The sequence below is a fragment of the Pinus tabuliformis genome, chromosome J, assembly GCF_031772625.1.
Source record: "Pinus tabuliformis cultivar Carrire ecotype Pingquan chromosome J, CPIR1, whole genome shotgun sequence".
NCBI lineage: Eukaryota > Viridiplantae > Streptophyta > Pinopsida > Pinales > Pinaceae > Pinus > Pinus tabuliformis.
Window position 1 is genome coordinate 1549971116 of NC_142295.1, and position 72089 is coordinate 1550043204.

The window sequence follows — 72089 nt, forward strand, 5'->3', positions numbered from 1 at the left end:
TCAGGTGGCCCACTCTAACTTCAATGCTTGTTGATGCAGGCCAATTTGTGGCTAGGCAGATAGTCATTACAATTTATTGAGATTGGTATGGGCGAGCTCATGACATCCCATAAGAAACCCTCTATGTATGCAACAAAAACTCAACAACCCTCCCCTCAGAGATTTGGATTTGTATATCCCTCCCTTCAACCAATCATCAATTTGTTTCCACATAGATTTATATACATTTATAATTCACACAATTGTGTTTACATTCATCAGGTGTTATGAAAAAGGGGTGTTACATAATTTGATTCATCTTAATAATGAATTTAAATGGTTTTCTTCCAAAAATTCAATGGGTAGCAATTCCTCCTCTCTCTATACCCTCTTTATTCACCCTCCCACCCCCTCCTAACACATCCTAGAGGTAAAAATTTTGCTAGTATGTCATACTTTGGGAGTCCATATGATTTTCCCTAATGGGGAATCATTTCCTCTACCCAAATGCTTGGTATCACCCTCATCCAATTGACGGGATCCATACATTTCCCCCACTTCAAATGTTTCATTCCTAAACTATTAAAAATGTTAAGAAGTCATACAAATCATCTTCCAACCAAACCTCTTATATTAAAAAACCACACAACTAAGGTATCTATATTCCAACTCAATTATCTCTTTAATAGTGCCAACATAGTCAATTTTTCATTCTATTAGGATTGTACCCCTTGAAATGTGTGACATGTTTAATCAAATGCAACAAATTTTCTTCCATTTTAGTGTCTTCAACAAATATTGGTGGTTTATTATTCCATGTACACCCAAAGGAAAAAGGGTTTTTAAAATTGTACATGTTACATTTGTTGCACCATGATCTGGATTGGATCATTATATTATTTATCATCCATATTGATGTTTTCATAGTGGAAAAAGTGGAGGAATAAGATCATAAAACCATTTTTACCAATACCACCTAATTTGGTAAAATTGGGTATGAAACCTTCTGAGAGTATTTTTAGGCATCAATCGATGTTTTTGGGGGGTAAAGCTCTAATGCTTAAGGGTGCACATTTTTTTTCCTATTCAACACATAAAGGCACTTCCAACAGTGCAAGAATCACCTTAATCAAAGTCTGTATGCAATATGTATGTCACTCAAAAGTTTACCTTCCTGTTTTGATGACTATAATTCAAGAGGATGCACGTCAACCCCATTACTCATGGAAAGGGGCTAGCCACATGATCATGATGAAGAACATCTACAAGATTCAATATTGTAACTCTATTTGAGAGTTGGAGGAGTCAAAATGAACCACTAATAGGCTATTGTGCTATGTTATAACTCGGCCACTAGGAGGTAGAGGGGTTCCATTCGATTGGAGTGCATTTAGTTCCATAGGTGAGAAGAATATGTGAGAGTGGTTAGGGAGAGAGAAAATAGTGAGGATTTTTGCAATGCAACAACCCATGGGCCATAGGCCTCACTTATTTGTTCTTTCATCCATTTTCTATTTAGAGAAAGAGAGCAGAGCAACCTCATATTTAAGCTAGGTCCCCCCCCCCAAATGGTTTCCTAGGACATACATTGTGTCAATTGCGGTTTGTCAATTTTTATTTCAATGTTCTATATTTTATGCATAATTATAACTTACATACATTCGTAATACATAGTAATTAACAGATCCATAAATCTAAGGAGAAATAAACCCTCACAATGCAGATTTCAATTTTCAAGCTTAAATTTATTAGATTCATTGTGACGAATTGTCTAGTGGAATATCCAAGGTAGTTTACAGATCATATTGGTATCAAAGCATGTTCCTCTAGGGTATATTGTGGCAAGTTGCAGCGAATACAAGTCAATTCAGTTAAAAGTCAGAAAACCCTAGTCATGGTCAACAAATCTATGAACAACCCTTATGATCCCACAAAGGAGAGGTTTTGTGCATCTAAAAGCACAAGTTGCATATATAACTCGTAATGTGAGCCTCCTCATGGAAGCCTTGACCAATAAGCATGGGTTATTCAAAGAATATGGGGGTTTCTAATGTATAGGTCTAATTGGAGGGGAGATCAGGATATCGAGAAGAAACAAAGAAGGAGTCGAAGAAAGAACCTGAAAAAGATCAACCCAGTTTGAGTGCCATGAATGATTCACTATCCCTTTTCAAAATGGAAGTGAAGTTCAACATCAAGTTGTATCAAAGTGAGATTGATTCTCTGAAGTTAAATCATTGGCTGTAGCAATTAGAAGTTTATTTCAATGTCCATCGTATAGAGGAAGAATAGAAGATTTCATTTACTAGGCTAAAATTAAAGGGCCATGCCTCGACTTGGTGGGAAGCCACACAAAAACCTTAAGTCTGGAGGGGGATCCTCTAGTGACAAAGTGGAAGGATTTCAAAACCTTCATAAAGTCACAATTTTACCCTATTGGGAATGCAAAGGACTTGTGGGTGTATATTTCCACAACCTGTAATCATGTTGATATAAGTTTTTGGATATATGTTGTATGCGAGTTTACATATGTCCTACATTTCGAGTAGTCTCACCACCCATCACTACAGACTCAAATAAATCATGATTGATAAGAAACGAGTGTTGGCGTATAATGGTTAAGAGGACGTGTTTCCTCGTAAGAGGTCACAAGTTCAAAACGAGAGGGGGGTATAGTATGTATGCCTTCGTAGACTTTAGCAGTTAAATCTTTGCGCGAAGGTGGGTCCCTTGTCCCACAAACAAGGGTATCTCATACACCAATTTGGTGTCTGGCCTGTTCGTGACCTCTCTCTCTCTCTCTCTCTCTCTCTATATATATATATATATATATAGAGAGAGAGAGAGAGACAGTCAACTATTGATTGTAAATATGAATGTTAATATGACCATTAAAACATATTTTAAAAGAACAAAATATGTATGTTAAAAATATTTGACCATAATTTAAAATAAAATAAAGAAATTAAAATAAGTTATGTTTATTAAAAATATTTTAACGAAATCAATTTGCGTTTCAATCCCGCGCGCTCTGCTCCCCGCGGCCTCTGCTGCTGCGTAGCCTGACCCTCTGAGCGCCTACGCCTGGCAGCGCTGCTGCTGGGCTGCCCTCCCCCTCTGCTTGCCCTCCCTGTCACCCTGGGGCCTTCTGCCCGTTTCCTTTGGGGGCCTGCGGCCCATCCCTCCCTCTGCTTTCCGCTGGAGCGCCCCCTGCGCTTCTGACCTTCCCTGCAATGGATCCCCCAACCCATGATCAGGAGGATCTGGAGAAGTCTTTTGCCTCCCTCATCCAAGAGAATACCAATGAGAAAGCTCGCCCTACAGCCTCAAAGTTTATTAAGAAGCTTGATGAAATCCCAGAAGTTTCGCTCCCTCCTGCCCTTCCGAGGAGAGCAGCCGTCGCTCTGGCAGATCGGGGCTTGGTAGGTCAGTTCACGGGATTATGGCCCTCTCCCCGCACAGTCCAACGCTGGGTAGAAAGGAACTGGAATTCGATGGTCCAAGGGAAGATAGCAATAAGATTCTGCGGGAGGGGTTTCTTCACCTTCCTTTTCGAAACGGTGGAAGATCGCAATCTCATATTCAGGAACGGCCCATACTTCATGGACACCAGAGGACTTTACCTCAGCAGATGGACTCCCGACTTTGACCCTGAGATGGACGTTCCCAGCGCTGTCCTGGTCTGGGTCCGTCTTCCCCATCTGCCTCTCCATTGCTGGGGAGACGAATCGGTGAAAGCTATAGGTAACGCAGTAGGGAAGTACATCGACAGATCGGAACCAAGAGAAAACATGCATGCATGTGCCCGGATATGTGTAGAAGTGGATTTGGGGAAAGGACTACCAGAAGAGATCAAACTCAAGGTCGACCAGTGGACGCACATTCAGCAAGTGGACTATGAACAGCTGCCATTCAAGTGTAAGGTATGTCATGAATACGGGCATTTTGCTAATAGATGTAGTAAGAACAAACCTATAAACTTTGAAAACAATGATGAAACCCCTGAAGAAGTATGGGAAAAAGTTAAGAAGAAGAAAACAAATCCCCCTCCTGGAACCTCCTCAAAGCCCTCATCTGAAAACCCAACCCCTCCCTCTCACCCCTCCGGATCTGGTTCTTCCCCCCCCCCCCCCCCCAACCCTTGAATCTTTAGAACCCCCCCCCCCCCCCCCCCCCCCCTCACCGAGAGGCCCCAGAACAGCCCCTCCCTCTCCCCCTCAGTCCTCCCCTCCCCCAACGGTCGAAAGAATCCTAACAAGGAACAAGACGAAGGAAATCATCACATCCACTGATCCACCCAGGAAAGTCGGAAGGTAATCAAATAAAGAGATCAGGGATGAGAATGCAGCAAAAGAAATGGCAACAGGGACCCAACAGCCAATGGATACATACTTAGACAAGACCAAAGGAAGCGGGGAGAAGATGAAGGAGAAAGGAGGAACACATAACAAATATAGTAAATGATGAATCTGGTCTCTTGGAATTGTAGGGGGATGGGCTCCTCCCTAAAAACTAATGCAGTCCGCGACCTTCTCAAATTGGAACACCCAGACTTTCTACTACTTCAGGAGACCAAAATAACTGAACAAGAATTCCAGAGCAGTGTGAAAAGAAGCAGAAGCTACGAAGGAATGGCACTGAGCGCATCAGGGGCCTCAGGAGGAATAGGAACAATATGGGACAAAAACAAATGGAAACTCAAGGACAGCAGGCAGAATAGGTGGTGGCTAAGAACAGATATGCAAAACGTCTCCAGGACTGAGGAATACACCATATACAACGTTTATGCCCCTCCCCACTTCAGAGAAAAAGCCGCTTGCTGGGAGTCAATCACATCTGATTTAATGAATGCTCAGGGCAGAAACATCTTCCTCGGAGGAGACTTGAATTTAATAAGGAATGCGGATGAAAAAATGGGAGGAAATTTCTTCGCAGACCCCTCAAGGGATGCTTTAGAAAAAATCATTCAAGAACACAGTCTTGTTGACATCCCACCTCAGAACGGGCGATTCACTTGGTCAAACAAGAGAACCGGTAAAAACAACATCAAAGAGAGGCTGGATCGCATATTAGTCCAGCAAAGAATCGTGGTCAACTTCTCAAGGATCTGTTGATGCCTCGAAAATCGCTGCAACAACATTGGGGGATAACCACCCGGTCCGGACCTTAAAAGCAGCTCCTTTTCCGTTTGGTGTGGTGGCTCCGACTGTTCATCTAGGTCCAGTTACCTTCTCCCTATTGCTATTGGTTTATAATGTATCTTTAACTACCAATAGACAGGGACATCAGATCACTTCTCCTTGGTGATCAGGCAAGAGAATGACCCTTAAGCTGATTTGGGCTCAGCCAAGCCACAACTAAAGTTTTGCCTCTTTGAGGAGAGGACTTAAAAGAATGCAAAATTACTCTAAATGCAAGCTTATTCTATGATGCAAACAAAAGAAACTAATCTAAATCCTATCTTAATTAGGCAGATATAGATCTAACCCAACTAAGAGCAAGATAATTAAAGTATTGGGATTTAAACATGTCTTGTTTATAATGAATATCAAGTTAATGAAGTAGTTCAATTAACTGATATTATGGTTACTAAAACACATTCTATTGAGACCTTAAAACTGAAATAATAAATCAACAACATTCAGGAAGTAGTTCTCAAAATGATATTGATTATCAAATCAATAAATCCAATAATTGAATAATGATATGTAGAAATAGTTCACACATATTATTATTCAATAAATCAGTTTCATAAGACAGATTTCAGAGTAAGTAGTTACTCCAAAATGAGAAATTAATCCATAAAAACAGAGATACATAATAACAAGACTGAGACAAATTACCCATATTGACAATAGTGCACAAACATGAATAAAATGACACATTCGTATCACCATAAAAATAAAACTGATATTTGAAACAGTAGTATTAGAAATACCAATTTATTGCATCCATTTCTCTGTTCTTGGTCTCCAACAGCCCTTTACATTGCTTGAACTTTTGCCTTCAAAACTAGAGCCACAATAGTGCAAGCTTTGTTCTTCATGCATAATTCAATATACAAAGGGAAAATCCTCAATAATCCCCAGATCTGAGATTTTTCACTCCTCTCTCCTACAACTCTAAATTCCAATTACAATAGTGCTTTTAGAAGCTCTAAAATTGCAGAGGAGAGCAGCCCCTATTCCATTTTGCAATCTGTTATTTATACTGTTTGTGAAGGAATTCTTGAGAGGAAAGTTTGGTGAAGAGAAATCTGCCAAATCCAATTCTATTTGCTCAAAATTCCTGATCTTCAATTGCTGGAGCCTTCTCATTGATTGAGATCTTTTTCTCCATATTCTTCCCACTGTTTTCCTGCAAAAGAAATCAAAATAAATTAAAATGCAATCAAAATATCATTTCTGGCAATTAAATAAAACCCAATCAAATTCTATTTAAATAAATAATTAAAAACAAAATATAAGCTCTGTATTGATGCTTGGAATGGTTTGATTGGTAAATGATATTATTGACCAATGGATCTACACTTAGAAGAGGTTTTGGACAAATGAAATTGAAAACAATAACTCAGAAAATTGATTTTGTTTTCAAAATTCGGAGCCTGATCTTCTGCCTGATTTTTGGCCCAATAAATGATCAAATCTGTTGGTGAAACCTCCTTCAAAATGTTCTCCTTGATTTTCTCTTTCCAATGAGCCGTCCTGGGCCTCATTTGGCCAAGTAGAACTCAATTTATGAGCTTCCAAAGTTGATGGGTCAAATCTGATGTAAATCTGGAAATTCTGTTGCTGGGCTAAAAAAATGAGAATTTAAATTAAAAATTAAATCCTAAATTAGTCCCTAATTAATTCTAATTTAATTCCTAATTATAAACTAAACTATTTATTAATTTAACTAACTAATGATTTATAAACAAATCCATTCTTAATTAAAAACTAATCAATATTAATCTAATTAAAAACTAATTAATATTAATCTAACTGATATTTAAATTAATTAAATATTACATATAATTAATTAATTTAATTAATATAATATATTACAGATTATAATATATTACATATTAATTAATTTAATTAATACAATATAATATTACATATTATTAATTTAATTAATATAATATAATATTACATATTATATAAACTAATTAATATATATTAACTAATGTTAAATATGCCAACCTACACTACACTATTAAATAAACTAACCTACCTTTCTTATCCATATGGAAACATACTCCTATATTAACATAACGAATGATATGGTGGCATAAACGATTTCTTTAAAATGAAATTAATACGTGAGTTCTAAATGAATACCAAAGACTTATCGCATCGGCACAAGCGTGGCGTCGGGAGCATAAAAATTTGCATAGGTTGAAGTCTCCCGATGCGATGCAACCTTCGTATTTAAACACACGTTCTTAAAACTTTAGTTAATGCCCCATCGCATCGGTAAGTCGGGATGTAAAGGAGTATCGGCAATCGGAGCTCTTAAAAATTATTACAATGCAAAGTCCCCGATGCGATATAATTTTATATATTAAATATTAAGTTAATTTAATTAATTATATTAAAAAAAAAATTAATTTAATTAATTTAATATTTAACATTAAAAATCAATTTTTTATTTTGGTTTTATTTTATGAATTTAAGTTTTTTAAACTATAGCTAAAAATAAAAACTACAGCCACTTGAATGTTTGGGTTTTCGAGATTAAGATTTGATTTGGAAATTGGAGTGAATTTCTTAAGTCCCGATGCTTAATTATTTGGCTGCATAATGAAAAATGTTAGTAAAACCCTCTACGAGTTAATATTTAAAATGAATGAGTTATTGAACTAATTTATTTACAAAATGCAATATTGTACATTTTATGCAATTTTAACCCAGGCTACATAAATAATCAGACTTTCAAAAGAGCACCATTTGCAAACCAGTTGACCAAATGAGGTGAAACAAGCGTCAATGTGAAGCTTATAAAAAAATCGATTCTAACAAAGCAATCAAAACAAGAATCCAAAGAAAACTAAAAATTAACGAAAGCGTAGGGCAATCAATTAAAATAAAAATCAAAAAGGTGCTTAGCCAAAATTTTTATAGAAAGGGTCCCCATTATTCGAAGCGGACGCATCAATAATGGGGGGTGTTGTATTTTTACCACAACAATTGGCGACACACGGGAGAAGAACCAGTTATCTCTGTTATAAATGAGATTTTCCTAAAATTAAAGCAAAAATAATTAAAGAAGAGAAGATTATGCTTGAAATGCTTGACTTAGTTTATTAGTCTGAATAAAAACCAGAATCATCTAACTGTAATTTTTCTTAAAACTTCTCATAAATTAAAATATTTCAAAACTCTATATCAATCCTTAATTAGTTGTAGAGATAAAGCAGGGGTCACTTTGCAGCTTAGCTTTTTAGAATATACTCATTTGTCACAAGTAGAGCCACTGCTACCAGCAAACATCTATAGTCTCGGCAGGGTTACTTTTTCAATCATCAATGATTCAGAATCCCATCTTTTCAAGAATTATTGATCTAGAGATAAATCCATTTATATATGTATTACTTTTTTTTCTTTTTTTTAAATCTTAAAAGCCATTGTCCTAGTATGGTAGCCAGATAGTTGACAATGCCATTCACTGGTTAAAATTGGACTGAACAAGCTGGCTCGTGATGAGACCCCTTGTCTTATAATTGTTTGCAATCATAAGCCATTACCCCGGTTTGTTTAACAGTGTTGGTAATGTCAGCCTATTTTCCCCTATGATCATGGTAAGCAGGCTCACGATGAGACCTCTTATCTTTTAAGTTTAGATATACTTCTGGATTATACTCTAGAAAAACAAGACTCTTTGGGATAGGGAGAATCATTGACTCCTTAAGAGTTACGAATGGCAATTTCAGAGTTAAAGGTGCTTTGCTGTAAAGTGTCTTTACTTGGTTAAAAATAACTTTTCTTGACTAATAATAGAACTTTGAAAGATCCTAATGAAATTTTGAAATCTCAAAATGATTACAATTTGATGAAAAAGAAATTTTCCAGATTTTATGATACTTTGCCAACTTCTCTTGATTGGTAATCTCTTCCTTAAGTATATCTACTTTAATAATAAGAAAATCAAACTTTACTAAGAGATTTAAGAAAAAGCTAATAGGTGACTATTAACAATTTTTCTCCACGTATCCTGACCATTGTTAGGTAACCAATAGGCCTTCCATATAAATACTGACAAATTCACCAAAATCAAAATTGAAATCCAAAGGAAAAGAATTCTTATGCTAAAATGAGAAAAGAAATCAGCGAACAAAAATCAAAACAAAGAAATCTCTAAAAATGGAAAGGGAAATCCAACTCTCGCAAGATAAGTTCAAACAAGAATGTTTATACCAATGTCTCCAACAATATGAAGAAAAAGAAAATAAGCATGTAATCATTCCTTCTTATGTTGAGCTCTAGAAAAACATACCTTGCAGAGTTGTGAATGCTTTAGGCTTTTAGATAACAGTGATCGTAAAATTCAGCCACAATGAATAATTTCTGTTTGATATGAGTCTTCTTGTTCCCAAGCATCATCTTAATCATTTTCTAAAAGAAAAGGAATGCTTAAAGAAACAGATTAAAGGTTCAGAAACTTCCTGGTGTAGCTGTTTCGATGAAGATTATCGCTGCTTATTGAAATAAAGCCAGAAGAAGAGTATGGACTTTGAAAATATGATTCGGCGGAAGATTGAAAATTTTTGTGAAGAGCTGCAAAACAGAGTTTTATATCAGCATAATTTAAAAACAAAAATGAAACTAGAATGATGAAATGGAAATTAATGACAATGGGCATATGAATCTTACCATTGGATAATTGCTTTTGATCTTACCTGAAAGGTATCAATTTCTCCAAACTAGCTGACTCCTTATTTTAATTATCATTAAAAACATGAAGAAATCCCACTAACCAAAATCCTATAACCCAAAATCATTATTTATTTTATTTAAACTAAAGCAAGCAGTAAAATGTAAAAATAGAATGCTTAGTGTTCAAGGGAGTTGAAATTAAAGCAAATGCATCAAAAATGAGAATGAGAATTTGCAGCAATGACTGTTTCTCAAAATATCACAAGTTTCATATAAATTCCATGATTTTATAAATAGTTCGGAATCAAGACCAAATCTACGATAATAAAATTTAAATATGAAGATAGAGAGGTCTTGAATTCCATTTTTAATTATGGAATTATATATTTAAACTAAAATGTATGAGAAATTGAAATAATTTGAATATGTTGCAAATTGGTTATTAACTGCTTTCTTACCATAGTGGTTACCCAAGCTCGCTTTTAAAATAACACATTGCTGTGTCGGATGATTCACATAACATGTTTCTTCACCATGCTTCAAATTTAATCTGCAGAACTTCACCTTTATTGCTATGTCATATATCGATTAAATGTTAATGGCTCATAGGCATGCATTGGAAGCTATTGCATCGGAGATTGCAATGGCAAATTGCCGATAAGAACATGTGCAATGAAATGAAGCGATCGCATCATTAAAGAAATATTATATCGGGGATCAGAGAATAAATTGCATCGTGCTTCCCATATTGCAAAATACACATTGTAGATTCAGAGAGGTGATGTGAGCGTAAGAATGTGATGAAATGATTGCAATATCGGCGATGCGATGGAAGTCGTAGCTAATCGGAAATCGGCAAATTTTGGGTACCCGATGTAACACAATATATTTTTTTGCGATGCCGATATGCGATGAAGAGCGGACCCGATAACTTTTTATGATGGGATTTTAATAACATATCGGATCCGAGATATCGGCCATAAATAAAACTGCAAGGAAGCGATTGCGATATCGGCGATGCGATGGATGACGTAAATCGGCGATCGGCAATCTTAAGCACCCGATGTAACACAATATGATTGTTGCGATGCCGATATGCGATGAATGACGTGGCTAATCGGCGATCGCGATCGGCAATGTTATGCGCACGATTTAACAATTCTCAATATGCCGATATGTGATGAAGAGTGGACCCGATAATTTTATGTTGAAAATTTGATAACATATCGGATCCGAAACATCGGCCTCCTTTAAAGTTATACTCCTACCATTATTGCGATTGAACGGACGCGATATTTTATGAATTTGATTTGAATTTCATATCGGGTCCGGAATTATGTGTTTATCACAATATCGGTAAAGTCGATTATCGGAGATAGGCGATTCATGTTCATGGAAGTATACTTCACTTGGAAAGCTCCGATAAGCGAAATGCAATATGACATATGAGTAAGATAATACATCGGAGGTCTTTAATGAACAATTTGTGATCAAAAGGAATGCTAAGAGCTACTTCCGATGCAATGTCGTGATGCGAATGGTCTTATGATATTTCTTGAAATTTCAATTGGGTTTTCTAATGAATGAAAGCAAAGCTAAAAAAAATGCTTAAACTCTAATGAATCAGAATTGAATTTCCCTGAACCTGTTTGCAAATTTAAAATGAGTTTGCTGCTTACTTCAGATTTTGAAAAGAAATAAAAACCTGCAAATAAAACAGAACATAAATAAAAAATAAGCTAAGAAAAACAGAACTAATAATGGATGAAAATAAACTTGTACCTGAAAAGAATTTGTCTGATAAATTTTACCTGATAAATCTTCAAATTCTTCCTTTGATTAAAATCATCTCATTATTTATTTTAAATCTAAGTGCGCAATCAGCCTAAATGAAATCAATCATTCATGTTCATGGAATATAAAATTTACCAGAAATAAATATGAAACTATGCTTCCCTTTCGAAGTGAAGTAACAATTTATTACCTCTGCTCATTCCGAATTAATCTTGAGAAAAATCTGTATTGTTATAGTGACTTTTTAATAATGCATTTAGTGAATAGACATGATGCGTTTTTACAGCATCAGATAATAAACTAAAGATTAGAATGAGATTGAGCCACTAATTGTAGAAAAATGTCAAAACAGATTTAAATGTGTGCACTTGGCAAAATGGGCATCCTTAAGATCAGCTTTTGGCAAATTCCGAGGAATATAATATGAACTTCATATGATTGCTGTGACAGGTTAGATTGACTAATAATGATTGAATTAGAATTAGGCTTATCATAGTCAATCATACATCTCATAAGATAATGGGATCATGAAGTTTTTATATCCTCAAATTCTTACCATATAAATTTCAAAAGAAAATCTTAGAAGGAAATCCCGAAATGAAGAAAAGTGGCTTTGAGGCAATCGATGCCAAGTGCAATTTTAATTGACTTTGATCAAGACATTATTCGAAATAGGCAGAGTAGAGAAATCGCTATAAGAAATTTCAAAAAGGAAAGCAAGAATTAAAATTTTCTGATAAGGAAAAATGTTTCCACTGAACATGTATGAGAAGGCTGATTGCTTTGTTTTATTTTTTCATCTACAGAACTATTGCAAATAAATTAACTATATAAAACAAGCTAACTAAATTAATTCTACTCCTATTCTAACCATATACATGAAAATGACTAGGTATAGTCATATTTCCAATGTAACCATTCTCTCATTTTTATTCCCGCGTTTATGTACAGTTCAAATGTTAGCAATAAGAATAAAAATCTAACTAAACTAAGGAAAATAAATCTGAAATAAGATTGTACAGTTATTGTTAGCAACTTAATTAAAATCTTTTTCTCATGAAATTTCCTTTCCAATTCGATACCAATTGGATCGCAAAAATCTGGATGGATTTCCATTAAGGATGGGGAAATGTTCAAGGAAAGAGATAACAGGCCGAATTGTGGATATGAGTTTTGAAATTCAAAGGCCTGGAAAGAATTGTTAGTATTATGTACAAATGTTAAATCATTGACAATATTCCTTGAAGGAAAAACTTCCAAATAATCTTCAAATGAGTCAATGAAAAATGAATGGAAGTTTGTCAAATGGCATGGAAAATTATTAATTAAATTGAATAGCTCGCCAGATTGCAAAAATACACTCTCTTGTTGATATTGCCTTTGAAAAAATAGAAGCTTCTGATGAAACACTAGCATTGATTTAAATTGGACTATTAATATCTTTTGATGCTGATGATTATAATATGAAACTTGAATTTCCCAATTGGGCAATGCATCGATTGAGTGTTTGATAATAAGGCGCTCAATATGCCAGCGAAGAGTGTGAAAATTTTGCAAAATAAAATCAGAAAATAAATCTAAGTTTAAACAAAATAGCTGTGAAAGAAAAACTAAAATGAAATCACTATTTGTACAACTAATGTTACAGCACATTTGGGATCGATTTGAAATGATTTCATTTTCACAAGGAATGGCCAGAATTATGGAATTTGAAAAATTTTGAATTCCAACTTGTGAATTAGAAAACGAATTATGATTATGAGTAGGAATGAGAGTTTGATCCTCATATGAATCATAAATTGGAATGATTTCTTGAATGGTGAAATCATGAAGATAATTTGCTGCTCTAAAATGAGGATTAGTTGAGATAATTCCTAAATTGAAGCGTTCTTCATCCTCAGATGTTATTTGAATTTTATTAAGAGGATTCTCTTGAGAAAAATTGAAATCAACATCCTCAATATCAGAGTAATCATCATAAATGACCTCACAAGATTCTCTAGAATTCCCTTCAATCTCATCCAATATATCAAAACAAGGAGGGACAAGAATTTCATGTTCATCAGTGGCAAAAGAATGATCAATTATTGTTTCTTTATCTTGATAAAAACTTAATGGTAATTCATTTAGATCAGCCTCTTTAATTTCTGGAATATCATTAACATCAAGAGGAAAAATATTACCATTATTGAAAATATCAGGATAAAGGGAAAAGTGTGAACCTGAAACAATGCATTTAAAACTGTCTCTGTTTGAGAGCTCTTGCACATTATGCTCATTGTAAATTTCAAATTGCAGATCATTCATTTGCGTGCATATGCTTTCTTGAAGAACGCTGCTTTGCTGCTCTGATTTCGGCATTTGTTCATCATGGAGAAATTCAGAAATTTGTACAGCAGTTTGCATTTTATTTGCTTTGATTGCTGCTTGTACTTGCTGATTTGCGATTTGATTTTCCGAATTTACTTCAAAATAGCTTTCAGATTTCAAGACGGCTTTTTCTCCAAAATTGTTGCTGTTGTCTTCTTGCATTTGAATGGAAATATTTTCCAAGCTTTGTGAAACCACTTTATCACAATTTATTTGCACATCCAAATTGGGATTCTCATTTGTATTGGAAGGGGATGGAACAAAGCTTGAATCAATTTCATATGGATTGGGAATGGTTGGAAGAGAAAAAATATATTTAAACCAATCTAATGATTCTTCTTCTGTAGGTTTATCTTCGTCCTTAAATCTTAAACAATTCAAGTGAAATCGAATATGAAAATCATTAACAGACTCATTTTTAAACCTTCGTAGATATTCAATTTCTTCACATACCTGTTCATAATCGTAGCCGTCAAATTTACAAATGAAAATTGTAACAAATTGATCCCAGCTATGGATTGAGGCAACTGGAAGAGTTTTGCACCAGTTTCTGGCTTTTGCCGCAAATGTGAGAGTAAAAATTCTGCATAAAATGCCTTCATCAATTCCTTGAAAATCGTAATTTGACACATTTTGAATAAATTGAAAGACATGGTTAAAAGCAGAAGAATTTCTCTTACCATTGAATTTTACCTGAGACAAGAGTCTTACCACTTCGGGTGGAGTATTGGAAGATGCACGTCCATGGATACAACTCCAAATTGGAAGTTTGAGAGGAGCCATTGTAATAAATAAAACATTAATGTTGAAAAGACTCCAATAGACAAAAAGTATCAGGCCCTCCTTCTAGCGCCAAAAATGTTGATGCCTCGAAAATCGCTGCAATAACATTGGGGGATAACCACCCGGTCCGGACCTTAAAAGCAGCTCCTTTTCCGTTTGGTGTGGTGGCTCCGACTGTTCATCTAGGTCCAGTTACCTTCTCCCTATTGCTATTGGTTTATAATGTATCTTTAACTACCAATAGACAGGGACATCAGATCACTTCTCCTTGGTGATCAGGCAAGAGAATGACCCTTAAGCTGATTTGGGCTCAGCCAAGCCACAACTAAAGTTTTGCCTCTTTGAGGAGAGGACTTAAAAGAATGCAAAATTACTCTAAATGCAAGCTTATTCTATGATGCAAACAAAAGAAACTAATCTAAATCCTATCTTAATTAGGCAGATATAGATCTAACCCAACTAAGAGCAAGATAATTAAAGTATTGGGATTTAAACATGTCTTGTTTATAATGAATATCAAGTTAATGAAGTAGTTCAATTAACTGATATTATGGTTACTAAAACACATTCTATTGAGACCTTAAAACTGAAATAATAAATCAACAACATTCAGGAAGTAGTTCTCAAAATGATATTGATTATCAAATCAATAAATCCAATAATTGAATAATGATATGTAGAAATAGTTCACACATATTATTATTCAATAAATCAGTTTCATAAGACAGATTTCAGAGTAAGTAGTTACTCCAAAATGAGAAATTAATCCATAAAAACAGAGATACATAATAACAAGACTGAGACAAATTACCCATATTGACAATAGTGCACAAACATGAATAAAATGACACATTCGTATCACCATAAAAATAAAACTGATATTTGAAACAGTAGTATTAGAAATACCAATTTATTGCATCCATTTCTCTGTTCTTGGTCTCCAACAGCCCTTTACATTGCTTGAACTTTTGCCTTCAAAACTAGAGCCACAATAGTGCAAGCTTTGTTCTTCATGCATAATTCAATATACAAAGGGAAAATCCTCAATAATCCCCAGATCTGAGATTTTTCACTCCTCTCTCCTACAACTCTAAATTCCAATTACAATAGTGCTTTTAGAAGCTCTAAAATTGCAGAGGAGAGCAGCTCCTATTCCATTTTGCAATCTGTTATTTATACTGTTTGTGAAGGAATTCTTGAGAGGAAAGTTTGGTGAAGAGAAATCTGCCAAATCCAATTCTATTTGCTCAAAATTCCTGATCTTCAATTGCTGGAGCCTTCTCATTGATTGAGATCTTTTTCTCCATATTCTTCCCATTGTTTTCCTGCAAAAGAAATCAAAATAAATTAAAATGCAATCAAAATATCATTTCTGGCAATTAAATCAAACCCAATCAAATTCTATTTAAATAAATAATTAAAAACAAAATATAAGCTCTGTATTGATGCTTGGAATGGTTTGATTGGTAAATGATATTATTGACCAATGGATCTACACTTAGAAGAGGTTTTGGACAAATGAAATTGAAAACAATAACTCAGAAAATTGATTTTGTTTTCAAAATTCGGAGCCTGATCTTCTGCCTGATTTGTGGCCCAATAAATGATCAAATCTGTTGGTGAAACCTCATTCAAAATGTTTTCCTTGATTTTCTCTTTCCAATGAGCCGTCCTGGGCCTCATTTGGCCAAGTAGAACTCAATTTATGAGCTTCCAAAGTTGATGGGTCAAATCTGATGTAAATCTGGAAATTCTGTTGCTTGGCTAAAAAAATGAGAATTTAAATTAAAAATTAAATCCTAAATTAGTCCCTAATTAATTCTAATTTAATTCCTAATTATAAACTAAACTATTTATTAATTTAACTAACTAATGATTTATAAACAAATCCATTCTTAATTAAAAACTAATCAATATTAATCTAATTAAAAACTAATTAATATTAATCTAACTGATATTTAAATTAATTAAATATTACATATAATTAATTAATTTAATTAATATAATATATTACAGATTATAATATATTACATATTAATTAATTTAATTAATACAATATAATATTACATATTATTAATTTAATTAATATAATATAATATTACATATTATATAAACTAATTAATATATATTAACTAATGTTAAATATGCCAACCTACACTACACTATTAAATAAACTAACCTACCTTTCTTATCCATATGGAAACATACTCCTATATTAACATAACGAATGATATGGTGGCATAAACGATTTCTTTAAAATGAAATTAATACGTGAGTTCTAAATGAATACCAAAGACTTATCGCATCGGCACAAGCGTGGCGTCGGGAGCATAAAAATTTGCATAGGTTGAAGTCTCCCGATGCGATGCAATCTTCGTATATTAAACACACGTTCTTAAAACTTTAGTTAATGCCCCATCGCATCGGTAAGTCGGGATGTAAAGGAGTATCGGCAATCGGAGTTCTTAAAAATTATTACAATGCAAAGTTCCCGATGCGATATAATTTTATATATTAAATATTAAGTTAATTTAATTAATTATATTAAAAAAAAAATTAATTTAATTAATTTAATATTTAACATTAAAAATCAATTTTTTATTTTGGTTTTATTTTATGAATTTAAGTTTTTTAAACTATAGCTAAAAATAAAAACTACAGCCACTTGAATGTTTGGGTTTTCGAGATTAAGATTTGATTTGGAAATTGGAGTGAATTTCTTAAGTCCCGATGCTTAATTATTTGGCTGCATAATGAAAAATGTTAGTAAAACCCTCTACGAGTTAATATTTAAAATGAATGAGTTATTGAACTAATTTATTTACAAAATGCAATATTGTACATTTTATGCAATTTTAACCCAGGCTACATAAATAATCAGACTTTCAAAAGAGCACCATTTTCAAACCAGTTGACCAAATGAGGTGAAACAAGCGTCAATGTGAAGCTTATAAAAAAATCGATTCTAACAAAGCAATCAAAACAAGAATCCAAAGAAAACTAAAAATTAACGAAAGCGTAGGGCAATCAATTAAAATAAAAATCAAAAAGGTGCTTAGCCAAAAATTTTATAGAAAGGGTCCCCATTATTCGAAGCGGACGCATCAATAATGGGGGGTGTTGTATTTTTACCACAACAGGATCCAAAGCTCAATTATACAAGGTTTTATCTCAGATCATAAACCTGTAGCTCTGAATCTGATTAAAAGGGAAAACCTGGGACCGTTACCCTTTAAATATAACAGAGCGTGGGACAGCAGCGAGGTTTTCAGGAACTTGGTAAGGGACACCTGGGCAACTGAAATCAAAGGATCCCCGCACTATGTATGGGAAACAAAGATAAAACTTCTCCGGATAGCCATCAAGCAATGGGCGAGGAACTATGCAACAGAGGCAGAGAAAAGGAAAATCGACCTCCAAAGGAAATTAGCGGAGTGGAATCAAGAAAAAGAGAAAAGCCAAGACACAGAAGATGACATAAGGAAAGAAAATGATCTGTACATGGAGCTGTACAAGCAGAATCGAGTGGAAGAAGAAGAGCAAAGGCAAAAATCGAGGTGCCTCTGGCTCAAATCAGGTGATAAAAACACCTCTTTTTTTCATAATAGCATCAAATTGAGGAGAGCAGGGAACAACATTGGGAAAATATCAGTTGAGGGCAGAGTTTTAACAGAGCAAGGTGAGATTAAGGAAGCAGCGTCCCGGCATTTCCAAACTCTTCTAACTGCTGACCCTCATTACATGGAAAAACCGGAATTCCTAAACATAATTGAGAGCAAAATCACAGAGGCTCAAAACAAAGATCTAGATAAGGAAATCACAACGGAGGAGATAGAAAAGTCCATCTACAGCATGCCATTGGATAAGGCTCCTGGCCCTGATGGCTTTACAGTGGCCTTTTATAGAACCCATTGGGAAACTATCAAGAAGGATTATGTCAGAATGGCAAATTTTTTTTTTGCAAAATGTAAGCTGGGTAGCAGTATTAAGTCCTCTCATCTAGCCCTTATCCCCAAAGACCCTAGCCCCCAATCTTTTGACAGATTCCGCCCTATTTCCCTGTGTAACGTCTCCTACAAAATCATCACTAAGATCCTGGCGAACAGGCTTAAAAAGGTCCTTCCCTCCCTCATATCCGAAAACCAGGGTGGCTTTGTCCCTGGGAGACATATAACGGATAATGTCATCCTCATCCAGGAGGCAATACACAACAGCATATCCAGGAAGGAGAAGGGCATGATCATCAAATTGGATATGGCAAACGCCTTTGATCGGGTTAACCATGCCTTCCTCCAGGCAGTCCTTATGAAATTTGGCATCTCAGAGCACTTTACTAGCAGGATCATGGAATGCATTTCCCACAATTGGACAGCACCCCTCATCAACGGAAGGCCATGCAACGCCTTCAAGAGTTCCAGAGGCCTAAGGCAGGGGTGCCCATTGTCACCCTTTCTCTACATTATTATGGCTGAAACCCTCAGCTTACATTTGGAAAACAAGCGAAAAATCAAAGAAATAACAGGGGTGGATATAGTCCGAGGATCTAAGGGAATTAATCACTCCCTTTTCGCAGATGACACTCTGCTAATAGGGGGTGCTTCCAGCATAATGGCCCGAAGGTTCAAGAAAGCATTGGAACTCTTCCTCCAAGCCTCCGGAGGCAAACTAAACAACAACAAGTGTATGATCTACACTTGGAACGTCCCAAGAAACATCACCCAGAGAATTTCTATAATCATGGAAATCCCTGCCCAAGGGAACTGGTCCCACTTCACTTATCTAGGATTACCTTTGGCCAAAGAAACAATCAAAGCCGAGATCTGGTCAAAACTAATTGAGAAATTGAGAGGGAAACTCCAGAGCTGGGGAGTGTATTGGCTTAACCTGGCAGGCAGAATCATTCTCATAAAGGCCATACTCTCAGCCCTCCCAATCTATCAATTTGCTACTACTCTTGCCCCGGCAGGCATCCACAAACACATGGAGCTGATTATCAGAGGTTTCCTATGGAAAGGAGGAAAGCAGGACACAAAAAAGTTCAGCCTTGTTAAGTGGGACAAAGTCATTCTCCCCCCAGAAAAAGGAGGACTCGGCATCAGAATACCAAAGCTAGCAAACATGGCAATGGGCTACAAATTGGTTTGGAGAATTCTCAATGAGAGAGGGACCTGGTGGACAGAGGTCATCAAGAGGAAGTACTTAAACGGGGTCAATAGCAACATCCTATCAGAAAACATCATTGAAAGACCGTGTACTCCTGTATGGAAGCTGATTAAAAAGACTCTTCCTCACTTCAAATCTTGCATTTCAAGAGCCCCGGGTAATGGCAAAGATATTAATATATGGGAGGACAGGATAATGGGCATGGAGGCAAGGGCAACGCTCATCAAATATAGGCCCCTTCAAAGGTGGATGGACGAGGCAAAGCTCAAAACCTTGTACGATATCTCTCTCTGGGATCAGAACTGCTGGACAGGTTGGAGACCACTCCCCCTCCCTGAGATCCTCAAGAACCTCTGGGCCGAGCTCAAGACTTCGCTGATAGGCTCAGCCCCAACAAACCGAATGGTGGAAGACAAATTCGTTTGGGACCCTAATGGTGGTAGCTATACGGTTAAAGAGGGATACAAAGTTCTGCAAAATGCCTCAGCACTAAACAATTGGCCACTTCACAAAGCAACGTGGAGAACCGAATGTCTGCCAAAGGTTAAGTGTTTCAACTGGACCCTTCTACATGGCAAAATCCTGACTGCTGAAAACCTCAGGAAGAAGGGCATTCAAGGTCCTTCAATTTGCTGCATGTGCAGGGAGGAAGAGGAAAGTAGTAACCATCTCTTCATGGGCTGCCCCTTCGCAAGAGTGTGCTGGAAGCTCATCACCAGCCCTCTAAACATCAGGGACCTTCCCAACCAGATCACTCTCTTCCAGAAACAATGGGGAATCAGCTTCCCTCAATCTGGTAAGTGCAAGGGCCTAGCCAAAAGGATTTGGAATAGCATCCCTGCCAACCTCTGCTGGCAGATATGGATTGCCAGGAATAAATGCATATTCAAGAACAAAAAGCCTAGTACTTCCAGCGTTCTAGCCAAAACGATGGCCCTCATCTCTGAATCCATAGAGGCAAACGGTATAACCCAGGAGGAATTGGAACCGACAGATGCAAAAATAAAAGAGAGGTCTAACAAATTCAAATGTGACAGAAGCACTCAAAAAATAGTAAACAAAGGAAGCAGGCATCCGGAATGGAAACTGAGAGGGAAGAAGGAAGAAGTTAAAAATTGGATCCAAAAGCAAAATAGACCCACCCTCTTCTTTGACGGTGCATCAAAGAACAATCCAGGTCAAGCGGGAGCAGGTGGAGTTATCAAAGACGAGCAAGGGAGAAACTTAGTCACGTTTGAATGGGGTCTGGGCATCATGACAAACAATAAGGCAAAGGCATACAACCTCCTTCTGGGGACCTCCATTGCCAGGAACCTGGGTATAAGAAACCTTCTGATCGTTGGCGACTCTGCCATCATCATAGCAGCAATGATCACAGGGAAAGAGTTCAATCAAGCAGCGTTAAACAACATCAAAGGAAGGATAATGGACAATATCAAAACAATTGGAGGAGCCACCTTTAAGCACATCCTACGAGCAAACAATGTGGAAGCAGATGCACAAGCAAACAAGGCTACTGAAAGGCAAGCGGGTCAAGTCAAGGAAAATGATATGGTTTACGAGAAAGACATCCCATAAGCGGGCCTCTCCCGCTGCCCCTCCCAAGAATTTCAGTCAATGCAGGTACAACCCCCTTTTCATCCAGCCCTCCCCCTACTGCACTACCCGGTTCCATAGAAAATCCAATCTCCCTCATGATCTGTTTACCATCATTGTGTTTTATCACATCGGGATCCTCCATCTGACCAGCGCAGACATTCTCAGAAACGGGGGCTGTGCCCATCTTCTCAGCACGCCCCTCAACAGCAACCATATCAAATCTTCAGATCTTCCCTCTCCCGAGATCAGATCTGCTCAGACTCTACTCGTGATCGGGAGGACTCTTCATGGTATTATAAATCGCAGACAGGGTTCTTGTATTTGCACAGCTTCGGGCAATGCTCTGCACCTCCTCTACATTTTCACAAGTCGAAGACACCTTGCTGAAGGCAGCACCACTCATCGGGATTCAAAGGTCAACAACGCGCTCCTGGTAACTGTGGTCACAGCTCCGGGCAATGCTCTGCACCTCCACTGCATTTTCATAAGTAGAAGACACCTCGCTGAAGGCATCACCACTCATCGGGATTCAAAGATCAGCAGAGCGCTCCTGGTAACTGTTGTATTAAGTTTACTTGTTTTACATCCTCTGATATCTTTGCTTCTGGTTGGCAGGAAAGCTCCGGATATCCTTCCACAGCCTACCCTCATCACTCTGATCCCTTCGCTCTCCTCTCGCCTGAGACAGAACCACTGTGACACCACTTCCCCTCTCTCTATTCTCCAGCTCCTCGCTCCTCTTGGGACTTCTCTTCCTTCGAATCCCAGTCCTATGTTTGCTAATATGGCTGAAACACAGAATCAACCCGCTGACCAGGCTCACCCAGCCAATCCTCTGGACAACATCTTCAACAACAGGGACTGCACCATGTGCAAGGCCCATACATTCATGATCAATCGGCTAACCAAGCAGCTTAAAGAGCTGCAAGATGATTACCATGCAGATAGGAACTCAAAGCGCAAAAAACTGGACAAAAGGAAGAATGAGATTGAAGGGTTGAAAGAGCGATGCAGCCACCTGGAGGCGGCCATGGAACACATCCGCTCCCTTACCCAGAGTTACCAGGCTGAAGCTTCAACCAAGGCAAGCGCCAGGAATCAGGAGGATTCTGTCACCCAACATTTCCCTTAACAGATGCATTGTAAATTTAGCTGGTTAGGAGGTTCCTTTGTAAGGCAATACAGCCGTCTTCATTTTGCTTTCAGATTAACCAAGAGAAGTATTGAGGAATATGGGTCTGCGAACCCGCTTTTGCTCCTCAGCTCAAAAATCTCTCTTCTGCAATGTAATAGATCTCTGTAACTCAGGCTTTTATAATATATAAGTACCCGACTTCGTTAAAAAAATAAAATAAAAAAAAAAAAAAAATTAACCATAACTTAAATGACTTAAAAGAAATTATTAAAATATAAATAATAAGGTTTTTAACCAGAATTTAAAATAAATTAAATTAAATTAATATATTTATCAGCTTAGCTCCATCTCACTTCGGATCTACCAAGGGCCGAGAGGGATCAAATATCTTATCACTCTAAAAGAGGTTTGCATATCAAGAGATTTGATCCCTCTCGACACTTGGTAGATCCAGAGTTAAGATAGATCCAGGTTGGTTTAGTTCCCCCTTTTAAATAGGTTATATTCCACATGAATACCATGGGTAAATACCATGGGCCATTTTCATTTTTATTATTATTTTATTTGTATAAGGTTATTTTTATTTTTACTTTTTCAAAAAAAATTACCGAGTTAAAATGTTTACATTACATTATGTTAGTGTCAGTCTTTCCAGCCTTCCTCCAGTGATCAAATATGCTCTTACAAAGTGGTCTCAGAGTGTCAAGGTCAAATTTTGTCATTTCAGTGAGTCTTCAAGTAAAATTTTGTCACTAGGCATTAGGTCTAGGGTTTGATTTCACTCCTTTCAAATTTGCCAAAATGTCAGTCCATTTCATCATTCAGCTGAGTATATCATCATTCATAGGGTTTTCCTCATCATGTCAGGTTCCATTGGGTCATTTTACACCTTGTTCATGCTTCAGTCGCGCCTAGGCAAGGTTCAGTTCCCTCTCCTAGGGTTTTGGAGGTAAATTCTCTTGGAGGGTCAAATCATCGGAAAAATTTGTATCTTGATGTTCATACACCTTCCCCTATCATTATTGTACCTTATTAAACACTTCCCATCACTGAGATTCCCCAAATTCTTCATTTTTCCACAAACCCTAGTTTCTTGCCACAACTTGGCAATTTTCTAGGCTAGGCCTGTGTTTTGCCCTTTTGGACCCCTTCCCCTCACTCCATCTATAAGATTCCATTTTCCCCTGCTTCCTAACATTCCTCCCTACTTCCCAAAATTTCCCCAAGAATTTACAAGCCCCTCATCCCCTTCATTTCGCTTCATTTCCACAAAATTCCTTGTTTCACACATCGGGATAAGTTTCACTCAAAAGATGTTTCAGAGAAATAAAAGATGAATTTGGGAAAAATGAGAGAGGTTTTTGTCCAAAACATGCCAAGGAAGAAAAACCTCCTTCACTTTTTACACAGGTGTCATGGCTTTAGAGAAATGTCAAAAATACAATTGCTAGATCCAAGAAGGTTGAGCAAAGCACTAAAACGGCGAAAGAGGCTAGATCCACTTTGAGTTTTGGTCGAGGCTTCTCTAGCTGAGCATGGTACTTTATTGGGGACCCCCAGCCCAAATTTCAACAAGTTTGGAGAAAATTTTGTCAATTGTGAAATTTTTGGTTAAAAAACAGGTTTTTTGGCTCAACGCGTAGCGCGCCGCGCACGATCCATAAGATTGGGAGGTCCAAATCACAAATGGTTTGCATTTTTGGATTTTTCATGATGAAATACACATGCTCAGCTATTGCCAAGGCATTTCATCAAGGTTTGGGTCCCCAAAAGGTCAAAAAACATGCAAAAAATGACCTCACTGCCCCTTCTTGGACACACAGGAAGAAACCTTGGGAGAATGCACTTTTGGAGGTGGAAATGGACATCAAATTGGAAAATTACACTTGGGTTGGAAAGTACACATCTATACCTTTCCAACGAGCTATCGTGAGCTCAATTTGGATGCCGGGAAGTGCCCCAAAAGCAGGTGGAAAAGAGCATCGCACATAGGGCTCAGGCGCGCGGTGCATCAGGATTTTTTGCAAAGTTTTCATCTTCAGCTCAGGAAACGAAGCCAGTTTGACCAGTTTTGACTTTTGATGGGATTTTTCACCCTTCTTGATGTAATTAATGGAACTTTATGTTGACTTGACATTTATTTACTTATTCTAGATGATTCATTCATAAAATAGCAAAAATTTAATGAATGAATTGGTTTCCTAGCTTATAGAGGCAAGTTGTTTTGACTGCCTAGATTGTAGTGCTTTGTTTAGAATTGGTTGAAACAGCTCCTAGGATGATGAGCTCGACCCCTAGAGGCAAGGGAATGTGTTAGCTTGCCTATATTATGTATTTTCTTAGTCATTTTCAGAGTTGGACTCTTGGGAATAGCTTGATACACTATTGTACATATTTTATCTGCAATTTTGGCAAAGGATAGACTAGGGTTTTGCAGCACTATTTGGGATTCATGTGGCCTTATATGTTGATCTCTCAGTACTTTTAAGTTGTGTATGTGTACCACTTTCCTTATTTAAATCTTTTGCAATTAAACAAATGAAGTGTTAAGGTAGAATCCATAAATTTGTTATGCTTTGCCTTTAAGTTTGTGTAATTTTCCATGTTTTCTTTAGTTTAAGGAGAATACTTGAGACTTCCTTGCTCTCCTTAGCTCCTCACCTGTCAGGTCTATTCATTCAATCACTTTAAAGGCATCAAAACAATCGCCTATCTTGCCCCAAGTAGACCTCTGCAAAAGCTGTGCCTCATCCCCGCACCCAAAATTGCCTTTCCCTTGAATTCAACAAAACTTCAAAAATAAATTCCATAGTCCTTGTACTTCATACCTAGCCTAAAATTAGTCATCAATTCAGTCATCTCGAACCTCTTTGATTACCTTTTGCCGAGATAGACCCGGAGAGAGCCCTCTCCTGTCCTCGTAGGGCTAGCTACGAGGCTGAGCGTGGTTTGATGTTGCCTCGAGTTTTGCCTTCATCAGCCTGAGGCAAATTCGAACGCTAACATAGTGGCGACCATACTGGGGAAGAATAAATGGTTTGCTTGTTGATGTAATTTGTTTTATAAGCTACAGACGGAGCCTGAAGTTATGCTAGGTAGCCTTTGAAACGCTTTTGCTTTGCATTAGTGGAAGTAGATAAACGCTGCTTCAGCCAATCTCCGGTCTAGCTTGTAAACGTGACATTTAACTTGTTAATTACCCCAGTACATGTATCAAGTTTAGATCTGATTGTTGATGGTGGACAACGATCAGACACTTGCAAGGCTGAAATCATTCACCTGGCGACTTCATTCACTGAAAAATCTAGAGATCAATGCTTCATGGTGACTCCATTGCAGGAAGATTAGTAGCTTTGAGCTTTTCAAGATGGATCGGGTTTCAAGAAAATACGCTCCCATGAGCCGAGATCACATCCCTGGTTTTCCAAATAAAATTCTGAAGGTAGATTGGTCAAGGAATTTGCCTACATTTAAAGATGATGGCAGGAAGGACGCTGCTCTACATCTTGTTAGATTTCACATGCATATTCGCAAGTTGAAGGTGATTTTCCTGAAGATTGCTTGATGAAGATATTCTTGGCCACTCTGGAAGGTAAAGCCCAATCTTGGAATGAAAATTTGCCGCCTGCTTGTATTTACTGTTTAAAGGATTTTCATGCTATGTTCATTGAAAGATATAAGGACTCTTATCTATCATTAAATTTAGTTCAAGACTGTTGCAAGCATGCTTATAGTTTTATTGAAAGCCTCGAGAAGTTTTATGAAGATGATAATTTCATGGATGAAGAGATCATGGAAGCCCTGTATGAAAATCCGTTTCAACAGCACACAGAAATCTTAGAGGATACTTGTCAAGATCAGCAGGCTGAAGATTTTCATATGGTTGAAAATGATGAAAGAGAAAATGTTGTTTCAGATCTATCCATAGAAGAAGACAGCATGCAGGTAACGCAGGAAAGTAATGTTCAAATCTCAGAAAGTGATGATGATAAATCAAATCGAGAGATAAATTGTGATGAGGCAAAACATGTTGTTCCGGATCTCATAAAAGAGAGTTGTATTGTCACGGCTGCCTCGAATGAAGAAAACAGAGTAGCAGATGTGGAGCACTGGAAAGGTATGTTTTTGACGAACAATCTAGTGACTTTTCAGTAACAATTGTAACCCTTTCTGCATAATGAACTTAAAGAAATAAAGAATTTTAATAGAATGTGTGAGAATTAGTGTGGAAAGCTTAATCACTGATAATTGTCATTTTTCTATGCAGGAAAAGGTGGAAACGAAGAGCTGCCGTCCAAAAGAGAAAGACAAAGGAGGAATAACTGTTGTCCCTCTAGAAGGAAACCGGATGCAAACGAGATCGAACAGATCGAAGCAGAATGACCCAGGGAAGAAAGAAGGGTTACCAATTCGGCGGAACGAGGAAAGAAAAGTAAAGGATTAACGGCTTGGCGAATCCCTCAGGATCTTTGATCCTGAGGGATCGTTGTTTTGCTTATTTTTGTTACCTAGATACCTCCGCTGTTACTTTTATAAAAAGGAACAGCACCGTTAAGCAAAGGGACTTTTTTTTATGTAATCTTAAGTTTCAGACTAAACTTTGATCATCGACTCTCACTGAGACTTGGTTTGCTGTACGTTTGTTGATGCGTTAATATAAAAGACTTGGTGTCTATTTCATCTCTGCGTCTGGAGTAATCTAAGGCGGTGTACCGTTGGAAGCTAAGGGCCTGGCTCCGAAGGACACTTGCTTTTGTATCATTATAATTTGATTTCTACGTGATTTGCTTATCTTTATTGCTCAGCAATCTGACATGCTTTTTATGTGCTATTCCATGCTCTGTTCCGACTAATTCATTAATGGTTTCTTGAGGAGATTTATGTAGTGACTCTGTATCATATGAGTGAATCCTTTCAGAGTTGATTGCATGTTATCAGTCTAAGCCAGCTATTTCTGTTACAGAGCGTTGGTACCGAATATTACTGTTATTGGATTCGTGTGAAATCCCAATCATTGGAATCCGGAAGTAATGTTGTTCTATTTGGAAACATAGTCATATCTTCTTTAACCATCAGATTGCTATATTAGTGTGGTGTGTGTATATATGGTTGATGATTGTTGTTCCATAATTTATCAGTAAAGTACATTCCATCCAATTTGCTTTAAGAGAGAAGATTGCTATTTTATTGCAGAATGTGAGTTTGGCTCAATAGAGCAAGTTTAGTTCTGACTCGCGAGACTTAGTTTATTTGATTGCTGTTCCATTTACTGCTGTTCTATTTACTGTTGTTCTATTTCAGACTTGCTATTCCATTTCATGTTTACTGTTCCATTTTACATTCTGCCGTTTTATTTACTTGCAATTGTTGCTTTGGTGTGAGAGAAGGTCTAAGGCTGTAGAGAGCCTCAGCTGTCGCTGCCTAGCTCCCAGACCTATGGTCCATGCTCTAATTTCCTTTCCATCAGTTTCTAGAGGGATGGGTTATCGCTTCCGCACCCTTGACTGATAAGCTGCCTTGTGTGATTTTATGCCTTTAAAGTAATCTAGTCTAGCATCCGTTTACCCTTGTATTTTCTGAACACTGTACTACTAAGCATTACTCTGACGAATAGCCTCGGATTGAGATACTCTTTGCAATAACAAAGCGTTCCCGGATTGACTTATTAATGTGGCATAACTAGAGGTGAAAGAGACCCTTGTTACAGCTCTACATTTTGGCGCCGTTGTCGGGGAAAGAGTATAGCCATTTGTCTTTTACAGAGTAGTGTACGAGTCTGCTAGGGGAGAGTTGGATTTTAAAAACGGAAGGTAAGAACCTGCGTACGGAGCATGTAAAAGCCCTGCTCCACCATCCACTTTCCTGGCAGAATTGTGGGTTGAATAGGATCTAGTAGTTTATAGAGTGCATGACTAAGGAGAAAAAGCCAGGAAAAAATATCAAACCTCCATTCAAACTCGAAAAAGCCAAAGGGCCGATGACCCTTGGCCAAACAACCTTCATAGACGAAATCTATAAGAAAAATGAATCTCAGCCATCAGTAGGGCCCAGGAAAACCAATTCTAAACAGCCTACTAGTTCCCTTCAGGCCGCAGGATCACCATCTGTAGCCTTCGCTGAGGTGCATAGTCAGACTGATGAACAGGACTTTCAAGAAATTGAAAATTCTATTCCAGAACGACTGCAGGAAGGGAATCTAAGAAATGTTTGTGAAGGAGAAGGGGAAACAGGGGAAGTTGAAGAGCCAAGATATCCTGCTAGGGTAATTCAGCCATTAAATAGCCCAGATAAAGGGAGCGCTGCAATAATCATTGTTAGGGGGATTCAATCTCCTCAAACAACCGGGAATTCTATTATTCCAGACAAAGGAAGTGCTATTAAAACAATCCCTGTCAAGGCCGTTCCTTCTCAGCCTAGGAATACCCTCCTAGAAATCCCGGAAGGTTATTGGCACATGTTCGACCCTATGGCGCAGAATCAGCCAAATACTCAAACTTCTACATTACAATATCCTATAGTGGATTCCGCAACAAATGCTCCTATGAAAGCAATTCCCCTTCAACACATTCCTACATTTCACGGACTTACATCAGAGGACCCTAATGCATTCTTATTTGAATTTGATGTGTTATGCAGGGGATATGATTACACCACTGACCCCCAAAAATTAAAACTGTTCCCCTCCACCTTGAAAGGGGCAGCTTTAAGATGGTTTATGGGTTTAGGTGGTGGAGTTATAAATAACTGGGAGCAAATGAAGGAATCTTTCCTAAAGAAATATCAAGATTACTATAGGTTTAGAGAACTGAAAGATGAAATATTTCAGATGATAGCTAGACCAAATGAAACATTAGAAGAATATGTAGAACGTTTTCAGTATAATTTACAAAGATCTCCATATGCATCACTACCTCTGCCTGATAATGTGTTAAAAACAGCATTGATCAGAGGCATGAAGGAACAATGGATTGAAACATTAAATATCATGGGAAAAGGGGATATTTATCAAGAGAATTTTGCTGACATCATCGACTTATGTATCAGGAGCTCGAGAGGCAGCACAAGGATAAAACCAGCAGAATATGATCGGTTTGTCAGAGATAACAAAATATCAACAGAAGGAGTAACACGTGTAGAACTTGGAAATTTATTAGAAAATTTTAAAACTGATATTCTGGGGACATTAACTACACAACTTGATATTGTGTAGGCTAAATAGAAGCAGATGGAGGCAGAACAGAATTTGGCGATCTTCTGCCCCCGATGTAGGAGAAAACATAGTCATAAGGAATGTCCACTAGATGCAGTTCAAACATGTGCTATCTGTACGAAAGGCCACCTTACTGAGAGCTGCCCCTCACTTCCTGGATTGAAGGCAGTATATAAGGAAGTGGAAGAAGAGCCAGAATCAACATACTTCATTAACCAGCGTCGCCAATGGCAACCAAGGCAATCTGGTATGTTTTCAGACCCAACTTCTTCTTTCCAACCTCCGTAGTATAATACTCAGCAATATAGTATGTGGCAAAACCAATCTCAACCCCCATTTCCGAACTGGTCATCACAACCCTTTCCTTCTCCAAATCCGTGGATGAACGAGACAAGCTAATTTGGTTGGTCGAATTTTCCCTATGCTCCACCATATTGGAAGAATAACCCATATCCTCCACAATGGACCCCCCCTACTTCACAAGGTTCACCCTGGCAGACAAACTGGCCAAAATCGACATATCAGCCAACAGGAACTATTCCGCTCCCTCAACCGACTCTGCCAGCTTTACAACAAAATCCCCAGTCTAATCTGAGACCGCAACTCCCAGCCCAACCCAATCCTAATCCAAATAATAGACCGGTCCAATCCCTCCAAATCATAGAATCATCAGAAATCGGACCTGATCTGAGGGAGTGCAATGATCTTCAGTTAAGATCTGGACGTATAATAGAAACAGAGGGAGATAAAACAGTTCACATTGAAGATCAGTTACCAACAGAACAGCCGTTACAACAAGAGGGTGTAAATAAGGAGCAGACTCATCAGCAAGCAAGTACATCCTCCCCTCCCTTCCCAGAACGATTAGTCATACCACGACCTGTACAATATCCAGACTTTGATATTCTGGGAGAGTTACAAAATCTGTACATAAGAATTCCTTTCCTCCAAGCCATTCAAGACATCCCTATATATGCAAAAACTATAAAAGAATTGTGCATAAAAAAATCAAGGAGGAATGCAACCACTAACCCAAGAGTCCAAGTAGTCGGCACTTTATCTGACCTGTTATCAGGAACACCCATTAAATATGAAGATCCGGGAAATCCAATCGTAACTGTTCAAATCTATGGTCAGACCCTGACTAATGCTTTAGTTGATCTAGGAGCTGCAATTAATATTTTGACAACTTCTACTTGCCAAAAGCTCGGCATTACATCGGTAGAACCCACTTCTACTTTGTTAGAATTGGCCGACCGATCTGTAGTTCGACCAGAAGGTACTCTATACGATGTCATGGTTTCTATAGATTCCTGGGAATACCCAACCGATTTCCTGGTAATTAATCCAAAAACCCGACTGGATGGACACCCGCTAATTTTAGGTAGACCTTGGCTTGCTACAGCCGATGCTTACATTGGTTGCCGGCAGGGAAATATGAGCATAACCAGTGGACCAGATATTAAAATTCTAGTTCTATACCCTCCAGCAAAGCCAAGTCTGACAATGATAAAAACTAACCAGCACCCTGTATCATATCTTACTGACAATATCATATCACCATTGACTATACAGAAGGCCCTAGACTTTAAAGACCAAACAGAAGACGGTGCTATCAATAACTTCATTAGTCAAACTGAATCTAGACCTCACACACAGTGTTTTATGATAGAAGCTGCATTCAATAGCGAACTAGAAGAAGATCCTTTGAAAGATGCGCATGACCAAACGATACCTGTGACTTCTGTTGCCAATAGTAAAGTAGTGGAAATTGAATCGGGAAAAACTCTAAACATCAATGCCAACCTTACACCGGACCAAGAAATAAAACTCATCCATCTGTTACGGAAGTATCAAGAAGCATTTGCGTGGGATTACCCTGATATGAAAGGGATTGATCCCCAATTGTGCACCCACCATATTTATATAGAAAAAGATGCAAGACCTGTCCATCAACCGCAAAGAAGACTCAACCCTCATCTAAAAGATGTTGTAAAAGCTGAACATCAGAAACTTTTAGATGTTAATTTTATTTACCCTATTTCTGATAGTAAATGGGTCTCTCCGCTTGTGGTTGTACCCAAGAAGAATGGGAAATGGAGGATTTGTGTGGATTATAGGGAGTTAAACAAAGCCACACAAAAAGATCACTTCCCTCTCCCATTCATAGACCAAGTATTGGACACTTTAGCAGGAAAGAAATTCTTTTCTTTCCTGGATGGCTTCAGTGCATACAATCAGATTCAGATTGCCCCTGAGGACCAGGATAAGACTACCTTTACTTGTCCTTGGGGAACGTTTTCCTATAGAGTTCTACCCTTTGGCCTATGTAATGCTCCTGCCACATTCCAAAGGTTTGTTCTTAGCATCTTTGCAGATTTAATAAATGATGGACTTGAAGTGTACATGGATGACTTTACACCATATGGAGATGATTTTGACCCAGCTTTAGACACTCTAGAAAAAGTCCTACAGCGTTGCATTGCTACCAGGTTTCGCTTAAGCCACGAAAAATGTTATATGATGATGACTGAAGGGCTTATTCTAGGACACTTTGTCTCAGCAGCTGGCATTCAGGTAGATCCGGCCAAAATTCAAATACTTTTGCTATTCCCACCCCCACTACTCAAACAGAGGTAAGCAGCTTTCTTGGATTTTCTAGGTATTATAGACGATTTATAGAACATTATTCACACATTGCTGCACCTCTATATGCACTAACTGGTAATGTTGATTTAATGTGGACAGAAAAATGTAACCGCGCTTTCTAGGAATTAAAGAAGCTTGTATCAACAGCTCCAATCCTTCGAGGACCAGACTGGAATTTACCATTCCAAATCTCGTCTGATGCCTCAGATACAGCAATCGGTGCAGTCCTTGGGCAAGAAGAGGATAAAAAACCATATGCTATTTATTATATCAGCAAAAATTTATCCCCTGTTGAATTGAATTACACTGTCACTGAAAAAGAATTCCTCGTTGTAATACACGCTGTCAATAAGTTTAGACATTATATTACAGGATATCCCGTTATTTTATATACAGATCATTCTGTTATTAAATATTTAGCAAATAAGCCTGTTACAAATGCTAGAATAATTAGATGGTTGATCTTATTGCAGGAGTTCGATATCACAATCAAGGATCGACCCGGCAAGGAAAAACCTGTAGCTGATTTTCTCTCACGAATACCAAAATCAATTGAGGCAGCAGCAGTGGAAGACAAATTTCCGGATGAGCACCTGTTTGCCATTGCTGTTCAAACACCCTGGTATGCTGATGTTGCCAATTACCTTGTAGTAGGTAAGCTACCAAAACACTTAACCCCTAATGAACGTAAGCAGATTGTTCAGAAGAGTACTCGATTTTCGTGGATTGGGGGCTATTTGTTCCACACAGGGGCAAACATGCAAATTAGGAGATGTATTCGAGAAGATGAAATTTTCGACATCTTAAAAGCCTGTCATGACGGACCATGTGGGGGAAACTTTGCTGAAAAAAGAAAAGCACATAAAGTATTGCAGACAGGATACTACTGGCCTACAATTTTTAAGGATGCAAAGAAATTTGTCCAAGCCTGTGACAGCTGCCAGCGAGCAGGACGACCTGGTCAAGCCGACGAAATGCCTCTGAGGCCACAATTAGTCATTGAACCATTCGAACGATGGGCTCTTGATTTCGTTGGACCCATCAACCCATCATCAAATCAGAGAACATATATCTTGGTAGCCACAGAATATGTCACTAAATGGGTTGAGGCCGAAGCGTTGCCTAGAGCTACAAAAGATTCTGTAATACAGTTCCTGTTCCATTTGTTTGTACGTTATGGCCTTCCGAGAGAAATAATTATAGATGGAGGACCACAATTTGCCGGAAACAAATTAGCTGCAACACTTAACAATTATCACATCCAGCATAAAATTACTACCCCATATCACCCGCAGGCGAATGGGCAAGTAGAAAGTAGCAATAAGGTAATAAAATCAATTTTAACAAAAACCATTGCTTCACATAGGCGTGATTGGGCCGCCCGACTACCTGAAGCACTCTGGGCTTATAGAACCACATGGAGAAGTACCACCGGTTATTCACCCTATCAATTAATGTTTGGAAAACAACCTATTTTCCCCATAGAATTCGAAATCCAAACGTTACGAACTGCATAGGAAGTTGACCTAGATTTAAGTGAGGCACAAATTAATCGATTACAGCAGATTAATGAATTGGACGAAATAAGGCTCTCTGCATTACAGAATGCAGCACTTATTCAACAACAACGACCTAAATGGCATGATGCACTTATCAAGAACAAAGTCTTTCACGAAGGGGACTGGGCTCTATTATATGACTCTCGGTTTCAGGACTTCCCGGGGAAACTGCAGACTCGTTGGTTGGGACCATACGAAATCCAGAAAGTACATGATAATGGGACCCTTACTCTGATCACAATCGATGATTCTAGATATGCATTCAAGGTAAATGGCCACCGAGTTTGTCTCTATCACAGGCCACTCACTCAGGAATCCTTCTGTCAGCAGCTACGTCAAGACACTGATATGGAAATTTTAGGAGAGGAAGTAAAATCTTCCTCACCTATAATTCAGTAAGGAATGCATTTTTTTTCCTATGACTTGTACATAAGTTCTTGTATATACGTTTTCTTAACATTTTTTGATCTTTCTCTTCTTCTTTTTTTAATTTTGATTTTTGCATTCAGCGTGTCTTTGTTGTTCCTTTTCCAAAAGGAACAACATTTGCTTGTTTTTGTGTTTCTGCTGTTCCTTTTCAAAAGGAACAGCATTTCTGAGTTTTTGTTGTTCCTTTTCAAAATGAACAACATTTGTAATTTTCTGATGTTCCTTTTGAAAAGGAACAACTTTTGTGAAGTTTTTGTCGTTCCTTTTCAAAAGGAACAACATTTGTGAGTTTTTGCTGTTCCTTTTCAAAATGAACAGCTTTTGTGAAGTTTTTGCTGTTCCTTTTCAAAAGGAACAACATTTGTGAGTTTTTGCTGTTCATTTTCAAAAGGAATAGCATTTGCGAGTTTTTGTTGTTTTTTTTCAAAAGGAACAGCATTTGCGAGTTTTTGCTGTTCATTTTCAAAAGGAACAACATTTGCGAGTTTTTGCTGTTCCTTTTCAAAAGGAACAACATTTGTGAGTTTTTGCTGTTCCTTTTCAAAAGGAACAACATTTGTGAGTTTTTGTTGTTCCTTTTCAAAAAGAACAGCATTTGAGAGTTTTTGTTGTTCCTTTTTCAAAGGAGACAACATTTATGATCTTCGGCTGTTCCTTCTCAAAGAATGGCATCTCAACTATTTGTTTTGCATGGATTCTTCTCTCCTGTTCCTTTTTCAAAAACAACACCATAGCCATGTTTTTGCTCTCTATGATGATTTATATTGAGGATTCTTTTAGCCATGTTCTCTCCAGTCTTTCAGATAAAACTATGCACTTATGCAATGAACATAAATTACGACATGCCGAAGTCAGCAGATCATAGATCGCTATCTTTATAGGGCCTAGTATTGATAAGAGGACAAGAGGAGGGACATACTTACCTCTCATCTCCGTTGTCATTGACTTATTCCCATTGTTTTGATTGGTTATTTTTATCATGGCGATTTCCGTAAAAATTTTCTTTGATTATTACTTAGGGATAAGAGCAGAGGATTCATATCTTCCTGTTGGGATGATAAGACTTCTTCCACCATTCCCACTCTTAAGGAGTGCTGAACCACCCTTATGTGTAAATAAATAAGAAAAAAGTGTTTTGCAAAAAGAAAAAAATGAATATGGATTGTCAAATGCAAGATAGGGGGTCTCATCACGAGCCAGCCTACCATGATCATCAGGATGGAAGCGAAGTGGCATTCCCAGTATGGCCACCACACCAGGGATATGGTCCAAAAGGTACACTAAATAAACAGACCTTGGAACAGGGGGTCTCATCACGAGCCGGCCTGTCTACGTTTTGCACCTTCCTTGTGAATGGCATTATGGCTACCTGGTTACCAAGCCAGCATAATGGCCTACATTTCGACAAAATATTTTTCAAAATACACACAAAGGATCATGGTTCCGAGGGTGAAATAAACAACTCTGCCAAGGTTATGAACACCTGTCGGCAGCAGAGCTCTGTTAATGGTATCGAAGTCATAATGGTTACACCAATAGGTATGATATTAATACTTCTTTGTCTCGTATATCCTATAAATAATTCATATTTTATGTCCCAATGAATATATCGCATGAACACTCATTACCACCAATCATGGCAAAGGAACTGACAATGACCTCTGGATAGTTTGTACGATTGACAGACGTCCCATCCCCCGGCCTCGCATCATATTACGCAGGCTCTTATGTAAAACGCGATCCACCTTTTTACCTCGATTTCGGTATTTCGTTGTCCATCTAAAACATGGTGTAATTTTATATGTTGTTCCTTTATGACTGGTTACACGATGGCTGCTGCTCCTCTATTTGACGGTTGGGGCAGCCTATCACATCGCGGGGGGGGGGGGGGGGGAAGGTAATCTCATTACTCCACGAGTTACGTGTCAGCACACCATTCGGGGTAGATAGTGTACGAAGGTATGGCATGGTTTAACGGTATGATAATTCTATTTTACGCAAAGTTGCCATCCACAATCCATTTTTGTTGCATACTCTATTTTTTTTTGCCACGATCACCCTCTCTGCGTCTCAAAATAGCACAGGCAGTTGTTGTTCCATTGGAAATTCTTAGTGGAACCATGGGAGGAAAGGCAATCCGAAGCAAACCTCAAGAATTGACAGTCTCTACTGCTGCCCGGGAGATCATAGAAAAGGCTGGATGGCTGAATTATTGCAGTCGCCTACAAGAATCAAACGAGACAGTGGCGTTGGAATTTCTGCAAAACTTGCAGGAGGACTACTCCATAGTAAGAGAAAGGCGGATAGCGGTCACTGATGATGTAATTGCAGAAGTCTCAGGACTACCAGCCACCGGACCTGTATGGACGCTGAGGAAAGAAAGACTACAAAAGATTATGGAGATTTTCCAGGATGAAGGCCAAAGCTTGACAGTTAAGGGGAAGGGAGTTCTGCCATCAACGTTAGGAGAATCCTGGACCAAATTAGCAAAGATAGTGCAGAGCTACATTACTTGCGAAGGAAGGAAAGATGTGGTAAGACCACGTCATCTTAAACTCTTAGTTGTTTTGAAAGAATAATGTTCTGTAAATCTGCCTGCACTTTTAAATTCACTATTGCATGATGCGGCCCGAAGCCTGAAAAAGGCACAGCACGTAGAAGCAGTTGTTAGCCACCATGGATTGATTCGATTGATAGTGAGCCATAGTCTCACTCAACAGCAGAGCAGCTGGGAGGAGCTCATTGCATTGATTGAGGGGGGATTGGCTGCACCATCCCCAAAACCTAAACATTCCTCTAGCACACCGGAACGATCAGAGAAACGCAGAGAATTGGCAGCAGAAAAACGTGTTGCTCCAAAACGTAAACATTCTTCAAGCACACCGGAGCGACCAAAAAAACGCAGAGAATTGGTAGCAGAAAAACCTGTTGCTTGTACACCTGAACAACCTGAGAAACCAAGAAAATCAGCCCGGCTAGCTCGAATACGAGGGAGGCTGGAAAAGATTCGGGAAAGCACCAGCCAGCCAATCGAGATTACAGACGAACCTCCAGAACCAGAAGGAGGACCTTCCGAAGAAAATGCTGGACAATCTGGGGGCGAGGCTGAGCAAGCCGGAGAAGGAGGCGAGGAGGGAGAAGTGCACTCCGAAACAGAAACAGAAGTTGAACACTCCAAGGCAGTCACTGAGCAGGACAATCAGGAGGAGGAAGTAGTACAGCCAGAGAGCAGCCCGCTGCGAGACCCTGTGGGCGAAGATGAATTGGCCGCAATCCTGGCCAATATGGGGGAATATGGCCAACCCTCCAGCCTAGCAGGTCCTCCCGATGGACCTCCAGAGGAAGACATACCTGAGAAATCACATGCAGAAAAGGCAGGAGAAGAAAACCCGCTCGTTCATGAGGAAGAAATAAGGGACACCAATCGGGAACAATCTGTTCCTAAGGCACCAGAAGAAATTCTAGACGGAGTAGGAGCAGATTTAAGGGCCAGTCATAAGCCCTCTGCTGAGGCAAGGGAAATCAAGAAATTAAGGAGAAAACAGCAGAGGCTGCTGAACACTATAGCCCAGCTCCGACAGCAAATTCAGATTCTGAAAGCCAATCTGAGGATACAAAGGACCACAAGGAAAAGAAAAAGGGCCACTGCAGCAAAATCCCGTAGAACAAGAAGACGAAGGACTTACAGCCGCCCTGTTGGTCAAAACCCTGCTGGAAGACCTACTGTTGTTCCAAATGACGTTGAAGAACAGACTGTTGTTCCAAACGATGTTGAAGAACAGACTGTTGTTCCAATTGACACTGAAGAACAGACGGCCGTTCCAAACGACGTTGAGGAACAGACTGCTGTTCCAATTGACACTGAAGAACGGACTGTCGTTCCAATTGAGGCAGAGGGACAGGATGATGTTCCATTAACAGGGGAACCACAACAACCTTTCATTCGTGTTAAGAAAGAAAAGGAGAATAAAGAGATCCAAACAGAGGCACCACCCTCAGGGGTAATTCGGGTTCTGAACTCCAAACAGTATAACAAAAAGGTTCAGGTAAAACTCCCGGCCTCTACGGCTCTATGGAAAAAGGATCCGAAAACAAGAACCTTGCACAAGATGATGAAGCAAGCTCAGCAAGAAACTGAACAGCTGAGAGAACAAACAGTCCCTCGAGAGAAATATGAAGAGTTGCAACAGCAACTTCGGGATATGAGTCAGTCCGAGAGCCAGGCCTTCGAAGGCTGGCAAAAGGAGCAAGAAAAGGTTGCCAAGGTAACTCGTCGATTAGATATTGTTGTTAGGCAGATGGACACTGTGTGTTCTTTGTATAATGACGTTCTGGCCTGTAGGGCCCCTGCTAAAAACTATGCTTTATTTTTGCTTGAACGATATTTACGATTAAAGATAAAAGCTGTCAGGGCGGGTGCCCCTATACAAATCAATATTGTTAATGATTTTATGCATTGTTGCAAGCATTATGGAATTAAGGTTCAAAGATTATTATGTGAATTTTACTTGCATAACCTCGTGCTAGACCAGGAAACTGATTTAAATCCTGGCCCTTTTGTTGGGGACATACAATTGCAAGCCTTCGTTTCATTCGAGGTTAATTAGATAAAATGGCTCAGGGCTTATAACACTTTTCAGAGATAGGAAAATAGCCTAGTCTTGTGGGTAAGAGCCGAGCCTAGAGACCCAGTGCTGTTATGGAGAGCACATAGGAACCTTATGAGAACCCCGGGTGTTATGGAGACATTAGGACCCATGCACGAGGACCTAATCTGACACAGTCTGGAATATTTTCTGACTATTAAAGACCTTGCCATCGATGCTGCAAAATTCCAATACCGGACTTCTAACCCAAACATCCAGCTCAGGGAACCGTTCAAATACGAAAATTTTGAGCTGGCTGCCAGCCGATTGAACCTTTATGGCGAGCGTATTTTGCAAGCAGGGCCATCCTGGTTAGGGTATCGATTTCGTAGTCCAATCATTTGGCACCCTGCATCCGGATATCAGGCCTTGTATGAAATGCCTGAAGGTCAAACAAATCAGTTCTTTGATGATCTAGTTGCTCATCACAGTTGTAGGCCTCCACACGAGGTTCCCTCTCCAGCCTATTCTCTTACCACCTTGCATGTCAACTATAATGTTTTCATGAGGGCATGAAACAGGGTAAGCAGGGGGGTGTGTGGAGCACTGGAAAGGTATGTTTTTGACGAACAATCTAGTGACTTTTCAGTAACGATTGTAACCCTTTCTGCATAATGAACTTAAAGAAATAAAGAATTTTAATAGAATGTGTGAGAATTAGTGTGGAAAGCTTAATCACTGATAATTGTCATTTTTCTATGCAGGAAAAGGTGGAAACGAAGAGCTGTCGTCCAAAAGAGAAAGACAAAGGAGGAATAACTGTTGTCCCTCTAGAAGGAAACCGGATGCAAACGAGATCGAAGCAGAATGACCCAGGGAAGAAAGAAGGGTTACCAATTCGGCGGAACAGGGAAAGAAAAGTAAAGGATTAACGGCTTGGCGAATCCCTCAGGATCTTTGATCCTGAGGGATCGCTGTTTTGCTTATTTTTGTTACCTAGATACCTCCGCCGTTACTTTTATAAAAAGGAACAACACCGTTAAGCAAAGGGACTTTTTTTATGTAATCTTATGTTTCAGACTAAACTTTGATCATCAACTCTCACTGAGACTTGGTTTGCTGTACGTTTGTTGGTGCGTTAATATAAAAGACTTGGTGTCTATTTCATCTCTGCGTCTGGAGTAATCTAAGGCGGTGTACCGTTGGAAGCTAAGGGCCCGGCTCCGAAGGACACTTGCTTTTGTATCATTATAATTTGATTTCTGCGTGATTTGCTTATCTTTATTGCTCAGCAATCTGACATGCTTTTTATGTGCTATTCCATGCTCTGTTCCGACTAATTCATTAATGGTTTCTTCAGGAGATTTATGTAGTGACACTGTATCATATGAGTGAATCCTTTCAAAGTTGATTGCATGTTATCAGTCTAAGCCAGCTATTTCTGTTACAGAGCATTGGTACTGAATATTACTGTTATTGGATTTGTGTGAAATCCCAATCATTGGAATCCGGAAGTAATTTTGTTCTATTTGGAAACATAGTCATATCTTCTTTAACCATCAGATTGCTATATTAGCGTGGTGTGTGTATATATGGTTGATGCTTGCTGTTCCATAATTTATCAATAAAGTACATTCCATCCAATTTGCTTTAAGAGAGAAGATTGCTATTTTATTGCAGAATGTGAGTTTGGCTCAATAGAGCAAGTTTAGTTATGACTCGCGAGACTTAGTTTATTTGATTGTTGTTCCATTTACTGTTGTTCTATTTCAGACTTGCTGTTCCATTTTACTTTCTGTCGTTTTATTTACTTGCAATTGCTGCTTTGGTGTGAGAGAAGGTCTAAGGCTGTAGAGAGCCTCAGCTGTCGTTGCCTAGCTCCCAGACCTATGGTCCATGCTCTAATTTCCTTTCCATCAGTTTCTAGAGGGATGGGTTATCGCTTCCGCACCCTTGACTGATAAGCTGCCTTGTGTGATTTTATGCCTTTAAAGTAAACTAGTCTAGCATCCGTTTACCCTTGTATTTTCTGAACACTGTACTACTAAGCATTACTCTGATGAATAGCCTCGGATTGAGATACTCTTTGCAATAACAAAGCGTTCCCGAATAGACTTATTAATGTGGCATAACTAGAGGTGAAAGAGACCCTTGTTACAGCTCTACAGCAGACCTAAATTCTCTCATCTCACCAGCACTAGATCTTCATGAGGAGGTAGTTCACTTCCTCTGTGAAAAACAAGACAAGATCTTCGTTCAAGTAAGTGAAAAGGTTTCTCTAGATGAATCTATGGTAGCTGATAGAAATGTTAGTGTTGGGTTTCACGAAACATCTTAAATTTCTTTTCTCATGATTGATGAATGTAATGAGAATCTGGCTGTCATATCATATGAGGATGACCTACCATATATTCAAACTACAAAAGATCAGACCATTTAGGATTCCATTTCAGATTCTTCCTCATATGTTTCATGTTTTGAAATGTTTTTACAAGAGGAGATCTGCTCATCTACTTGTTCAGAGTTTTTTGAAGCCCATGAGCATACTTTTACCGAAGCATATGATGAAGGCAGATCAGAATTTGAAACAAAAGACACCTTGTTCTTTCAGCAGGAGGTGGCAATGGCAAATCTTCATGTTTTTCAAGAACCTCTAGCAAGTTTGTTGCAGCCAGCAGTGATAGTGTTTATTGCGGTGTTCAGTGATGAAGGAGATCATGGTCAGTTATGTTTTTGGATGCCCAATTATCAATTTGTATTGTTGACCAGCAGATCTGATCAGGGAACTCAGTCAGCAAGGCATCTGCTGGTTTGGTTACATTGGCATTATGATATAGTTTGATGGTATATTGTTTTGTAAGAAACACAGGCGGTTATGTGCTGCCATCAAGTTTTAAGTTGTAAGTTTAAGTCATAGTCAAGTTGAGTCATTTGTGAGTCAATTTTCAGTCATGTTGGTTTCATAATTGAGTCCGTTTCAGTCAGGTTTCAGTCAATAAATGAGTCAAAGACTTGTGTCGTTTGTCGGAATGATGACTCCATCGCCCAATGGACGGAGGCACTGTCTGCTCTCCCAAAGATCTGCGGTTCTTGGCACCTCCAAGGAGCTACCATCCCCATTGGAGCCAATGTTAGTGTCAGTCTTTCCATCCTTCCTTCAGTGATCAAATATGCTCTTACAAAGTGGTCTCAGAGTGTCAAGGTCAAATTTTGTCATTTCAGTGAGTCTTCAAGTAAAATTTGGTCACTAGGCATTAGGTCTAGGGTTTAATTTCACTCCTTTCAAAGTTGCAAAAATGTCAGTCCATGTCATCATTCAGTTGAGTCTATCATCATTCATAGGGTTGTCCTCATCATGTCAGGTTCCATTGGGTCATTTTACACCTTGTTCATGCTTCAGTTGCGCCTAGGCGAGGTTCAGTTCCCTCTCCTAGGGTTTTGGAGGTAAATTCTCTTGGAGGGTCAAATCATCGGGAAAATTTGTATCCTGATGTTCATACACCTTCCCCTATCATTAATGTACCTTATTAAACACTTCCCATCACTGAGATTCCCCAAATTCCTCATTTTTCCACAAACCCTAGTTTCTTGCCACAACTTGGCAATTTTCTAGGCTAGGCCTGTGTTTTGCCCTTTTGGACCCCTTCCCCTCACTCCATCTCTAAGATTCCACTTTCCCTTGCTTCCTAACATTCCTCCCTACTTCCCAAAATTTCCCCAAGAATTTACAAGCCCCTCATCCCCTTCATTTCGCTTCATTTCCACAAAATTCCTTGTTTCACACATCGAGATAAGTTTCACTCAAAAGATGTTTCAGAGCAATCAATGATGAATTTGGGAAACCTGAAAGAGGTTTTTGTCCACAACATGCCAAGGAAGAAAAACCTCCTTCACTTTTTACACACGTATCATGGTTTTAGAGAAATGTCAAAAATACAATTGCCAGATCCAAGGAGGTTGAGCAAAGCACTAAAACGGCGAAAGAGGCTAGATCCACTTCGAGTTTTGGCCGAGGCTTCTCTGGCTGAGCATGGTACTTGATTGGGGATCCCCAGTCCAAATTTCAACAAGTTTGGAGAAAATTTTGTCAATTGTGAAATTTTTGGTTAAAAAACAGGTTTTTTGGCTCAATGCGTAGCGCGCCGCGCGCGACCCATAAGATTGGGAGGTCCAAATCACAAATGGTTTGCATTTTTGTATTTGTCATGAGAAAATACACACGCTCAGCTATTTTCAAGGCATTTCATCAAGGTTTGGGTCCCCAAAAGGTCAAAAAACATGCAAAAAAATGACCTCACTGCCCCTTTTTGGACACACAGGAAGCAGCCTTGGGAGAATGCACTTTTGGAGGGAAAATGGACATCAAATTGGAAAATTCCAGTTCGGTTGGAAAGTAGACATCTAGAAATTTCCAACGAGCTATCGTGAGCTCAATTTGGATGCCAGGAAGTGCCCCAAAAGCAGGTGGAAAGGCGCGCGGTGCATAGGGCTCAGGCGCGCGGCGCATCAAGATTTTTTGCAAAGTTTTCATCTTCAGCTCAGGAAACGAAGCCAGTTTGACCAGTTTTGACTTTTGATGGGATTTTTCACCCTTCTTGATGTAATTAATGGAAATTTATGTTGACTTGACATTTGTTTACTTATTCTAGATGATTCATTCATAAAATAGCAAAAATTTAATGAATGAATTGGTTTCCTAGCTTATAGAGGCAAGTTGTTTTGACTGCCTAGATTGTAGTGCTTTGTTTAGAATTGGTTGAAACAGCTCCTAGGATGATGAGCTCGACCCCTAGAGGCAAGGGAATGTGTTAGCTTGCCTATATTATGTATTTTCTTAGTCATTTTCAGGGTTGGACTCTTGGGAATAGCTTGATACACTATTGTACATATTTTATCTGCAATTTTGGCAAAGGATAGACCAGGGTTTTGCAGCACTATTTGGGATTCATGTGGCCTTATGTGTTGATCTCTCAGTACTTGTAAGTTGTGTATGTGTACCACTTTCCTTATTTAAATCTTCTGCAATTAAACAAATGAAGTGTTAAGGTAGAATCCATAAATTTGCTATGCTATGCCTTTAAGTTTGTTTAATTTTCCATGTTTTCTTCAGTTTAAGGAGAATACTTGAGACTTCCTTGCTCTCCTTAGCTCCTCACCTATCAGGTCTATTCATTCAATCACTTTAAAGGCATCAAAACAATCGACTATCTTGCCCCAAGTAGACCTCTGCAAAAGCTGTGCCTCATCCCCGCACCCAAAATTGCCTTTCCCTTGAATTCATGAAAACTTCAAAAATAAATTCCATAGTCCTTGTACTTCATACCTAGCCTAAAATTAGTCATCAATTCAGTCATCTCGAACCTCTTTGATTACCTTTTGCCAAGATAGACCCGGAGAGAGCCCTCTCCTGTCCTCGTAGGGCTAGCTACGAGGCTGAGCGTGGTTTGATGTTGCCTCGAGTTTTGCCTTCATCAGCCTGAGGCAAATTCGAACGCTAACATAGTGGCGACCATATTGGGGAAGAGTAAATGGTTTTCTTGTTGATGTCATTTGTTTTATAAGCTACAGACGGAGCCTAAAGTTATGTTAGGTAGCCTTCGAAATGCTTTTGCTTTGCATTAGCGGAAGTAGATAAACGCTGCTTCAGTCAATCTCCGGTCTAGCTTGTAAACGTGACATTTAACTTGTTAATTACCCCAGTACATGTATCAAGTTTAGATCTGATTGTTGATGGTGGACAACGATCAGACACTTGCAAGGCTGAAATCATTCAGCTGGCGACTTCATTCACTGAAAAATCCATAGATCAATGCTTCATGGTGACTCCATTGCAGGAAGATTAATAGCTTTGAGCTTTTCAATATGGATCGGGTTTCAAGAAAATACGCTCCCATGAGCCGAGATCACATCCCTGGTTTTCCAAATAAAATTCCGAAGGTAGATTGGTCAAGGAATTTGCCTACATTTAAAGATGATGGCAGGAAGGACGCCGCTCTACATCTTGTTAGATTTCACATGCATATTCGCAAGTTGAAGGTTGATTTTCCTGAAGATTGCTTGATGAAGATATTCTTGGCCACTCTGGAAGGTAAAGCCCAATCTTGGTATGAAAGTTTTCCGCCTGCTTGTATTTACTGTTTAAAGGATTTTCATGCTATGTTCATTGAAAGATATAAGGACTCTTATCTATCATTAAATTTAGTTCAAGACTGTTGCAAGCATGCTTATAGTTTTATTGCAAGCCTCGAGAAGTTTTATGAAGATGATAATTTCATGGATGAAGAGATCATGGAAGCCCTGTATGAAAATCCGTTTCAGCAGCACACAGAAATCTTAGAGGATACTTGTCAAGATCAGCAGGCTGAAGATTTTCATATGGTTGAAAATGATGAAAGAGAAAATGTTGTTTCAGATCTGTCCATAGAAGAAGACAGCATTCAGGTAACGCAGGAAAGTAATGTTCCAATCTCAGAAAGTGATGATGATAAATCAGATCGAGAGATAAATTGTGATGAGGCAAAACATGTTGTTCCGGATCTCATAAAAGAGAGTTGTATTGTCGCGGCTGCCTCAAATGAAGAAAACGAAGTAGCAGACCTAAATGCTCTCATCTCACCAGCACTAGATCTTCATGAGGAGGTAGTTCACTTCCTCTGTGAAAAACAAGACAAGATCTTCGTTCAAGTAAGTGAAAAGGTTTCTCTAGATGAATCTATGGTAGCTGATAGAAATGTTAATGTTGGGTTTCACGAAACATCTGAAATTTCTTTTCTCATGATTGATGAATGTAATGAGAATCTGGCTGTCATATCATATGAGGATGACCTACCATATATTCAAACTACAAAAGATCAGACCATTCAGTATTCCATTTCAGATTCTTCCTCATATGTTTCATGTTTTGAAATGTTTTTACAAGAGGAGATCTGCTCATCTACTTGTTCAGAGTTTTTTGAAGCCCATGAGCATACTTTTACCGAAGCATATGATGAAGGCAGATCAGAATTTGAAACAAAAGACACCTTGTTCTTTCAGCAGGAGGTGGCAATGGCAAATCTTCATGTTTTTCAAGAACCTCTAGCAAGTTTGTTGCAGCCAGCAGTGATAGTGCTTATTGCGGTGTTCAATGATGAAGGAGATCATGGTCAGTTATGTTTTTGGATGCCCAATTATCAATTTGTATTGTTGACCAGCAGATCTGATCAGGGAACTCAGTCAGCAAGGCATCTGCTGGTTTGGTTACATTGGCATTATGATATAGTTTGATGGTATATTGTTTTGTAAGAAACACAGGCGGTTATGTGCTGCCATCAAGTTTTAAGTTGTAAGTTTAAGTCTTAGTCAAGTTGAGTCATTTGTGAGTCAATTTTCAGTCATGTTGGTTTCATAATTGAGTCGGTTTGAGTCAGGTTTCAGTCAATAAATTAGTCAAAGTCTTGTGTCGTTTGCCAGAATGATGACTCCATCGCCCAATGGACGGAGGGACTGTCTGTTCTCCCAAAGATCTGCGGTTCTTGGCACCTCCAAGGAGCTACCATCCCCATTGGAGCCAATGTTAGTGTCAGTCTTTCCAGCCTTCCTTCAGTGATCAAATATTCTCTTACAAAGTGGTCTCAGAGTGTCAAGGTCAAATTTTGTCATTTCAGTGAGTCTTCAAGTAAAATTTGGTCACTAGGCATTAGGTCTAGGGTTTGATTTCACTCCTTTCAAAGTTGCAAAAATGTCAGTCCATGTCATCATTCAGCTGAGTCTATCATCATTGATAGGGTTGTCCTCATCATGTCAGGTTCCATTGGGTCATTTTACACCTTGTTCATGCTTCAGTTGCGCCTAGGCAAGGTTCAGTTCCCTCTCCTAGGGTTTGGAGGTAAATTCTCTTGGAGGGTAAAATCATCCGAAAAATTTGTATCCTGATGTTCATACGCCTTCTCCTATCATTAATGTACCTTATTAAACACTTCCCATCACTGAGATTCCCCAAATTCCTCATTTTTCCACAAACCCTAGTTTCTTGCCACAACTTGGCAATTTTCTAGGCTAGGCCTGTGTTTTGCCCTTTTGGACCCCTTCCCCTCACTCCATCTCTAAGATTCCACTTTCCCCTGCTTCCTAACATTCCTCCCTACTTCCCAAAATCTCCCCAAGAATTTACAAGCCCCTCATCCTCTTCATTTCGCTTCATTTCCACAAAATTCCTTGTTTCACACATTGGGATAAGTTTCACTCAAAAGATGTTTCAGAGAAATCAAAGATGAATTTGGGAAAACTGAGAGATTTTTTGTCCACAACATGCCAAGGAAGAAAAACCTCCTTCACTTTTTACACAGGTGTCATGGTTTTAGAGAAATGTCAAAAATACAATTGCCAGATCCAAGGAGGTTGAGCAAAGCACTAAAACGGCGAAAGAGGCTAGATCCACTTCGAGTTTTGGCTTAGGCTTCTTTGGCTGAGCATGGTACTTGATTGGGGACCCCCAGCCCAAATTTCAACAAGTTTGGTGAAAATTTTGTCAATTGTGAAATTTTTGGTTAAAAGACAGATTTTTGGCTCAACGCGTAGTGCGCCGCGCGTGACCCATAAGATTGGGAGGTCCAAATCACAAATGGTTTGCATTTTTGGATTTGTCATTATGAAATACACATGCTCAGCTATTTCCAAGGCATTTCATCAAGGTTTGGATCCCCAAAAGGTCAAAAAACATGCAAAAAATGACCTCACTACCCCTTTTTGGACACACATGAAGCAGCCTTGGAAGAATGCACTTTTGGAGGGGCAAATGGACATCAAATTGGAAATTTCCACTTGAGTTGGAAAGTAGACATCTAGACCTTTCCAACGAGCTATCGTGAGCTCAATTTGGATGCCAGGAAGTGCCCCAAAAGCAGGTGGAAAGGCGCGCGGCGCATCAGGATTTTTTGCAAAGTTTTCATCTTCAGCTCAGGAAACGAAACCAGTTTGACCAGTTTTGACTTTTGATGGGATTTTTCACCCTTCTTGATGTAATTAATGGAAATTTATGTTGACTTGACATTTATTTACTTATTCTAGATGATTCATTCATAAAATAGCAAAAATTTAATGAATGAATTGGTTTCCTAGCTTATAGAGGCAAGTTGTTTTGACTGCATAGATTGTAGTGCTTTGTTTAGAATTGGTTGAAACAACTCCTAGGATGATGAGCTCGACCCATAGAGGCAAGGGAATGTGTTAGCTTGCCTATATTATGTATTTTCTTAGTCATTTTCAGGGTTGGACTCTTGGGAATAGCTTGATACACTATTGTACATATTTTATCTGCAATTTTTGCAAAGGATAGACCAGGGTTTTGCAGCACTATTTGGGATTCATGTGGCCTTATGTGTTGATCTCTCAGTACTTGTAAGTTGTGTATGTGTACCAATTTCCTTATTTAAATCTTCTGCAATTAAACAAATGAAGTGTTAAGGTAGAATCCATAAATTTGCTATGCTCTGCCTTTAAGTTTGTTTAATTTTCCATGTTTTCTTCAGTTTAAGGAGAATCCTTGAGACTTCCTTGCTCTCCTTAGCTCCTCACCTGTCAGGTCTATTCATTCAATCACTTTAAAGGCATCAAAACAATCGCCTATCTTGCCCCAAGTAGACCTCTGCAAAAGCTGTGCCTCATCCCCACACCCAAAATTGCCTTTCCCTTGAATTCAACAAAACTTTAAAAAAAAATTCCATAGTCCTTGTACTTCATACCTAGCCTAAAATTAGTCATCAATTCAGTCATCTCGAACCTCTTTGATTAACTTTTTCTGAGATAGACCCGGAGAGAGCCCTCTCCTGCCTCGTAGGGCTAGCTACGAGGCTGAGCGTGGTTTGATGTTGCCTCGAGTTTTGCCTTCCTTAGCTTGAGGCAAATTCGAACGCTAACACATTTTTTTTTTCTAGTTAAGACTAACCTAAGTACCCACGGTGGATTTGAACCGGTGACCTATCACAAGGAGTGCCTTAACAACGCACTCATTCACCGTCAATCCAAAGCCCCGTGGGCCGAACGCTAACACATTACATTAATCTTTTTATTTTTATTTTTATTTGATTTTTTATTTTTAAGTAATTTGACTTAGTCAAAACTGTTAAACATTACATTACAACATCTCTACCATATTGGGCTCAAGAGTGCCTCTGAGTGCAATTAAAAAGACTTGACCATAATTTGAAAGATTTGATCATAATGAACCCGTACGCAACATATATCCAAAAATTTATACCAACATGCAGAGGACTACTAGAACCAATAGCATTACTTCACGCATAAGTGAGGATGGAGTGTTCAAGAGTACACCAAAAAGTTTAGAAAGATGGCCATAAATGGGTATATCCCCAATGAACCCAAAAGTATTCCTCAATTATCTAGGAGGTCTACACATCCATTTACCGAAGAAAGTGATGCTATGCAAACCTAGGTTAGTGGACAAGGCTTGCATATAGGCACAATATTTAGAGAAGATAGGTTAGAATAAAGGCTAATAAAGTGGGTCAAAGAAGAAGCAGCACTGGGATGCTTCTATGAAGGGGAAGAATAAGTGGCAAAGTGGGGGAATAAAAAGACGACAACCACAACACACTAGTGCAAAGATCCCAACAATCACTATAACATTGATGATCTACAAAGGAGAATCACTTGAAGTTGCATCCATAACTAAACCCAAAGAACAAAAGGAAAGATGCAAAGAAGAAAAATTTTATGGCCATTGATTCAAGTAACCCGGTTGAAAACAAATTGAATGTGGATGAGAAGCTAATTTCAACATTAGTGCAGAAGGAGATGAATTTTGAGTGAACAAAAAAGCTAGACTCTTCCATATAAAGATACAGGTCAAGAAGACAAAGATTGATGCTTTGTTCAACTCAAGATCATGAATGAATCTCATTATAGTAGAGTGATCAACAAATTAGGATTGGAAGTTTGTGATCGCCCTGACTTGTATCCATTGGGATGGATAAATAAGGATGCAAAAATAAAGGTAACCAAACAATGGAAAATTATATTTGTTATCAATGTTGATTTTATTAATGAAGTAGAACTAGATGTAGTTCCCCTTGATGTATGTGGAGTGGTGTTTGGAAGTCCCTATATGTACAAGTGGTGTGCAATCTTCATCTAGAGAGTCAACCAATACCACCTCATAAAGGATGGAAAATCCTTCAGCATTAAACAACACTAGGGAAAGTCCAATTTTTTGCTAATAAGTGCCAACCCAGCTAAGAAACCGAGCAAGAAGTGTGTTTTATTATTTTGAAGAGAAAATCAGTGTATAGAAGAGTCAGTAAGAGATAATGTATCCTTAGAGGGGTGTACTAAGAAATATAAACATCAATTGGAAGAGTTTCTACAAGTATACGAGGGTGTGTTCCAAGAGCCTAACGGGATACCACCCGAGAGGGAAGTGCAACATGAGGTCCAATTATTGTTAGACTCCTCATTACCAAACATTGTGTTGTACATAATCTGTTATAAAACCAAGTGAGGTGTTGAAGCAATTGCAACAACTATTGCAACATGGTGTCATTTGATAGAGTACATCACCATGTGGGTCACCCATCATTGTTGTGCCAGAGAAGGATGGGATTTGGTAGATGTGTATAGATAACAAAGTGCTAAACAAAATTATGCTCAAGAACAAGTTTCCTTGCCCATGATAGATGATCTGTTGTATTAGTTACAATAAGCAAAATACTTCACCATGCTAGACTTAAAGTTTGGATATCACCAAGTTTGAGAAAAACAAGAAAATACCTAGAAGATCACCTTCGATGGCATGCAAGGTTTGTTTGAATGGTTAGTTACACAATTTTCGCTTATGCAATGTGCTAGATACATTAATGACGTTGATGAATGATATACTACACCCTTTTATAGATTCATTGGTATTGTTTATTTAGATGATATACTGGTATATAATGCTATATGGGAGGAGCACATCTCACATTTTACACAAGTGCTAGAGACATTACAGAAGCGCCAGCTGCTGGCAAATCTCAAGAAGTGTGAGTTTGCAAAATAGCCTTTGGTGTATTTACGGTATGTCATAGGAGAAGGAGAGCTGAAAATAAATCTTACAAGGATGGAGGCCATCATGAAGTCAGAATGTCCTACTAATGTTTATGAGGTTAGGAGTTTAGTGGGGCAACACAATACTTGAGGAAATTAATAGCCTCGTTTTTAGTAATAACAACACCACTCCATTCCATAACATCAAGTGGTAAGAGTATCCAATGGAAAAGGGTCAACAAAGAGACTTTGAGGAGTTAAAGAAGAAGACCAGTCAAGCACCAGTTTTGGCATTACTAAACTTGCAACAACCCTTCGAAGTGAAGACAGGTGTGAGTGGGTATATTATGGGAGTGGTCGTTATGCAAGAAGGCATATATGCTACCATTCTAAAGTATTTCATGGGGAAATTCTTAACTTCCCTAACTATGATAAGAAGCTCTATTCCCTAGTGTTGGCTGTGAAAAAAGTGGAAAACTATATGATGGAAAAGGAGATAGCAATCCACGCAAATAACTAGCCACTACAATTCCAACAAGCCCATAGTAAGCTACAACATACCAAACATGACAAGTGGATGGGGTTTTTACAACAGTTTCATTTAGTGATCAAGTATAAGAAGGGTTGCACAAAAAAGTTGATTGACATGCTTTCAAGGCCACCCACATCAAACATCACAACTTTAGGAACTCTAATTCACATGGAGTGATTCACTCATCATGCATATCGAGAAGCATATCTAGAGGATGAGGATTTGAAGGAGGTGTTTCAATAATTACAAAGCCAAATTCATGTGCACGATGGTGACAACATAATTGACTACCATCTCTAGGACAATTAATCTATAGGCTGGATAATTTATGTGTTCTTAAAGGCGAGAGACTGCAGCTGATTCGAGAGGCTTACACCTCCAAGGTTGTAGGGCACTTTGGTGTAGGGAAGATAATGACCAACTTGTAGAGGTATGTGTGTTGGCCCAAGATGCAAGAATATCATGTAGCTAGGTTCATAAGAGGATGCATGCTTTATTGTAATAGCAAGCTCAATAATAGGAAGCAAGGCTTATATCACCCCTTGTCTATACTCACTCACCCTTGGGAAAGCGTTTCCATGGAATTTGTGGGAGGTTTATCAACAACAAGGAAGGGACATGACAAGTTCAACAAGATGTGTGTTATGATTCCTTGTAAAAAGACCATTAGTGGGCAAGAAGTAATGAACTTGTTCTTTGGATGAGTTTGGGTACGCTTTGGGATACCAAGGAGTATTGTTTTAGACAGGGACACAAGATTTCTCAATGAATTTTGGACTATGTTATGAACAAAGTTCATAAACACGAAAAAATACTTAGAAGATCTAAAATATATAAATTTCCATGTTAGGACAATAATCTCTCTCTCTCTCTCTCTCTCTCTCTCTCTCTATATATATATATATATATATATATATATATATATAAGAAATGTACAAAATATATGAGATGATGATATTACAACTGAGGATCCCATTTATGTACCTATGCAAGTACCTATTCACGAATGGTCATGTCCTTAGAGACATGACTCTCCACTACTAATTATTAGTTAATTATTCATTATTTATGATTGTTAATAATTATATTATTTATATTATTTTACATATATTTTATTCATAACATTTTCTTCCTCTTCAGAAAGCTTTGTCCTCAAAGCTTATTGTTGACAACGCATGTCATATGTTTCTTTGTCTTGTAATCTACTCACATCTTTCAGAATACTTCGATTTGTCATTTTTGATGATACAAGATGATAGGATCCTCTGAGTGACAAACAAAATTGTCTAACTAAGGAGGCATCTAACCATCCTAAATCAATCTTCTATGGAATCTTGCAGTTACTAGAAACTTGTGATGAATTGTTATCACATGAATCAATTGTGAAAACTTTAGTATTCTTTAGAACATAAGTTTGTTGTTTATGTTCCGAGTGATACAAATACACGGATTGATTGAGATATTCGCTCATGTGGTTTAGATGTCATTAAGGAGTTTTCATGATTTGATCTTCCCTTAACCTGTTTGCGACAATTTCTTGGTTTAATGGAGGTATATGATTCCCTTCAGGCACAAAAGTCGTTTGTTTAATTACTGGATCTTCATCTGGTATTTTTGTTGTTTGAACTGCAACATCTGAATATGTCTTCACATTAATTGGATTTGGATTTGTTGGAATTGTGAGATTAATGGGATCTATGTTGTGTTGGGTGTGGAGCCTGATTATCTTCTGTATTCAAAGGTTTCAGCCGGATGTATACCCCAGGAATATTTTACACCCCTCCACGCGGGGGGACTTGTCCCCCCGCGGGGGTTCCGGGGGCGCCCATCCCCCCAAGCTAGGGGGTCCGGGGGCCAACAGTCCCCCGGCGAGGGTTTTGGGGGCAGCGCCCCCGAAGCAAAAAATAGATGTAAAATTGCCTTGTAAAATGTTGTAATTTCGTAGCCAATCTGGGCCGTTCATTAGGTGGAGATTTGATGGTAGAAGTTATGTTTAATTTAGGGTTTTTTTCCCTAGAAGGCAACCCCTCACTATATATGAGGGAATTGTATTGCGTCTATGCATATATGTATTCTAAGTGAGGAAGAGAGAGGAGATTGAGAGCGAAGAGGGAGTTACAACGGACCTTTTGTAGGTTGTATCTCTTCAGTTTGCTGGATAATATAAAAAGAAGGTGTTAGGGTCCCACCCTAACCCCCTTATTTATGTAATGGGATCGAGTCATAGTCAAGAGTCAATAAAGCCCATATTAATAATTGTAAGTGGTTAACCCGCAATTAATGACAGGACCACAGTTAGTTGCAAATGGGTCGTAGTATTAGATAGATGGTATTAATAAAACCCATGGTATTGATCCTTGGTATTGCATGTATGAGTCATATATAAAGGATAGATACTCCCTGTGAGGAGCATCGTGTCTTATTTTTGAATCGAGCTCTATTCTATTGGAGGTTGCCCCCTCGAAGAGGCCAATGAACATTGCTTTTTGAATAATAAATTTTTTGTTGTTGTCTCCCATTAATCTATGTTCTGGGCATCTTTCTTCGCATATTCTATATTTGGGTATCTTTTTGCAGGTTAAGAGCATAACAAGTGGTATCAGAGCACTTTCCAAGTGTTATGAAACCAGCTCACAAAAAGATAGAAAAGAGAGATCCACGCCTTAGAATTCAGCCTCTTCGAGGGGGCAACCTCCTTTACATTACATAAATGAACAATTCTTGGATGATACAAATGAAAATACCTCCTTTCTATATATAGGAGTCTAAATGGTCCCAATACAATCAAAGCCTACATAACAATAATATTGTAGGGCACAACAATAACAATAGTGGGCTTCTATGTGGCACAATAGTAACAATATGGGCACTACATGGGTACATCAATATAAATAAGGGGTATAACTACAATAGTAATGGGGTAATCACTAGTATTATAGGGACCCAACATGCCCCTCTCCTTCAAAAAAGTGTTTTACTCAACGCTTAAGTAGTTCAGGATACTTCTGCATAAAATTCTCATCCTCCCATGTGGAATCTTCAACGGATAAGTTCTTCCACTTGATAAGGTACTCTGAAATTGATCGATTTCGTAGTTGTCGAGTTCTTGTTTCTATAACTGCTTCCGGTTCCAATATAATTTTTCCTTCTTCGTCAAGTTCTGGCAATATTGTTTGAACTGGGAGCTTGTCGCCTATAACCTTCTTTAAGCATGAAACATGGAAAACTGGGTGCAATCGAGAAGCTGCAGGAAGCTCCAATTTGTATGCCATAGTACCAATCTTTTGCAACACCTTGTACGGACCATAATACTTTGGTGATAATTTATTATCCTTCTTAGCTTGCTTGAGGGACATTTGCTTATATGGTTGTAGCCGTAGGAATACCCAATCACCTACATCAAAACTTCTTTCACTGCGATGCTGATCTGCCTGTTGTTTCATTCTATTCTGTGCCAACACAAGGTTATCCTTTAAGAGTTGGAGGACTTGTTGTTGATGTTCGATGTGATGTTCCACTGCCTGAACCTTAGAATTTTCTCTTAAATATGATGTGATGGATGGTGGTTGATACCCATAAAGTGCCATAAATGGGGTCATTTTTGTTGCTGTATGAAAGGAAGTGTTATACCACCATTCAGCCAGGGGCAACCATTTGACCCATTGTGTCTGTTTATCAGATACAAAGCAACGAAGATATCCTTCCAAACATTTGTTTACTATCTCAGTTTGCCCATCAGATTGAGGATGATAAGATGAGCTATGAGCTAACTGAGTACCAAGACAAGAAAATAATTCTGTCCAAAAATTTCCAGTGAAAATGGGATCTCTGTCACTTACAATAATCTTTGGGTTTCCATGTAGCTTTTGAACTGTTTCCATAAATGCAGTAGAAACTGTACTGGCTTTAAATGGATGTGATAATGCACAAAAGTGTGCATACTTGGTAAGTCTGTCAACTACCACCATGATGACACTCTTTCCCTCAGACTTGGGTAAACCTGTGATAAAATCCATTGATACCTCCTCCCAACGTTGGCTTGGAATGGGTAAAGGTTGTAATAGACCCGGTGTCTTAATTGTTTCAACTTTATTTTGTTGGCAAACCAAACATTCTGCCACAAACTTTTGAATATCTGATTTAAGGCCATCCCAAAAAAATTCCTTCTTAACCCTGTGGTAAGTTTTTAAAAATCCTGAGTGCCCTCCTAAGGGAGAAGTGTGCAATTCCATAAGAATCTTTTGTTTAAGCTGGGAATTCTTACAGAGGTATAAGCGATCTTTGTACCATAACGAATCATTTTTCCAGCTAAATGTATCAGACGTACTGGAATCTTGTTGTAGCTTTCGAATAAGTGCCCACACTTCTTCGTCATTCTTCCATTCCTCCCTTGCTTCATTTATCCAATCTGGTTGGATAATAGAAATAGCGCACAACAATGCTTCCACATCCTCATCCTTCCTTGAGAGTGCATCTGCCACCACATTTTGCTTCCCTTTTTTGTAGATGATTTCAAAGTCATAACCCAACATCTTTGTGACCCACTTTTGTTGCTCTTCAGAGGATAATCTTTGTTCTAAAAAGTATTTAAGGCTATCATGATCTGTTTTTACCTTGAAGTGTCTTCCCATTAGGTAGGGTCGCCATTTCTTAAGTGCATGGAGTATTGCCAACATTTCCTTCTCATAAATAGCTTTGCTTAGAAACTTTCCCTTGATTGGACGACTTTCAAAAGCAATGGGTCTTTCATCTTGCATTAGAACAGCACCAATTCCATTTCCTGAAGCATCACATTCCACAATAAAGGTTTTTGTGAAGTCCGGTGTAGCTAAGACCGGTGCTTGGCACATTGCCTCTTTAAGATGTTCAAAGGCCTTTGTTGCTTCCGGAGTCCATGAAAATGCATCTTTCTTCAATAATGTCGTTAGAGGTGCTGCTATTCTCCCATAATTCTTAACAAACTTGCGATAATACCCTGTCAACCCAAGAAATCCGCGCAAATGCTTTATGGATGTGGGGATTTTCCATTCCTTAATGGCTTTAATTTTGGTAGGGTCTACCTTAACTCCTTCATGAGATACAATATGACCCAAATATTCCACCTCCTGGACTCCAAAGAAACATTTGGATCTTTTGGCATATAATTGTTTCTCTTCCAATAGTTGTAGCACCCTGTCAACATGTTCAACATGATCCTTCCAAGACTTGCTGTAGATAAGTATATCATCAAAAAATACTAACACAAATTTTCTAAGGAATGGTTTGAAAATTGAATTCATCAAACCTTGAAATGTTGAAGGTGCATTGGTAAGGCCAAAAGGCATGACCAAAAATTCATAATGACCCTCATGAGTTCTAAATGCCGTTTTCGGAATGTCTTCAATCTTCATTCTGATTTGATGATATCCTGAACGAAGATCCAACTTGGTGAAGTAAATTGATCCATGCAATTCATCCAGTAATTCATCAATGACAGGAATGGGGAACTTATCTTTAATAGTGAGCTTGTTGAGCTCCCTATAATCCGGACACATGCGCCATGATCCATCCTTCTTGTGCACCAATACTACTGGAGCAGAGAAAGAACTTTGACTCGGTTGAATTATACCAGCCTCTAGCATTTCTGCAACCATACGTTCAATTTCACTTTTTTGGACATAGGGATATCTGTACGGCCTGATGTTTGGAGGAACACTTCCTGGAATCAGATGAATAGCATGATCATGATCACGCATAGGTGGGAGACCTTTGGGAGTCTCAAATACCTTGGAATGATTGTCCAGGACTTTTTGGAGATCTGGAGAAATAGATGATTCTAATGTGGAAACATCTAGCGAACATAATTGTGCAATTACACCCTTTTTCTCCTTTTTTAGAAGCTTTGTCATACCATTAGAGCTGATTATCTTTCCTGGTTTCCCTGCAATACCCCTTAATTCAACTTCCTTTCCTTCCACAGAAAATTTCATGAAAAGTTCTTGAAAATTAAAAGCTATTGTACCCAAGGATTGTAGCCATTGGACTCCTAGTACAACATCAACACCTCCCATTGGAATGGAAAGCATTGGGCTAGTCAATACATATTCTCCCATGGATAGCTTGATATTATGGCACTTTCCAGAGCAATTTATTGTTCCTCCATTTGCAATCATCACTTGACACTCTGGTGCTGGATATAGGAAGCAATTCAATTCTTTTGCTACCCTACAATGAATAAAATTGTGGGTGCTTCCTGAATCAATCAACACTATCACCTTTTTCTTCTTGATTTGTCCTTCTATCTTGATGGTTTGAGGAGTGGTAATTCCCGCCAATGCATTACAAGATATGGTTGGATTTTTTGTTCTTCATCTAGGCTTTGTTCCTGGAGTATATCTTCTTCTTTTGACCTTTCTTGCTCCTTTTCTTCTTCCTCTTCACAATCTATGTAGAATAATTTCTTCTCACCACACTTATGACCCTTTGTGTATTTGCTATCACAATTGTAACAAAGCCCTTTTGCTCTTTTTTCTTCCAATTGTTGTGGTGTCAACCTTGTAGGTTGTGGAAGACTATGGGCAACAACACTTCCATCTTTATAGTTGTGAATGGTATGCTTCCTAGTTGCCATAATTTTGCTTTCCATTTTTCTTGCTAACTTGAATGCCTTCTCTAATGAATCAGGTTCCCAAAGGCGAACATCATGTTGGATATTATCCTTTAAAGACCCTATGAACACATCAATCCTATGCTGCTCTGGAATATCTTTTACCCTTATGTTCAATTTTTGGAACTCCTCAATGTGCTCCATTATTGAACCCTTTTGTTTGAGACTTATCAATTGGCTAAAAAAAGTGTTGCTTTTTGTATCCTCATAATGTGCTATCAATTCTTCCGTAAAAATTGCCCAAGTGATAAATTGTTTACGAGAGCAAAGCCATTGATACCATACAAATTGATTTGGTTCCAAATATAAAGTTTCCATACGTACCTTTTGTGTGTTTTGCACATTATTGAGATCGAAGAACTGCTCCATTTGTAATATCCATGTGGCGGGATCCTTCCCATCAAACTTCCTCATATCGATTTTTGGAATATGGTGGGTCTTCGATCCAACATTAGAATCTATGGAATCATGATTAACATTACTTTTGTTCACATCATGAGTTTCCTTTACAACCTTTTCCCATTAGTAAGTATCTCTTGTAGAAAATTTGTCAAATCTGTCTTCAAATCTGCCATGTCTGTCTTCAAATCTGTCTTCAAACTTGCCATGTCTTTCTTCAAATCTATCTTCAAATCAGTCTTCAAATCGTCCATCTTAGCTTCCATGCCCTTTATCTTAGCATCTGTTAGCTTTTGTGAGCGTGACATTTGTTGCACTTGTTCTTGTAATTTTGATATATCATGTAGCATTTCTTCCTCTTCTTCATGAGTCATGCTAGAACTTTCAGGTTCCTTACTAGGCGTTTGCATTTTCTTTCCTCGGGGCATCAGTTACCGATAATAATGCTTTACTAGGCCCTTTGAATTCTATTAAACACACATGGACAACAAAGAATAGGAAAGATAAATCAGTGAGTTCATTTTTTTATTAACAATAGATATACATTTATAGTACAAATATGTGACTCTTGGGTTTCAGATCCCAAGGTCTCTTGGACTGCTTTTGTTCATTCGACTTCCACACTAACCCACTTAGGATTAGGTGTCCAACATTCCCCCCCTTAATCCAAAGGGTTATGTATGAGTCCAAGAAGAGAGCTGTAATACAAAATGTGCAAAAAATGCATGGCAGCACTAGGCTGAATGTGCTCTCTGAAATGTTGGTATAAAGGGCGGTGGTTTAAGGATGACCACCAACACTGGAACGCTTAGTGCAGTTCCCGGAACTCTTCCAAAACTAGCAAGAAACTGAAGTTTTCTGCTAGAGGAAGTGATCCTATTGTTTTAAAGAGGGAAACCTTCAACCATAAAAGGGAGGTCTCACGTGTGATGGTTTAAGGATGACCAACAACTCTGGAATGCTTAATGCAATTCCTGGAACTCTTCCAAAACTGGCAAGAAGCTGGAGTCTTCTGCTAGAGGAAGTGTTCTTAATCTGTTATGGTTTAAGGATGACCAACAACTTTGCGATTCCTGGAAATCTTCCAAAACTGGCAAGAAGCTGGAGTTTTCTGCTAGAGGAAGTGTCCCAGATTGCCAACTGAAGGCATGTTCAGGGGCATGTTTGTCTCTGGCTACAACTCTGAAACTGGTGTGGCAGGTTGTGGCTCAGGCTCGCTTGATGTGACTTTGAAGCTTGTAGATGACCATCATTTCCCCCCCGGTCAGATACAAGGTGAGAAGATTGAGAAAACTCAACTGCAAGACTGTTCAATACTCTAGAACAAGTTCTAACATGCGTTTGGAATATCTTCTTGGCTGTTGATGCCCATTCCCAAGAAGCGATCCATCCAAGATGAATATTTATTCTTGCAGGACGTTTATTTCTGAAGCATTTGTGTGAAGAATGGCTGGTTTTATGACAGTGCTTACATGGATGAAGATCAAAACAGTGATCTTTCAAATGGCCAACTCGGTCACAGTGTTGGCATTTCACGATCTGTTGTTTTTGTTGTTGTTGTTGCTGTGGAAGAGAGGCAGATTCTGGAACAGCTGAAGCTGAACTGTCATGAGAAGCAGGTGAACTGTGATCAATGAATCCAACACTTTGAAACTGAATGGGCTTGGCATAGTCTGGAATATGAAAGGACAAGTCCATGTCATATCCAAGACCAGTTCTGTGCTTGTTGTGGACAAGCTGTTCCCAAGGTCTGATGATGGGCTTGGGAAGTGCAGACTGAGTTTCTGCATCTGCATATACAACTGCTGCTTTATTTGAATGAACTGTAACATTATTAACATGCTGCTGATGGGTGGTTGTCTCAATGTTCTGAACAAAAATAGGTTCAGAATGGTGTCTATTTTGATGTAGCTCTTCTTGCTGTAGCTGTGATTCAAGCTGCAAAAAATCGATCTTTTCCTGTGCATTTTGTAGACATGTCTGAATTTCTGAGAGAGAGCCTTTGCTGATTTGGAATGTTTCATGATTAGAGGAATATATCAAAGTTTTTAATAACTCTAATATTTCAGTAATTCGAGGCATATTCTTCATTGTCAAAATTACACCCCTTTAAAAGACTGATTACAACTATGACTCAATGAGTAAAAGTAACACCCACTCACAGTACAGTACAAAGACACAGAAAAATCATTTGTAAATGTGCAGCAAATGAATCAAGGAACAGAAACTATAATGAGTTCTAAATACAGTTCCACAACTGGGGCAGCAACAACTGCAAACTTGCTTGGATCCTTCAAATACTCCTTCCCTTTTGAATTAGAAATGACGGCTAACAAAACTTCAACAATTATAACACTGTCATGGACAGAACTTGAATGCTCATATATAAATGCTTTGACTAGGGTACGAACAAATATTTCCTGATCTTGCCACTAGTTTGCTTCAACATTGGAGATACCAGATTTCTGCTTCTCGCTGGTCCGATCTATTCGCTGGAATGGCTGGAAATTTAGTGAGCTCAACCTGTAGCAGAGTCGGTTTACAAAGGCAAAGTCATTCGGTCTTCTGCACGGAGATCAACGCACAGACCAGCTTATGCACAGTCTCACAGTGAGCAACAATGCATAAAATCCAACAGTTTACTACAAGAAAGAAAGAGATGTTTTTCGTATACAGTGAAAAACGTTTGACAAATAAATTCCCACTGAGAGCTGAGAAGGTAGACTTTATAAAAATAGAACAAGAAGTTCAATTGCTGAGCGTGAAGTGTATGATGCAGTGATATTGAAGACAGTGTAATACACCAATGTAATACACCAGAACAGTGTCCAATATACGCGGAAGCCAGTCACAGTTTCAACACAGAGAACGTTCAAAATGCACCAGCGTACAGCACACAGCAAAGGAACAAAACGCACCAGCGTACGGCCCTTCAACTAAACTGTTGAATCGAATGGTTGTTTATGATTATGATTGTAGGTTCAGTGAACATTCAATGTAGAGATATCATAGAGGCATACGGGCCTCCAAAAGCTCCTACCATTGCTGATTACGATGTTAAACTCACATTGAGCAACAATTTCAGAGATACAAATAGATGAATATAGTACAACTGTACATCTTCAACTTTAGGGAAAAGTAGATAGGACATCCTCTGGATCAATCGGTTCTTTACATGTCATACACTTTCAGGCCCTTCCAACAGCCTTGTACTCTCATAGGAAGGTCCAAGATCTTGTTTGTCATGGAAAAGAGAGGCGTAATAAGCTGGATCATAAATAGAACCTCCTAATACATTATCCTCAATTGAAATTTGTCTAGCATGAGTAGGACTTGGTGGATTTGAAAAACCAGGCCTGTTCTCAAAGTCGGCAGGTTGATAAACAGAAGAAATATCTGAAGATACTCCCAACCTATATATCTTGAACCATATGAATGAGGATATCAATCGAATAGAAAACCCAATAGCTTGCATCCAAAATACAACCTTTAGTGAAAATACTGAAAACTTTCCAAATTGAAGGGGCTCGATGTTCCATATCTCACTAGCGAAAAGAATAAACCAGGCAATGTCAAGAGCAAGTGCAGAGGCCAGCAGTACTGCATAAGTCCGACCCAGACTCTGACTGCTACTCTCTATAGCAACTAAAGCAAATAAAGCCACTGCCAAGTTAATTAGCAGAACGCCTGTATAACATGCACCAAGAGACCCAATCAAAGCACATGCAATCAACTATCTACGTCCATAACATAAACAAATACAAAGAAGCGATTTGCTGCAACTGGTTGCCTCTTCAATGTTAACTCCTCCATTCTTCTCTACATCGGGAATCGACTTTTCTGGGTCACCAACGAGGTTCCCCATCTCGAGAGACGGGTCAATCTTTGTGGACCGCAAAACTGAAAGTGCGTGCTACTACACTATCACCATGTGAAAGAGAATAAAGATATCAATTCACAGCATAGAAAGCTTCATTCAACCCGCAACACAACATCACCAGGAAATCACGAGAAAAGTGAGAGCTGCAATCGATGAGGACTCTGTAGCTGCAATCGTTTTCAGCATGTCTCCATTAGTTATCTCAGACAATCATTCTCAAAAACTTGAATAAATAACTCCAACAAACCAATAGAATCATTATCGGGGTGAGAGATTAATTGTAGTCGGTGCGTTGTATCATCTGTAGCCTTCTCCTAATATTCAGAGTTTCTTGCGAAGTTAGAGAGAAACAGTAGATTGGTATTGATGGATTGTAGATTACATTGATTTTCGGCCGAGAGAATGGGTTTATCTAAACTGTGGGATGCCCGGACAGTGGGTGGCCCTTTCTGCAAGCAAGCTTTGGTGCGATGTGCGTTCGTTACACTCCCCCCACAGAAAGCTCAATGGGCTTTTTCCACAAACTGATTGGCTGAGTCTCTGAACGGTGATGATTTCTTTCTTTTTTTTGTTTAACCGACAGTCACACAAAAGCTCTCAGACCGCCGAAGGCATCCCCTTTTCCAATGCACTCTGCAGTAACGCCAATTCCAATAAGTGCGCAGCGTTTAATGGATAGCGACTGTGGAGGGGCAGTGCACAGATGCGTTATATGGCAAAGACAGCGTGTCAGGAGCGCTGGAAAAGAATATGGCATAGGGCCAGGACTGACATGCACATAACAGGCCACAGAAAAACAAGTGGCTCTGATACCATGTTAAACACACATGGACAGCAAAGAATACGAAAGATAAATCAGTGAGTTCATTTTTTTATTAACAATAGATATACATTTATAGTACAAATATGTGACCCTTGGGTTTCAGATCCCAAGGTCTCTTGGACTGCTTTTGTCCATTCGACTTCCACACTAACCCACTTAGGATTAGGTGTCCAACAAATTCCTTCAAACCAAGCTTATGCAAAAATAAAAAATAAAAACTACACACCTTTTTTTACTTTGTAGAAGCCTGATATTGAATCTGATGTACCTCTGTAATCTCGAATCATCCAGTTCTGAAATTGTGATCTGTAGTAGCTTTCTGTGTCCTCTTTCCAATGCCACTAGTCTGAACCAAATTGGATTCTCCAAGAAAGCGTTATGCACAATCTCCCGCAGTGACCTGATTATAGACTGGTTCAGTAGAGCGAACTTGTATGAAGTGCCACGTGTCATTGTTTCAACCTTTGACTCTAAAAAATATATAAAAGAAAACTACAGTTCGTCCTCTTTCTGTAACTTCTTACGAAATTTCAATCCAATGCTCAGAAAGAAAGTTATGACGATTTTCCCCAGGTCACCTGTTTTGAGTGTAATTCAGGAGTCTGCAAAAAGACCAACTTCCTGAGATCATATCTCCGAAAATATCGCGCTAAAAGATCTGAAATTCGGACCCAAGGTTCAGCGCGATTTTTTCTAAAATGGGTTTTTTTTGCGACTTCTGAAACGTCACAGAAAACAAGTTATAGCGAAAATTTCACGATGACCTGTTTGGAGCAGCGAAACCCTAGAATCCAAAGCTCTGATACCAAATGTTATGAAACCAGCTCACAAAAAGATAGAAAAGAGAGATCCACGCCTTAGAATTCAGCCTCTTCGAGGGGGAAACCTCCTTTACATTACATAAATGAACAATTCTTGGATGATACAAATGAAAATACCTCCTTTCTATATATAGGAGTCTAAATGGTCCCAATACAATCAAAGCCTACATAACAATAATATTGTAGGGCACAACAATAACAATAGTGGGCTTCTATGTGGCACAATAGTAACAATATGGGCACTACATGGGTACATCAATATAAATAAGGGGTATAACTACAATAGTGATGGGGTAGTCACTAGTATTATAGGGACCCAACACCAGGGCCGGTGGGATCTCCATTTCTTAGCAAATTTTTTTTTTGGCTAGAGACGTGTTTTGGCGTCTTTAAACCACGGGATCTATCGTTGAGCGCATAAACCTGTGGATTTGGGGAGGCATGCACGCAGGAAATACAAGAGGTGGTCACGCTTGTTGGACTCCCTTGTAACCCCTGTGGGTACCCCTTCGAGTAGTAGCGCATTAGACAGAACTGCGTACGGACTATCTTCCAAGTACCTTCTGGGTCTATCGGAAGCCCCTTAGCTCCTCTGCAACCTCGCCATAGATAAACCGTCGGCCATCTTGCTGCTACAATACACCGAGAACAGCACTCAGAGAGATTACTCGCCCGAACAATAGGGTAGTCGGGTTGTACGGCTAAGGGTACGGTTGATCCTCCTTAGTTAGAGCCCTGAAACATTGGGTCGAGTACTACTGCCAGACCCTTATGTATATTGCGATCTGTATCACCTGACACTCCTCGAGACCATAGTTCCCTTTTCTATCTTGGGATCACGCATCATCTCTGCCAGATCCACTCATGCAAATGGGTACAACAGCAGCAAACATCAGTCCCGCAGTTCCGGATTAGCAGACCAGCCATTCCGAGATCTCCCGGGGCGCTTATTGGTGATCTAGCCCATCAGAATCAGGACGACGAGCTGAGCACGGTGGTACAATTCAATTCTTACTGATTTTTTTTTTTTGGGCAGTCCCAAATCTCAAGAACATCTAATCGGTGCATGGTAGAAACTAGAGCTCAAGCTATGGCCAATGAGAAGATTGACAAACTTGAACAAACCTTGCAATCCATCCAAAGTCAACTTGACAGACTATCTCTCCTAATCCCGAAGGGCAAGGAGGAAGCCCACGAGGAGGCGTATAATGGCAATGGACACAGTGAGGGTGAGTCTAGCCACTCTCCTCACGTCTGGCGCACCCACCAACAATCCCGTCAGCGACCTCCCAAGTTGGATATGCATAAATTTGACGGTTCTCACCCAGCAGCATGGATAGCACAAATGGAGTAGTATTTCAATCTGAATAACATCTTAGATGATGAGACTCAGCTTATGGTGGGGAGCATGTACTTGGACAATGAAAGGTGGCAATGGTGGGAATGGCATCAACGTTGCAATGGACCTTTTCGGGCTTGGACCAAATTCAAAAAAGCTCTTACAGACCGCTTTGACCAGGAATATTATTTTTTGGGTCGTCTTACTAAGCTCCAATAGACTGGCACAGTGGATGAATATATTACAGCCTTTGAAGCCTTAGCCTTCCGCACTTGGGGTCTCTCAGATGTGTTCTACACGGAATGTTTTATCAGCGGTCTTAAAGAAGTCATCAAAGCCCAAGTCCTACTGCACCACCCTCCCACATGGACGGAGGCTTGCAAGGTAGCTCGTAACGTGGAACGTGCATTAGCAACCCAGTACAGTCGCCCAAATTTCTCCGCTAAAGGTCGCCCCCCACAGGCTCACAACACGACTCAAACACTTAAGGTCCAAAAGGTGTCACCTGCGAAAATGGCCGAAAGAAGAAAGCAAGGATTATGTTACTACTGTGATGAAAAATACTCCCCATGTCATAAATGCAAGGAGCCCAATTTTTTTCAAATTGATGCCATTGACTACAGCTCAATAGAGGAAGATCCACCACTTGAGGAACATGAGGCGCTAGAAGAGGACAACCAAAAGGACAATATCTCTGATGAACCAGTTATTTCGCTGCATGCTTTGGCAGGGATTTCTTCACCTCAAACTCTCAATCAGAGGTTTTATTAAACATCGCCCAGTAGTAGTCTTGATTAATAGTGGAAGTACACATAATTTCATCCATCAAAAAGTCGCGGAAGCAGTGCATTGTTTTGTACGAGCAGTTTCTAACTTCCAAGTCCAAATTGCGACACAATGAAATGTGAAGGCCGTTGTGAAAATGTCAAACTTCAAATGGGGGATTATTAGTTGAAAACCCACATGTTTTCCATACACATGGGAGGATGCGACATTGTCCTTGGCGCTGAATGGCTCCGCACTCGTGGGCCAATCACAATGGATTTCCAAGAGTTATATATGAGTTTTAAGTAGAACAACTCCACACATACCCTCCGTGGAATCTAGGCGGGAGCTCCCTCTATCATCAGCTCGCATAGGATGGAAAATTGCTAAAAAAGGGCCATCATGGAGTTATAGCTCAATTTAATGCCATCCAGGTAGTCGAAACCAAGTCTCTGTCGATTCATCCTGAGATGCAACAGATTTTAAATAACCATATGCCGGTCTTTGACAAGCCTCATGAGCTTCCACCCTCGAGAGGGGAACATGATCATAGCATCAACTTCATTCCAGGGGCCCAACCCCCAAATGTGCGCCCATACAGATATCCGTTCACCCAAAAGAATGAAATAGAAAAAATAATCAAGGAACTTTTGGAAGCACGTGTCATTCGTCCCAACATTAGTCCTTATTCATCACCGGTGGTCATGGTGCTCAAGAAAGATGGGGAGTGGCGGATGTGTCCAGACTTCAGGGCCCTCAATAAGTTGACAGTCAAAGATAAATTTCCCATCCCAGTGGTTGACGATTTACTGGATGAACTCAATGGGGCTCAATTCTTCACTAAGCTGGATCTTCGCTCGGGCTACCACCAAATTCGCATGAAGGAAGTTGACATTCCAAAGACTGCTTTCAGAACTCATGAAGGCCATTATGAGTTCCTGGTCATGCCATTCGGTCTTTGTAATGCCCCCTCTACTTTTCAGAGCCTTATGAACCACATTCTCAAACCATATCTCAGGAAATTTGTCCTTGTCTTCTTTGATGACATCCTCATCTATAGTTGCACTTGGGCCGCACATCTTCAGCATGTAGATCTACTCTTGCAACTGCTCCGCAAGCATAAATTATTTGTCAAGATGTCCAAGTGTTCGTTTGGCATGGAAGAAGTCGAGTATTTGGGCCACATTGTGGGGCGTGAAGGTGTCAAGGTGGACCCCAAAAAGATCCAGGCAATGCAGGATTGGCCTCAACCTAAGACCTTGAAGAGCTTGAGAGGATTTTTGGGTCTCACAGGCTATTATCGTAAATTTGTCCGCAACTATGGTCGCATAGCGAAGCCCCTCACTCAACTCCTGAAGAAAAATTCATTCTTCTGGAATGAGGAAGCACAACAGGCATTTACAGCTCTAAAAAATTCCATTTGTTCCACTCCAGTCTTAGCACTACCTGACTTCACCAAATCTTTTGTCATTGAATGTGATGCTTCGGGTACAGGTATTGGGGCGGTCTTAATGCAGGAAGGGCGACCTTTGGCCTTCACAAGCCAACAACTAAGTGGGAAGAATCTGGGCCAGTCTACCTAGGAGAAGGAAATGATGGCCATCTTACATGCAGTAGAGACTTGGCGACCTTACTTATTGGGGCGATGTTTCCAAATCCGCACAGATCATCACATTCTTAAATATTTTTTGGAGCAACGCCTATCCTCCCCACAACAAAATAAATGGCTCGCCAAAATGCTGGGATATGATTATGAGATCATTTACAAGAAAGGGAAAGACAATAGTGTAGCAGATGCATTATCTCGCCAATTTGATGAGGAAAGTACTATGCTATCAATTTCCCTCCCCGTTCCAGAATGGATTGAAGAGGCTCGCAGGGAATGGTTTTCACATCCCGGGCTCTCCCAACTCATTTCTTAATTGTAGGTAGATCCAAATTCCACCAAGGGCTACTCGTGGCAGGATGAGATTCTTCGCTACAAGGACAGAGTCGTAATATCACCCACATCCACCCTCAAAAGTCGCATTTTGGCAGAATTGCACTCATCCCCCATTGCAGGACATTCAGGCTTTCAGAAGACGTATGCTCGCACCAGAAGATCATTTTTTTGGAGAGGCATGAAAAAGGACATCCTTACTTTCGTAGCAAAATGCGATGTCTGTCAACGCCACAAAGGGGAGACCGTCAACACACCAGGCACATTACAATCGTTGCCCATCCCGGCATCAATTTGGACGGAGGTTTCTATGAATTTCATTACAGGTCTTCCAAAGTCAGGAAACAATTCATTCATCATGGTGGTTGTGGACAGACTTTCGAAGTATGCTCATTTCTGCGCCCTACCCCACCCGTTTACACCAACTTTGGTCGCTCAATCTTTCATGGATCAGATCTTCAAATTGCATTGCATGCCCACTTCTATTGTGTCCGATCGCGACCCGATCTTCACCAGTAATTTTTGGCAGGAACTTTTCAAGATACAAGGCACTCAACTAAAAATCAGTACTGCCTATCATCCGCAAACAGATGGTCAAACTGAACAAATGTCTGGAAACCTACCTTAGGTGTTTCACTTCAGAAAAGCAACATCTTTGGGTACAGTGGTTACCTCTGGCTGAATGGTGGTATAACACCAACTATCATTCCACCACCAAAATGACTCCATATGAAGCAGTATATGGTCAACTCCCTCCTTCCCCTACTTCTTATATCAAGGGGTGCTCAAAAGTACAAGCAGTGGATCAACTCCTACAACACCGCGCAACCATGCTCACCCATCTTAGAGAGAATATTCATCAAGCTCAAAACTGCATGAAGCAACAGGTAGACCAGCATCACTCAGAGCGTCAATTTCAAGAAGGGGATCAGGTCTTTTGAGGCTGCAACCATATAAGCAAACATCACTCAAAGACAAGGGTTGTCAGAAACTATCTCTAAAATTCTACGGACCATATCAAGTACTTCAGCGCATTTGAGAAGTGGCTTACAAGTTGGCTTTGCCACCTACTGCAAAAATCCATCTAGTTTTCCATGTCTCATGCCTCAAGAAAGTGATTGGGAACAATTGCAGAATTCAAACCAGTCTACCTGAATTGGACGAAGAAGGGTCAATCTGGCTCCAACCTGAACAGGTCCTAGACACACAAGACAGGCACTTGCAGGGCCGCATGATTAGGGAAGTCCTCGTCAAGTGGAAAGACACCTCTCCAGAAGATGCAACTTGGGAACCAACCGCTATTCTTCAGCAGTTTCCACAACTTCAGCCTTGAGGACAAGGCTAGTCTTAAGGGGGAGGGCATGTTAGGGTCCCACCCTAACCCCCTTATTTATGTAATGGGATCGATTCATAGTCAAGGATCAATAAATCCCATATTAATAATTGTAAGTGGTTAACCCGCAATTAATGACGGGACCACAGTTAGTTGCAAATGGGTCGTAGTATTAGATAGATGGTATTAATAAAACCCATGGTATTGATCCTTGGTATTGCATGTATGAGTCATATATAAAGGATAGAGATTCCCTGCGAGGAGCATCGTGTCTTATTTTTGAATTGAGCTCTGCTCTATTGGAGGTTGCCCCCTCGAAGAGGCCAGTGAACATTGCTTTCTGAATAATAAAATATTTGTTGTTGTCTCTCATTAATCTATGTTCTGGGTATCTTTCTTCGCGTATTCTATATTTGGGTATCTTTTTGCAGGTTAAGAGCATAACAGAAGGACTGACTGTTTCTCCATGGACGTAGCCCAAACTGGGTGAACCACGTATATCTGTGTGTCTCTTGTTTTATGCGTTTTCTATGTTTATATTTTTGCAATATTTTATGTGTTCCATTGCTTTGTAATATCTAATTTTCTAACAACTGGTATTAGAGCCGAAAGGCCTATTTGGCTGATAAACTCGCAGGAGAGAAGGGTTCCTGGTTCGAGTGGAGCAGTGGTGGAAGATGGTAGGTTTAGGGTCGAAAAATTCAATGGCCAAAACTACCAGTTGTGGAAGATGCAGATGGAAGATTATATATATATATAAGAGATATATGTACCTACCATTGAGCGGAAAGACAAAGAAACCGATGAGTATGACAGACACAGAATGGGATATTCTCGACAGAAAGGCACTTGGAACAATACGGCTGTGCCTAGCGGCGTCGGTAGCGTTTAATATTTCAAAGGAAACGACAACAGAGGGTTTAATGTTAGCATTGGCCAAACTATATGAAAAACCCTCGGCCTCAAATAAGGTATTTCTTATGAAGCATTTATTTAATATGAAGATGTCAGAAGGTGGATTTGTTGTAGACCATTTAAATGATTTTAATATAGTTACAAGTCAGTTAAGTTCTGTAGGGGTAACTTTTGATAATGAAGTTAGGGCTATGTTATTTCTGTGCTCATTGCCAGAAAGTTGGAATGGTTTAGTTATGGTCATTAGTAACTCTATCTCTGGATCTAGTACTTTAAAGTTTGATGATGTTGTTGGTGCAATCCTTAGCGAGGAAATGCAACGGAAAAGCTCTGGTGAGACATTAGGTAATGCTTTGAATGCAGAGACTAGGGGAAGAAAAATGGAAAGAGGAAAGAGCCCAAGATACCGCAGTAAGTCAAGAAAAGGCAGATCCAAGTCCAGATCTGGGTTAGTGTGCTGGAAATGCGGGAAGAAACGACACCTGAAGAAAGGCTGCAAGTCTCGGAAGGGAAAAGAAGGAGACGCGCAACAAGAAACTAAGCATGAAGCGAATGTAATAGGTAATGTGTTGCAAGATGCTTTGATTCTTTCATTAGAAGATATTATTGATGCCTGGGTGATAGATTCAAGGGCCTCATTCCATGTCACACCTGATAGGAAACATTTTCATGATTATGTTCAAGGAGATTTTGGACAGGTTTGATTGGGTGATGATAAACCTTGTAAAATCATTGGAATGGGTACAATTTTCATAGAACAACAAAATGGAAATCAATGGCTACTGAAGGAGGTAAGGCATTTTCCAGATCTGAAGAAAAATATGATTTCAACGGGGCAGTTGGGAGGTGAAGGTTGCATAACTACTTTCACAGATAAAACCTGGAAGGTCACTAAAGGATCCCTGGTAATAGCGAAAGGAGGAAAGGTTGGTACATTGTATTCATGCAATGGTATTTCTAATTCTGTTAATGCTTTAACCTCTACAGGAGAAGATACGACACTATGGCATCATAGGCTCGGGCACATGAGTGAGAAGGGGATGCAGATTCTTCACTCAAGAAATTTGTTGCAGGTTTGAAGCATGTTGATTTAAAATTCTGTGAGAATTGTGTTTATGGAAAACAGAAGAGAGTCAGATTCCTTAGAGTTGGGAAAGAAAAGAAGATCGAAAAATTAGAGTTTGTGCATACATATATATGGGGACCTGCTTAGGTATCATCTCTTGGTGGCTCTCGTTATTATGTTACATTTGTTGATGATGCAACCAGAAAAACCTGGATTTATTGTATTCGAAATAAATCTGATGTATTTGATACTTTCAAGAAATGGAAAGCTTTGGTTGAAAATGAGACAGGAAAAAGGTTGAAGTGTCTCAGATCAGACAATGAAGGTGAATATTGCAGCAAAGAGTTTGATAGGTACTGTTTTGAGAATGGAATTCGCAGATAGAAGACAGTTCCAGGAACACCACAAGAAAATGGTGTGTCAGAAAGGATGAACAGGACAATCATGGAGCGTGCAAGGTTCATGAGATTGCATGCAAGATTGCCTTTACAATTTTG

General features: G+C 39.2%; 2 protein-coding genes across 2 annotated transcripts in view; one reads left to right on the forward strand and one right to left on the reverse strand.

Annotated features, from left to right (window-relative positions):
* The first annotated feature begins 3212 nt into the window (after positions 1 to 3212).
* LOC149233409 (uncharacterized) lies at positions 3213 to 21524 on the forward strand. Its single transcript, XM_089382187.1, has 3 exons — positions 3213 to 3902; positions 4548 to 5013; positions 17959 to 21524. The coding sequence occupies exons 1-3, from the start codon at positions 3213 to 3215 to the stop codon at positions 21522 to 21524; spliced, it is 4722 nt and encodes a 1573-aa protein (XP_089238313.1).
* A 40365-nt stretch (positions 21525 to 61889) lies between these two features.
* LOC149233410 (uncharacterized) overlaps positions 61890 to 72089 on the reverse strand; it is a 19523-nt gene continuing 9323 nt past the window's right edge. The window contains exon 2 of the mRNA XM_089382188.1: positions 61890 to 62444. Coding sequence (XP_089238314.1) covers positions 61890 to 62444 — 555 coding nt within the window. The remainder of the gene's footprint in view (positions 62445 to 72089) is intronic.

Coding starts and splice junctions, on each gene's coding strand:
- LOC149233409 (XM_089382187.1), top strand. CDS start 3,213: ATGGATCCCCCAACCCATGATCAGGAGGATCTGGAGAAGTCTTTTGCC. Junction 3,903..4,547: donor AGCTGCCATTCAAGTGTAAG/GTATGTCATGAA, acceptor CTACTACTTCAG/GAGACCAAAATAACTGAACA. Junction 5,014..17,958: donor TTGGTCAAACAAGAGAACCG/GTAAAAACAACA, acceptor GTTTTATCTCAG/ATCATAAACCTGTAGCTCTG.